The sequence below is a fragment of the Periplaneta americana genome, unplaced genomic scaffold (genome assembly GCF_040183065.1).
Source record: "Periplaneta americana isolate PAMFEO1 unplaced genomic scaffold, P.americana_PAMFEO1_priV1 scaffold_24, whole genome shotgun sequence".
Classification (NCBI taxonomy): Eukaryota; Metazoa; Arthropoda; class Insecta; order Blattodea; family Blattidae; genus Periplaneta; species Periplaneta americana.
The window spans coordinates 923,647-995,735 of NW_027185505.1; the positions used below are offsets into that span (position 1 = coordinate 923,647).

The window sequence follows — 72,089 nt, forward strand, 5'->3', positions numbered from 1 at the left end:
CCATAACCTTATCTACTTTTGTTGATCGATGGAAATCTAATAGAGCCAATTGGCTAGTATATATCCATCGATTCATAGAGTCATTCAACCTAAGAGCCAACTGGCTAGTCTCTGATATTGAGACAACTCATCCTGCCTAAGGTTTTTCCGTGGTTTTCCTAAGGCGCTAAGACAAATGTCGGGATGAGCCCTAAAAGAAATGGGCCACGGACCTGCTCTCATATCCCCATGAATCCCCCTAATTAACAATCACATCTCTCCCCCCTCTTCGCAATTGAGCCATCATATAGCCAAATGGCTGGTCTCGAAATTGAGACAAATCAACAAGGCTCATGACCTCCAACATAATAGCCAAATTGGCTAGTCTCTTATATGAGACAACTCATCCTGCCTAAGGTATTCCGTGGTTTTCCTCAGGCGTAAGACAAATGTCGGGATGAGCCCTATAAGAAATGGGCCACGGACCTATATGCCCTTCCCCATATATATTCCACCTTTCTTATAAATTATGTATGCCCTATTTCAGATAATATTAATAGTATATTAAACATACGAGGTCACTCAATAAGTCGCAAATTGAAAGGACAGGGACCTCTCAAATTGCAGTTTAGATTTCACGGCGCTTCTTCCGACGGCCTTCACCTGGTTTGTCATCGAACAACAGATGACGGCGTCTTGCCATCCAAACGGCACACACCAGCCAACTCCTCCTCGCCCCGTTCCGTGATCAATTGATCAGTCTCAGCCCCCCTCGCGTATGTGGTACCTAAGAGGTTACGTCCAATTTCGGCTTCCCCTTCAAAATTTTCTAGAGCTCCTTCAGGGGAGCAGCGTAACCCGGAGTGAGACTAGTGGCCAACAGGCTTGGAGCTCACATATTTAGTTTTGTACAGCCCCCAACCCCTTGCAAGGACGCGTTTTGCGTACCTTTTAAATTTTCCTCCCAATTCTCCTTCGATTTTTCGACAGCGGGGGCGACTGTATTGCGTCAACTTGGGTTGCGAGGACTAAGGAGTAAGCGATGGCACGTACGAAGCAAACTGCGCGTAAGTCCACGGGAGGCAAGGCTCCACGAAAGCAGCTGGCAACGAAGGCCGCTAGGAAGAGCGCACCGGCTACTGGAGGCGTGAAGAAACCCCATCGATACCGCCCTGGTACAGTTGCTCTTCGCGAGATCCGTCGTTACCAGAAGAGCACCGAGCTCCTCATCCGCAAGCTGCCTTTCCAGCGCTTGGTGCGTGAAATCGCTCAGGATTTCAAAACCGACCTCCGTTTCCAGAGCTCAGCCGTAATGGCCTTGCAGGAGGCAAGCGAGGCATACCTCGTCGGTCTCTTCGAGGATACCAACCTTTGCGCCATCCACGCCAAGCGCGTGACCATTATGCCCAAGGATATTCAGCTGGCTAGGCGCATCCGCGGCGAGAGGGCTTGAATTAACAAAGGTACTCCTGCCCGCAAAAAGGCCCTTTTCAGGGCCACTAGTTATTTCTCGGAAGAGCCGGTTGTACCGTACTCCAGGTCTCGTTCCTACTACCCTCAGTTCAAGGTCACCTCAATAATATAAATGGTTTCTCCCTTTCCATTCCTCACCGTATCAGCATTTTCCCACAGCCTGTTTGACAAATATCGCAATGTATCCTATAGGTTAATAAACAATTTTTTAATAGAACGATGGATAACAAAGTTTCTTAGGAAAATTAAAAAAAAATTTCACAGTTCTATAATATTGCACATTATATATATTTACCAAATTAAGGGTTAACGCCGCCGGGACGAGTGATCCTCCGTCCGACCGATCACAAGCGCCAAGGCTCAAAGTGGTCCAGAAAGCAAATCTAGCTGGACTAAAAATGTGACATATTTCCATGAAACTTCGCACTATAGTCACTACTGTATAAGAGGAGAAACTACCCCTTTATAGACGATGCGTTTTGACAAAAATTAGTGACTTGTCTCATATATAATATATTGTTTTAATGAAACTTTACACAGTACTTACATGTAGCTCGTTTATACTATATTGGATACAAAATGTGATTATGATTGTATAAGAGTAGCTACTTGTCTCCTATCTAACATTTTTTACTTTCACGAAACTATAACTGTGACTCATTATTTTCGATAGTACAGACGTGGTCTGCTTAGGAAAGGACAAGCGGAAGACTGTGACCTTTGTGACCTCGGGTGGGTATTACGATAACATTTATAACCGTCACCCTGATAAGCATCCGAGCAGCTTATTTCAAAAAGGAGTTTGAATACAAACAATTCCTTCAATCTACTACGATTATTACAATAACTGATTTCATTAATCTCCTCTCTTCTTTAGCAAAATATAAATTACCTTCAATTGGTCGATTCAGCAAACTTGTTCATAAAACTTATCGCTATTGCGTCACGTTTCGCAATTTTTCTAAAGTAAAAACAAAAACACGAACAAACGCCTACTCCTTTAACCTCATCGCTCTCTTATCTCTAGAATCCCGGGGGGTTGAGAACCTGAATTCTCTGTGGTGTGAAACAAAGCAACCCGCAGGAGCAATGACACGTTCAATTGTCCTAATAATAGAAAAAAAATTACACGTCATTTAGTGTATTCAGAACATTTTTACAGGACCGTGTAGGATATTCACTCTCCTGTCGAATAGTTTCGGCGGCTGGTAGGCGATACGCATTAATTAAAATAATACTTGCGTACCTTGTTCAGGACAGTGACTGTGCTACTTTCTTTCTTTCTTTCTTTCTTTCTTTCTTTCTTTCTTTCTTTCTTTCTTTCCTTTATTTGTAGCTTATTGATGACACCAGATGCCATAACGGAAATGCCGTGATGGTATGTTTGTTTAATATTCAAAATCAAGTGACAGACGCTATTTGACTTTGCGGTGGAGGGGATAGGGACCTGATCTCGGATGTTCCGAGAGATGCCGGCGCACAGTTGTCCAGAACGCAAAACTATGTAAGAAAATCAACTTCATCATAACCGAAGTTTAAGTAATATCTAGGCTTAAACAAAAGCTAGGCATTGTGCACAACAGCATACAAAACATCAATATCAGTAAGAGGTGGGACAAAACATGAGTTTTTTTTTTAAAGTCACGCTCTTCAGTTGATTTTTGTTCGTGGGGTCAGTGGCTGTTTTATACTGTTAAACCTTCCCTTATGGAGGTCATAGGACAAGATGTGTACTTTCATTTAATACGCGAAAAGCAATCTATAATACGTTAGCATTCATTTAATTGGCACGTTTACTGAGATTTGTGCAACTAGTTTTTTTTTTTTTTTTTTTTTTTTACGACATATTTAACAGGCTGTGCATTACAAGTAAACCTGAGTTAACTTTCAATTCTTCTACCCACACATTAATCAAATATTAAACTCTATACGGCTTAAAATTTAGCTGCTACATCCTGCAAACTTAGATGTTATATTCATCTCTTGGTGGCGCTTTACGAATTCGACAGCAGCCACTTTTCAGAGTCTGGATGAAGGAGCTTAATTTCTCCAAGAAAAATTCAACACTTCTTGAACATATAATGAACAACTAAATTATGGAGTATATCCATGAATCTAGCATTTTGTTACCAACTGCGAAAAATATGGCAGGCTAGTCATCTTTTAGGAGCATAATTTCTATTAAAACATTAAAAATTATCAGAAAAACTAATTTTTCCCTAATTCCCTAATTACACGAGCATAATTCGTTTTTGCATAGATGCGTATAAAATTTCATGGAAATATGTTACATAGGGGAGAAATTATTAACTCTGTATAAATGTAGCCTCTAAACACAAGAAGTAGATTCCCATATAAAAACCATTATCTGAATTTATGCTACCTGTAACTATACTGTGTGAAATATAATGTAAATATTTCAGTTAAGATAGAAATTATTAATTTAGTCTATAAAGCACTTCCGATACAACTCTTCACACAATAATAATAATAATAATAATAATAATAATAATAATAATAATAATAATAATAATAATAATAATAAATAATTCTGAGCTTCAGTGCAAGAACTCTTTAACCCTCACACAGCTTGTTCTGAGAAAAATCAGTATTAAAGAAATTTATACACATTAAACAAATTGTAATGCTATATGTTGTCATGTCTCTTCTATCCCTCACGTGGAAACTTAGGCTTACACAGCAGCAAGAATAAGATAACAACGTTATTATCATCTGTCCTTTTATGGCTATACAGTTTTTGCAGTGAACTACAGAATTATTAACTATTATTATTACAGACCTGTTATTTTTTTCACTTTTTTCACACACACACACACACACACACACACACACACATCTATTATACTAAACATAAACCCACAAGAGAAAACAATACTTGTATTAACTGTAAACATTTTTCTTCCTTTCTTTATTTTTAGCAGAATCCTCCATTTCACCCTTTATCTCACTAGATGCGCTTCCCGCAGACATTCTTCATTATATGTTTCACACACCACTTCGTAACACTTGCAGCGGTTGACTTTTGTTTTCTTGTCTTTTTCTCTAGGGTATATTGTACATAGTGCTCGGTATCGGTGCTCGTTCACGTGATATTTTACCTTTGTTTTTCTTGCTAACTCCTGCCAATTTTTCTGATATTTCCCGTAGTTGATTGGTCAAGTACTGCGGATTGATTCCCGGTTATAACAAACACACCTACACTACATTCCAATGATTTCTGACTCGTTACTGCACATTTTAGAAACACTGTACGAAAGCACACACAGTCTCTCGTAAATCAACAGGTTACAACAGAGACTTACACTTGCAAACGCGTGGGGATTTCAGAAAATTTCTTACTATTTCAGTACCTTTAACTGTACAACAGATTTTGTTTTCTCGAAAAAGAAAGGTCAACGTTACTATTGACAAAAGACAGAAACGTACGATTACAATACCTTTATTTTAAACAATCTTAGAGGTGGTCTGGGAATTCCTAAACTCACCACGCGACTACTTAACCCTAGACAGGTAATCATCACTGTACTCATGTTAAAGGTAAGCATTCGTAATTTTTACTACTCACATTTTAATTAACTGAAATCAACTCAATATCACACATTTAACAACTTTTACACATTTCGTAGCCATTAGTGTTCATTTAATTTTAAGTTTGTCATAAAGTCTTTACGTTCATGTTATTGTCCTATTTACAATTAGTGCAAACAACAGCGCGATGTTCTCTGCAGAACCCCTTTTTGCAAAGTCCACAAAATGTTGTCATCATTCTCCTCTTCTTTGCAGGACATTTATAGCAAACAGTACGTTCACCATCTGGCTGCATTACCTGGCATTGTTGTTGCACAGCAATGTTCAGATGTTCTTCAATTGTTGCCCGCAGAGATCGGTGTAAAGTAGGACGTGCAAAGCGGTGCTGCATCCACGGTTTTGTCAGCTCTTCACACAATTGGAAAATGAATTGTTTTCTTGATATTGTTTTCTGAGTTCTTCTAACTATAAATTATCCATGAATTTATACTTGCAATATTTAGCATGTTGTAAAATATTGCTAGTGGCCAGCGCCTCGTCTTTCTATTGCAGGAAAGATTGTGGCACATTTGACATAGTGTATCTACACCACCTTTAGTCCCATTGTAAATAATAATAATAATAATAATAATAATAATAATAATAATAATAATAATAATAATAATAATAATAATAATAAAGGCTTTACATATAACGTGTTGCTTACTGTTGTCATTGCAGTCCACGTCGGTGGGGGTGGGGGGGTTTCTTTCTCCTCCTCCTTCCTCTAGAAAGAGCAGTTACCAGGGTCTAAGGAAGTGAATGCCCTTTTCTTTCTGGGCTCATCCCTACATTTGTCTTAGCTCCTTAGGGAAAACCACGGAAAACCCTCAGGCTTGCGAATAGACTGAATGAATGAGAGGAGAAACTTTAAAGGTACGTGAAAACACGTCCATGCAAGGGAGTTGGGACTGTGAAAAATTGAATATGTGAAATCCAAGACTGTATTTGCCAGGCGAGCAAAGAAGAAGAAGAAGAAGAAAGGCTTACGTATGACGTGTGGCTTACTGTTGTCATTGCAGTCCGCGTCGGCCAGCGGTGGGAGGGGGGGGGTCAATATACCTGCACATATCAGTTCAAATTATAAAAACCTCTTAATGCTACTGCGGTACTATTCCATTGCCGAACACAATATGAAGAAATTAGCAGATCCCTGAACTGAACTCTTATTACTCTGAAATTACCGCGCAGTACAATTATAGCTATGACGCATTGCAAGCGTTAGTCACCATATCGATTTGCTAAGCAAATTTTATCCCTTTAGAGCATGTCCCCCCCCCCCTCCTCCTCCATATCAGCCAACAACATACTGGATGAAGAAGACTCCTGCAAAAGGGACGAATTAAGATTTAATTTTATTTTAATGATAGACTAACATTGCAAAGTTCCAAAATAATTTTTTGCATTCCTTCATTACACTAGTCGTACAAAATTGCGGTCGTATCTCGTACTATCTATACTAATAATAAATCTGTAGCCGAAATTTTTCTGGTAAGTTTCGATTTTCCAAAAGTAATTGGTCCTAACATATATAATTAACCACCCTGAAACCGAAAATCGCATTTTTGAAAATTTTGTTTGTATGTCTGTCTGTATGTTTGTTACCTTTTCACGCGATAATGGCTGAACCGATTTATATGAAAACTGGAATATAAATTAAGTTTGTTGTAACTTAGATTTTAGGCTATATGGCATTCGAAATACTTTATTTAAAAGGGGGGTTATAAGGGGGCCTTAATTAAATAAATCGAAATATCTCGCTTATTATTGATATTTGAGAAAAAATGTTACATAACAGATGTTCCTTTAAAAATGATTTCCGTTAAGTTTTATTTTTTTACAACATTTTGATAGGACTGATATTTAATGAGATAAATGAGTTTTAAAATTAAAATAACGCTATCTAAGACGGTGCAATGAATTAAGAACAAATGACTTCGTCTATAAGGGGCCTTGGACAACAACAATCGAAACAGGGGCCTTGGACATCAACAAACAATCGAAAGCTATTAAACATAGCCTACAGGGAATGTTTCTGTGTTTGTATGAAGTAATATCACAAGCTCGTAAATTAACTGATTTGTATAATTAGTTATTATTTCACCATTGGAAACTGTAGTTTCTCTAGATGGACATAATGCTATAATGTTATTACAGTAACGTCTGAGTAAATCGAGGACAGGTAAGATTAAAATAGCTTCTTATGCACAGAAAATTTGATAGGCTATTTTGTACATTCGTTTTCTGTATTTCTTAAAATAATATTTATGTACACGCATTTTAATCTCAGAGAATTAACGAACAACGAGAGTGTATTGATTTAGTATGCAGTAATAGTACTTTAGCTTGGCAATCCATTATTTTAATAATTCATATTTTAACTATGCTCAATTGAATCGTGTTAAAATACATAAAATATATATGCAATAAATGCAGTGCTAAAAAAAAATTGGGTAATATGCGAAGCAGATTATCTTGCGCTGTTGTAAAAGTTGTTCCATGGATCAGTCGTCCTATTTTAATTATGTAATTACTTTATATTTATTTCTAACAGGTGGAGCGGAGCGAACGGGTACGGCTAGCTAACAATAAGTGAGAACTTACAATACAACAACGACAACAACAACAACAGCTGATAATCTGAAAGGGAACATAGTAATTTGGGGTGAATTAAAATGCAGCTTCCATTCGTTTAAAATTTCTTTAAATTTTAACTAAATATTAATGTAGATATTACCTCTAAAGGTAAATGGGGGCATGTTTCACAACGCTAACAAATTACAAATTAACAATATACAATTAACAACGGAAATATTACATATGCTTGTTAACTGTGTTTCACAATGCAATCTTATTCACTTGTATGTTTTAACGAACTTTACAAAATCGGCGAAACAAACTTACAAATACGCATAATTGGTTGAACAAAATCGCCAACGACAGTTTACAAAAATCACTAAGGATCAGAGGTAAAGTAGCTGTAATTTTAGAACTATCGATGGACATGTTTATATTTTTTTATATATATTTTATTTAGATTTTGCTACATCGGCGACAACGGAGTTTCGCGGCATGCAATTGGTCGAGCATACCAATGCATTAATTAGCCTACGACTTAACTGACGAAAGTTAGCGCGAAATTCATTCAAATAATTGATAAATAATGGATTTGACCCACGTAGTTATATGCAGTTGATAGAGCAGCTAACATGTCCATCCATTAAAATCAACTTCGCTCTCTGCTGGTCCATCAGTATATTTTATTGTTTCATCCATAACCTCGCCAACATTAGGGAACCCAGCAGGAGGAGCATAAAAATCCTTTGCCCGAGTAAGCACATTCGGTGATCAATAACCCGCCTCGAGTTTTTTCAATCTTGTAACAACATCAACTACCATGTGTGAACTTTTGCACACTGTAATCTTATAAATTCCGTTCTTATCTGCTAACGCAGGGAACTGAGAGCTACTATGCAACCAATGCAGTTCTCGCTTTGTGGTTAGGGCACCACTTTTCCCTTTCAGATGTTGCATGTGATGTCCCATATCTTGTAGGAGAGATTACAGCGAAATGGGATTCGGAACGACTTCAGAATACTGCGTAAGTAATGCCGACATTGCATTATTAAGTGATTGGTTTTCGGTGCAAAGTTTTTCTTCTTTAAGTGCGAGTATTTATTAAATACGTTCCTCGTATATAAGAACTAACGCGGTATTCTGAAGTATAGCGCGGGATTCATTCGAAACCTTTCATTAATATTCGTACAATGATACGAACGTGGCCGGAAAATTCTACGTTAGGCCTAAATGCAAAATCTTCGTCTGAGTCGCTAGAACTACTCAATAACATCACAACTGCTTCAGTGTAATTCTTAATGGTACCCTGTTACTATAAAATTGATTTTATACATATGTGTTTATTTTTTTCATTCACAATTAGAAGCTATTTCAACAGGGCTACTGTAGAAAATGTGCTAACTTCACTAGTAAAGTTTAGTTTACACGTTTGTAAAATTACTCCTTCGTTGTGAAACAAACATATCACTTGTAAAGAGCGCAAAATTTCATTCGTAAAGATTTGATTTCCTTTGTACAGTCCACCTTTACAAACAAAGATTGTGAAACAGAAGTTTACAAACAGAGTTCACAATTTCCAAAGATTGTAAACTTTGTGAAACACCCCACTGGTGAATCAGCACGCCGAGCTCGATCGAAATACAACCAGTTACTATTATTTCCCTATCGTTTTTTGACATTTGATTCCGCGTCCTACCTCTTTCATTCGTTACTAACCAACAACGCCAATAGCAGAAGGTAACGCAAAAACAGTCACCGGTTCCCCGATGCATGGCTTTCTCTCTCAATGTCAACTGAGAGTTAAAAATATTCATTATAATATGCACTTTCCACTCACTCCTCAGAATGTCTTCTTTATTTTTATTTATTTATTTTTTAAGATATGTGAGCTACGTACTGTATGTCTGATGTTTTGCCATCGTACATTCAAATATTTATATTCACTGTACAGTACAGCGAACTGTTTATACTTACTGTACATGCTATAACTACTTCTCCCAACTCCGCTATTGCTATATTTCCTAAACTAAACGCTGATATTGAAATAACGCCTGGTCTGATAATGCAGTCTGTTTAAATTTCTACCGACCAAGTTCTGCCCTTCATCATGGGAAAACAACGAGCTTCTTTAAAGGATACAACTACTAGGACAGAGATATTTTCATTATGGAATTTGTACTACCCACTGAAATGTAGTAACTAATGGGATTTTAATTAGCCATATATGTACAGTATATTACATTCTTTACCTAAAATGTCTCTAACTTCTAGGGAGAGCGCGAGGTACGTTCACAATCCCCTGAATACATATTCCCTTCTTCGAGAAAACGCAGAGAAGTGAACCGTCTCATATGAATATGCTACCAGTCATAAGTTTCAATACGGAGCTGCAAGTACTTAAGAATTATCAATTACTCTACAATTATGCAGCGGCGTCATCATCCAAGCTATAGCTGGAATAGGGAAGGGAACATAATATCCCATAAGTCTTATTAGAACACGCTGGAAATAGTGACGTAAAAAAAAAAATCGCCAACGGCACGTGGTGTTCCCAAGCGGTCACCCATCCAAGTACTGACCACGCCCAATGTTGCTTGACTTCGGTGATCGGACGAGAACCGGTATTTTCAACATGGTATGGCCGTTGCCGATGAAACTGCGTAATCTGTAGGCACTTGAGGACGATGGGATTGGGGTGCACTCGATAAAACCTGCACTCGCTCACACACACACGTAAACTGCCTGCTTAGACTCTGTACCTAAATTACCAAGCTCGTTGGATGTCATTGGGATAGATGATAAATCTATCTATCAACGGCAGTTTGGTTACGTTTCAACGTCACACACTGCTGGATTGACACGGGATTAATAAAACAGCTAGTCGGCATTCTAAGTTAAGCCACAGGTGGATTGTTGTTCAACAGCGGAGCCTCCTTTCAACCACATGGTTGTGGAACTGTAGTCGGATTTTCGACATCATTTTCATGCCATACTACGGAACTTCACACAAACTTCAATTCACTTCTTGCACCGGCGGCTACTACGAATGGACTGAAGCTCGCTACTGACTAGGGGGGGGGGACATTTGTCTCTTGATGGATTACGTGACAGATATATAAAGTATCAGTCGTATGTTATGAACCCGAGTTTCAATAAAGATAGATTACCCGTATGTCCACAGATTCTCAGTAGTGGCCTGCGGAAGGATTATGCCCGCGGTCGACAAGTTACCTTCTAAGTTGTTTTCCCTCAACAATTAATGCTGCCAAGTGAGTAGGAATGACACCGCGCTCTCATATAAGTCGTACGAAACTATTAAGGAAACGAATTTGCCTCGTGGATCCAAGTCTCCCATGGACTGCCTATAATGTATTATCTATCCTAGAAGTGTTATCGGGGTGATTATTTAAATTTTCACTCGGTGGGAACCGCTGTTGTTCTTCATTCATCTACTCTGTTATGAATAACTTGTGGCCCTTAAAAGGGCCGGTTGCTGATTCCCTAGCAAGCACTCCCGCTTACTTGGAACTAGTGTATTTTGTGACGGCCTTGGTCCCTTCACTGACGGCGTGCTTGGCCAGCTCACCGGGTAGCAGGAGACGGACGGCTGTCTGGATCTCCCGACTGGTGATGGTCGACCGCTTGTTGTAATGCGCGAGCCGCGAAGCTTCCGCGGCGATGCGCTCGAAGATGTCGTTAACGAAGCTGTTCATGATGCTCATAGCCTTTGAACTGATTCCCGTGTCTGGGTGAACTTGTTTCAGAACCTTGTAGATGTAAATGGCGTAGCTCTCCTTCCTCTCAAGCTCAAAGTTGTTTGCCCAAAGGGCAACCTGTTTTAGGGTCTTACATATGCCCTCTTCAGGTTACGATGTTTTTTCTGTAGCGACAGTTGAGGCGTGGTCCCGGCTAGGCTTCGCTCGTTGGACTCTCTACGGGTCAGCGTCTTCTCCGCTCACACCAGGCTGCTGCGTAGGCCTTGGATGCTGTTATCTTGCAGATTTATGTGGCTGGATGAAGCTGTTGTCTGTGTTGGTTGTGGTTTACTTTTGTCGCGCGGCCCTCTTGCGCTTCTTCTTCTTATCGCCCTTCGAAATATTCTTCTGGGCCTTGCCGGCCTTCTTGGCAGCCTTTCCGGAAGCTTTGGGGGGCATGGTGCTCGTCTGATGATGAGCCCGGAGGGAGAAAAATATTTAAGTCGCAGGGACAATGCCGTACTGCCTTCCCAGTGCGAGCCAATAGAAACAGCGCAAACGTTTGTGACTTTACGATTGGTCCGCTGTCGATTATTGACGTTGGCGTAAAAGTGAAGGTTACCGTGGGCGAAATAAATACATTCAAAATTCACGCAAGCCCAGTAAATAATTTACATCACAAATAGTTCATGGTTACTCCTCAAATAACAACAAATCAGAACTTAAAATCTGCTTCTTAAATCTTCTTTCTTACTTTCTACCCACCTGTCTTCTTTCCACGTCTCAACCTCAATCTCATAAAAGCCCTAAATATCCAACATTCTAATAACACTGCACTCACAAGCACTCACGGTCGAAGAGGGCATTGTAATGTAAGACCCTAAAACGACCGCTGGCTCTGCCAGCAATCAACTCTGACACCGGCGAGGCGTCGTTCTTGTAGTTAAACAGCTGCAAGTAGGAGTAGCATCATGTCGGGTCGTGGAAAGGGAGGCAAGGTGAAGGGAAAGTCAAAGTCTCGATCCAGCCGTGCTGGGTTGCAGTTCCCGGTAGGCCGTATCCACCGTCTTTTGCGTAAGGGCAATTACGCAGAGCGAGTTGGTGCCGGTGCGCCAGTCTACCTGGCCGCGGTGATGGAGTACCTGGCGGCCGAAGTTCTCGAGTTGGCTGGCAACGCAGCTCGTGACAACAAGAAGACTAGGATCATTCCTCGTCACTTACAGCTCGCCATTCGCAACGACGAGGAGCTGAACAAACTCCTGTCCGGCGTCACCATCGCCCAGGGTGGTGTGTTGCCCAACATCCAGGCGGTTCTCCTCCCGAAGAAAACCGAGAAGAAGGCTTAAGCCCCTTCTCCGTAAAACGGCCCTTTTAAGGGCCCCACTAACCTCACAAAAGTCAGAAATAGCCAGTATTGTTAATCCTCTCTCACGGCTTCGTAATGTAATTTCATTACGCGTGTCAACTTTCTCTCTCTCTCTATACCGGTGGGCTGATTTAATATCATCATTCTGTAATTTTGTGCTCTGAACGATGTCGTTGTCCCAGGTTCGCACTGAAGTACTTGAAACCGTTGTACATTTACTAGGCTATTGTGTGATAACACATTATACTGATGCATATAGAAAGGTTTCATTATTATTATATAATTTAACACAATACGAATTAAATTAGATGATGATGCCAAAGTACATAGTTGGCTTCGAAATTTATGTAATATATTTCTATCATATTAGAGTAATGGAGATTATCGTGAAAATAATCACAAGTCCCCTTCTTTGGTGCCCATCGTGGTTTTAGACATATACGTTTGAATATACTAGTTTACTTTACTACATACTACGAATGAAACTAATTTTGAATAAGAAATCGATAACTGGTGAACAACTTACGGCGTTATAATAGAGTTCCTAATGCGTTTGTTTGTTGGTGCACATATTGGCCGCACGCGCAGGAACCCCAATACTGAGATGATGACATGACCTTCTCGTAGGAATCGAAGGCTTTGACAATTTGCGTTCGAATTTCCCCTCTCTCTGTCGTTTCGTTCGAACCGAAATGACGCAAGCTATACGTGGAAGTTGTCTGACAGGACGAAGTCCTGTGTTCTGACATGCGATGTGTACCTCTTCTCCCCAGTGTTTACCACACTGGATTCCTATGACCTAAAAGTTGGCATTGCAAAAACGTGGTGATGTGATGTTCAGTATGTGTCAATCCCCTCGGTTCCTTGTTACGGTCTGGTGAGCATTGCCTACCTGCGTTGTCATATTACCCACCAATTCTTCGGACAGTGATTATTGACTTACAGAAGTTTACAGTAACAGGTAACATAATCCGAGGAGCAAGGCTTCACAGAGGAATCCGGTCTTTCCACTTGATATACCAAGCGTTGGGGTCAGACCCATTTGAAAAACGGAGAGGCATTTCTTACAACGTCTTTTGCTGATACTGAAGTGCCCCTACGAAATAAGTTCTGTTTTCCGCACTGGCCTGTTGAGCTAGTGGTCACACAGTAAAGGTGAATTAAATTAATCTCGACAACTACTGCCCTTTTTAGACGGATTTTATGGCCCTGAAAAGGGCCGTTTTGCCGACGGATTCGGCAGCAGACGTGTGTAGGCAGTCTAACCGCCGAACCCGTAGAGAGTCCTCCCCTGCCTCTTCAAGGCGTATACCACGTCCATGGCCGTGACTGTCTTCCGCTTCGCGTGCTCGGTGTATGTTACAGCGTCACGGATTACGTTCTCCAGAAAGACCTTGAGAACACCTCTCGTCTCCTCGTAGATGAGGCCGGAGATACGCTTTACGCCTCCACGTCGGGCGAGACGACGAATGGCCGGCTTCGTGATGCCCTGAATATTATCTCGGAGAACCTTCCTGTGGCGCTTCGCTCCACCTTTGCCAAGACCCTTGCCTCCCTTGCCGCGTCCAGTCATGTTGCTCGTGTGACGAAGGTTAAAAGTGATCTCGACGGCGAAATCGAAAAATCGAAATCGAAAAATCGAAGGAGAATTGGGAGGAAAATTTAAAAGGTACGCAAAACTCGTCCTTGCAAGGGGTTGGGGGCTGTACAAAACTAAATATGTGAGCTCCAAGCCTGTTGGCCACTAGTCTCACTCCGGGTTACGCTGCTCCCCTGAAGGAGCTCTAGAAAATTTTGAAGGGGAAGCCGAAATTGGACGTAACCTCTTAGGTACCACATACGCGAGGGGGGCTGAGACTGATCAATTGATCACGGAACGGGGCGAGGAGGAGTTGGCTGGTGTGTGCCGTTTGGATGGCAAGACGCCGTCATCTGTTGTTCGATGACAAAGCAGGTGAAGGCCGTCGGAAGAAGCGCCGTGAAATCTAAACTGAAATTTGAGAGGTCCCTGTCCTTTCAATTTGCGACTTATTGAGTGACCTCGTATGTTTAATATACTATTAATATTATCTGAAATAGGGCATACATAATTTATAAGAAAGGTGGAATATATATGGGGAAGGGCATATAGGTCCGTGGCCCATTTCTTATAGGGCTCATCCCGACATTTGTCTTACGCCTGAGGAAAACCACGGAATACCTTAGGCAGGATGAGTTGTCTCATATAAGAGACTAGCCAATTTGGCTATTATGTTGGAGGTCATGAGCCTTGTTGATTGTCTCAATTTCGAGACCAGCCATTTGGCTATATGATGGCTCAATTGCGAAGAGGGGGGAGAGATGTGATTGTTAATTAGGGGGATTCATGGGGATATGAGAGCAGGTCCGTGGCCCATTTCTTTTAGGGCTCATCCCGACATTTGTCTTAGCGCCTTAGGAAAACCACGGAAAAACCTTAGGCAGGATGAGTTGTCTCAATATCAGAGACTAGCCAGTTGGCTCTTAGGTTGAATGACTCTATGAATCGATGGATATATACTAGCCAATTGGCTCTATTAGATTTCCATCGATCAACAAAAGTAGATAAGGTTATGGAGGGATTTTGTTTAGCCCAGTTAAGACAAGGTCATTTTACAGCGGTTGCACTATCCAAGGAGTCTCATGGAGTTGAGTCGTAGCTACCAAAACCTGGGAGTAGCGCCAGCCTCCCTGTCCTCCTGTCTCAATAGTATAGCTAATGGACCTGTCTGGTGTCTACGCCGTAACCTAGGATCATACTGGCCGAGGCCAGATATGAGCGGGTTGGGGTTAGCACGAGCTTCCGCATACAGGTTCCTAGCCAGTCGAGCAATGAACTCGTCTATGGTTGGCAACTCTAGTTCATCATGGAACTTTCTTCTCGAGGCGACTCGGGGGAGATGGGTAATGAGTCGAATCACCTGGTTTTGGACAACTTGGAGTTTACGGAGATGGGACACTGCCGCAAACCCCCATGCGGGTGCGGCATAGGTAATGACAGAGCGAATGAGGGCCTTATACATGGTAAGTCCTACCCTCAGGTTGTCAGGAGTTAAGGCCGCCAGAATGGGATAGTGTCTAACTATCAGCCCGTTGGCCTTACGAAGAAGGGATTGGATGTGATCTCGGAAGTTGAGATGAGAGTCCATAATGATCCCTAAATATTTAATTTGGTTCATCCACGGCATTTCTCGTCCGAAAAGTGTGGGTGGTGGTGGTATGTCTTCGAGCCTCGCTCTTAGTGAAAAGAGTATGGCCTGACATTTCTCTACATTGACCTTGATTCTCCAGTCGTGGAACCACGGCTGGAGGTGATCTAAGATCGACTGTAATCTACGGGACGCTAATCTATAGGTTTTGCCCATCGCCAAGAGGGCAGTGTCGTCTGCATAGATATACAGATGACTACTTCTGCCGTGGATATAGCGAAACGGGAGGTCATTAATGAATATATTGAAAAGTATGGGCCCGATAATGGAACCCTGTGGGACTCCTGCGTGAATTTCACGGGGGGTGGAGAAACTAGTGCCTACACGGGTTTTGAATGTACGGCCTCGGAGGTAGTTAGAAATGAGGCGTATCATTCCATCTGGGACTCCCATGCCCAGTAACTTAACGAGGAGTCCCTCATGCCAAACCTTGTCGAATGCTCGCTCGATGTCCAGGTAAGCTGCAGCTACTACACGCTTCGTGCTCATAGCCCAGGTAATGTCCTCCGTCATGCGGAGTGCCTGGAGTGTAGTGGAACGACCAGGGTGAAAACCGAATTGCTCGTTCCTGATTTGGGGCAATACTACTTCAGTGAGGCGTCTATGTATGACCCGCTCCGCCAGTTTGCTGAGACAACTGAGGAGACTAATAGGCCTATAGTTGCTTGGATTCGTCTTATCCTTTCCGGGCTTTGGAAAGAGAACTACGTGAGCTTCTTTCCAGGGAATGGGATAGTGACCGGAAGCCAAGATGTTATTAATTATCTCTGCTATGCGCTTCATAGCTGACCTTGGGAGATGCTGCAATATAATTCCTTGGATACCGTCGGCTCCTGCGGCCTTATGAGGGCCGAGGCGACGAATGAAATGGGCGACCTCGTGGGTGTTCGTAGGTCGTATCCCATTTTCCGGCTCCCTGCTAAGATCTCGACGGCGGGTCATTTTTTGGTTTATATACTAAAACCCGCGGACCAATCACATTACGGAAGGGGCGTGGCTTCTCAACGGGCGAAGACATAAATACCCCTCTTGGGGGCAGCGGGGGCGACTGTATTGCGTCAACTTGGGTTGCGAGGACTAAGGAGTAAGCGATGGCACGTACGAAGCAAACTGCGCGTAAGTCCACGGGAGGCAAGGCTCCACGAAAGCAGCTGGCAACGAAGGCCGCTAGGAAGAGCGCACCGGCTACTGGAGGCGTGAAGAAACCCCATCGATACCGCCCTGGTACAGTTGCTCTTCGCGAGATCCGTCGTTACCAGAAGAGCACCGAGCTCCTCATCCGCAAGCTGCCTTTCCAGCGCTTGGTGCGTGAAATCGCTCAGGATTTCAAAACCGACCTCCGTTTCCAGAGCTCAGCCGTAATGGCCTTGCAGGAGGCAAGCGAGGCATACCTCGTCGGTCTCTTCGAGGATACCAACCTTTGCGCCATCCACGCCAAGCGCGTGACCATTATGCCCAAGGATATTCAGCTGGCTAGGCGCATCCGCGGCGAGAGGGCTTGAATTAACAAAGGTACTCCTGCCCGCAAAAAGGCCCTTTTCAGGGCCACTAGTTATTTCTCGGAAGAGCCGGTTGTACCGTACTCCAGGTCTCGTTCCTACTACCCTCAGTTCAAGGTCACCTCAATAATATAAATGGTTTCTCCCTTTCCATTCCTCACCGTATCAGCATTTTCCCACAGCCTGTTTGACAAATATCGCAATGTATCCTATAGGTTAATAAACAATTTTTTAATAGAACGATGGATAACAAAGTTTCTTAGGAAAATTAAAAAAAAATTTCACAGTTCTATAATATTGCACATTATATATATTTACCAAATTAAGGGTTAACGCCGCCGGGACGAGTGATCCTCCGTCCGACCGATCACAAGCGCCAAGGCTCAAAGTGGTCCAGAAAGCAAATCTAGCTGGACTAAAAATGTGACATATTTCCATGAAACTTCGCACTATAGTCACTACTGTATAAGAGGAGAAACTACCCCTTTATAGACGATGCGTTTTGACAAAAATTAGTGACTTGTCTCATATATAATATATTGTTTTAATGAAACTTTACACAGTACTTACATGTAGCTCGTTTATACTATATTGGATACAAAATGTGATTATGATTGTATAAGAGTAGCTACTTGTCTCCTATCTAACATTTTTTACTTTCACGAAACTATAACTGTGACTCATTATTTTCGATAGTACAGACGTGGTCTGCTTAGGAAAGGACAAGCGGAAGACTGTGACCTTTGTGACCTCGGGTGGGTATTACGATAACATTTATAACCGTCACCCTGATAAGCATCCGAGCAGCTTATTTCAAAAAGGAGTTTGAATACAAACAATTCCTTCAATCTACTACGATTATTACAATAACTGATTTCATTAATCTCCTCTCTTCTTTAGCAAAATATAAATTACCTTCAATTGGTCGATTCAGCAAACTTGTTCATAAAACTTATCGCTATTGCGTCACGTTTCGCAATTTTTCTAAAGTAAAAACAAAAACACGAACAAACGCCTACTCCTTTAACCTCATCGCTCTCTTATCTCTAGAATCCCGGGGGGTTGAGAACCTGAATTCTCTGTGGTGTGAAACAAAGCAACCCGCAGGAGCAATGACACGTTCAATTGTCCTAATAATAGAAAAAAAATTACACGTCATTTAGTGTATTCAGAACATTTTTACAGGACCGTGTAGGATATTCACTCTCCTGTCGAATAGTTTCGGCGGCTGGTAGGCGATACGCATTAATTAAAATAATACTTGCGTACCTTGTTCAGGACAGTGACTGTGCTACTTTCTTTCTTTCTTTCTTTCTTTCTTTCTTTCTTTCTTTCTTTCCTTTATTTGTAGCTTATTGATGACACCAGATGCCATAACGGAAATGCCGTGATGGTATGTTTGTTTAATATTCAAAATCAAGTGACAGACGCTATTTGACTTTGCGGTGGAGGGGATAGGGACCTGATCTCGGATGTTCCGAGAGATGCCGGCGCACAGTTGTCCAGAACGCAAAACTATGTAAGAAAATCAACTTCATCATAACCGAAGTTTAAGTAATATCTAGGCTTAAACAAAAGCTAGGCATTGTGCACAACAGCATACAAAACATCAATATCAGTAAGAGGTGGGACAAAACATGAGTTTTTTTTTTAAAGTCACGCTCTTCAGTTGATTTTTGTTCGTGGGGTCAGTGGCTGTTTTATACTGTTAAACCTTCCCTTATGGAGGTCATAGGACAAGATGTGTACTTTCATTTAATACGCGAAAAGCAATCTATAATACGTTAGCATTCATTTAATTGGCACGTTTACTGAGATTTGTGCAACTAGTTTTTTTTTTTTTTTTTTTTTTTACGACATATTTAACAGGCTGTGCATTACAAGTAAACCTGAGTTAACTTTCAATTCTTCTACCCACACATTAATCAAATATTAAACTCTATACGGCTTAAAATTTAGCTGCTACATCCTGCAAACTTAGATGTTATATTCATCTCTTGGTGGCGCTTTACGAATTCGACAGCAGCCACTTTTCAGAGTCTGGATGAAGGAGCTTAATTTCTCCAAGAAAAATTCAACACTTCTTGAACATATAATGAACAACTAAATTATGGAGTATATCCATGAATCTAGCATTTTGTTACCAACTGCGAAAAATATGGCAGGCTAGTCATCTTTTAGGAGCATAATTTCTATTAAAACATTAAAAATTATCAGAAAAACTAATTTTTCCCTAATTCCCTAATTACACGAGCATAATTCGTTTTTGCATAGATGCGTATAAAATTTCATGGAAATATGTTACATAGGGGAGAAATTATTAACTCTGTATAAATGTAGCCTCTAAACACAAGAAGTAGATTCCCATATAAAAACCATTATCTGAATTTATGCTACCTGTAACTATACTGTGTGAAATATAATGTAAATATTTCAGTTAAGATAGAAATTATTAATTTAGTCTATAAAGCACTTCCGATACAACTCTTCACACAATAATAATAATAATAATAATAATAATAATAATAATAATAATAATAATAATAATAATAATAATAATAATAATAATAATAATTCTGAGCTTCAGTGCAAGAACTCTTTAACCCTCACACAGCTTGTTCTGAGAAAAATCAGTATTAAAGAAATTTATACACATTAAACAAATTGTAATGCTATATGTTGTCATGTCTCTTCTATCCCTCACGTGGAAACTTAGGCTTACACAGCAGCAAGAATAAGATAACAACGTTATTATCATCTGTCCTTTTATGGCTATACAGTTTTTGCAGTGAACTACAGAATTATTAACTATTATTATTACAGACCTGTTATTTTTTTCACTTTTTTTTTCACACACACACACACACACACACACACACACACACACACACACACACACACACATCTATTATACTAAACATAAACCCACAAGAGAAAACAATACTTGTATTAACTGTAAACATTTTTCTTCCTTTCTTTATTTTTAGCAGAATCCTCCATTTCACCCTTTATCTCACTAGATGCGCTTCCCGCAGACATTCTTCATTATATGTTTCACACACCACTTCGTAACACTTGCAGCGGTTGACTTTTGTTTTCTTGTCTTTTTCTCTAGGGTATATTGTACATAGTGCTCGGTATCGGTGCTCGTTCACGTGATATTTTACCTTTGTTTTTCTTGCTAACTCCTGCCAATTTTTCTGATATTTCCCGTAGTTGATTGGTCAAGTACTGCGGATTGATTCCCGGTTATAACAAACACACCTACACTACATTCCAATGATTTCTGACTCGTTACTGCACATTTTAGAAACACTGTACGAAAGCACACACAGTCTCTCGTAAATCAACAGGTTACAACAGAGACTTACACTTGCAAACGCGTGGGGATTTCAGAAAATTTCTTACTATTTCAGTACCTTTAACTGTACAACAGATTTTGTTTTCTCGAAAAAGAAAGGTCAACGTTACTATTGACAAAAGACAGAAACGTACGATTACAATACCTTTATTTTAAACAATCTTAGAGGTGGTCTGGGAATTCCTAAACTCACCACGCGACTACTTAACCCTAGACAGGTAATCATCACTGTACTCATGTTAAAGGTAAGCATTCGTAATTTTTACTACTCACATTTTAATTAACTGAAATCAACTCAATATCACACATTTAACAACTTTTACACATTTCGTAGCCATTAGTGTTCATTTAATTTTAAGTTTGTCATAAAGTCTTTACGTTCATGTTATTGTCCTATTTACAATTAGTGCAAACAACAGCGCGATGTTCTCTGCAGAACCCCTTTTTGCAAAGTCCACAAAATGTTGTCATCATTCTCCTCTTCTTTGCAGGACATTTATAGCAAACAGTACGTTCACCATCTGGCTGCATTACCTGGCATTGTTGTTGCACAGCAATGTTCAGATGTTCTTCAATTGTTGCCCGCAGAGATCGGTGTAAAGTAGGACGTGCAAAGCGGTGCTGCATCCACGGTTTTGTCAGCTCTTCACACAATTGGAAAATGAATTGTTTTCTTGATATTGTTTTCTGAGTTCTTCTAACTATAAATTATCCATGAATTTATACTTGCAATATTTAGCATGTTGTAAAATATTGCTAGTGGCCAGCGCCTCGTCTTTCTATTGCAGGAAAGATTGTGGCACATTTGACATAGTGTATCTACACCACCTTTAGTCCCATTGTAAATAATAATAATAATAATAATAATAATAATAATAATAATAATAATAATAATAATAATAATAATAAAGGCTTTACATATAACGTGTTGCTTACTGTTGTCATTGCAGTCCACGTCGGTGGGGGTGGGGGGGTTTCTTTCTCCTCCTCCTTCCTCTAGAAAGAGCAGTTACCAGGGTCTAAGGAAGTGAATGCCCTTTTCTTTCTGGGCTCATCCCTACATTTGTCTTAGCTCCTTAGGGAAAACCACGGAAAACCCTCAGGCTTGCGAATAGACTGAATGAATGAGAGGAGAAACTTTAAAGGTACGTGAAAACACGTCCATGCAAGGGAGTTGGGACTGTGAAAAATTGAATATGTGAAATCCAAGACTGTATTTGCCAGGCGAGCAAAGAAGAAGAAGAAGAAGAAAGGCTTACGTATGACGTGTGGCTTACTGTTGTCATTGCAGTCCGCGTCGGCCAGCGGTGGGAGGGGGGGGGTCAATATACCTGCACATATCAGTTCAAATTATAAAAACCTCTTAATGCTACTGCGGTACTATTCCATTGCCGAACACAATATGAAGAAATTAGCAGATCCCTGAACTGAACTCTTATTACTCTGAAATTACCGCGCAGTACAATTATAGCTATGACGCATTGCAAGCGTTAGTCACCATATCGATTTGCTAAGCAAATTTTATCCCTTTAGAGCATGTCCCCCCCCCCTCCTCCTCCATATCAGCCAACAACATACTGGATGAAGAAGACTCCTGCAAAAGGGACGAATTAAGATTTAATTTTATTTTAATGATAGACTAACATTGCAAAGTTCCAAAATAATTTTTTGCATTCCTTCATTACACTAGTCGTACAAAATTGCGGTCGTATCTCGTACTATCTATACTAATAATAAATCTGTAGCCGAAATTTTTCTGGTAAGTTTCGATTTTCCAAAAGTAATTGGTCCTAACATATATAATTAACCACCCTGAAACCGAAAATCGCATTTTTGAAAATTTTGTTTGTATGTCTGTCTGTATGTTTGTTACCTTTTCACGCGATAATGGCTGAACCGATTTATATGAAAACTGGAATATAAATTAAGTTTGTTGTAACTTAGATTTTAGGCTATATGGCATTCGAAATACTTTATTTAAAAGGGGGGTTATAAGGGGGCCTTAATTAAATAAATCGAAATATCTCGCTTATTATTGATATTTGAGAAAAAATGTTACATAACAGATGTTCCTTTAAAAATGATTTCCGTTAAGTTTTATTTTTTTACAACATTTTGATAGGACTGATATTTAATGAGATAAATGAGTTTTAAAATTAAAATAACGCTATCTAAGACGGTGCAATGAATTAAGAACAAATGACTTCGTCTATAAGGGGCCTTGGACAACAACAATCGAAACAGGGGCCTTGGACATCAACAAACAATCGAAAGCTATTAAACATAGCCTACAGGGAATGTTTCTGTGTTTGTATGAAGTAATATCACAAGCTCGTAAATTAACTGATTTGTATAATTAGTTATTATTTCACCATTGGAAACTGTAGTTTCTCTAGATGGACATAATGCTATAATGTTATTACAGTAACGTCTGAGTAAATCGAGGACAGGTAAGATTAAAATAGCTTCTTATGCACAGAAAATTTGATAGGCTATTTTGTACATTCGTTTTCTGTATTTCTTAAAATAATATTTATGTACACGCATTTTAATCTCAGAGAATTAACGAACAACGAGAGTGTATTGATTTAGTATGCAGTAATAGTACTTTAGCTTGGCAATCCATTATTTTAATAATTCATATTTTAACTATGCTCAATTGAATCGTGTTAAAATACATAAAATATATATGCAATAAATGCAGTGCTAAAAAAAAATTGGGTAATATGCGAAGCAGATTATCTTGCGCTGTTGTAAAAGTTGTTCCATGGATCAGTCGTCCTATTTTAATTATGTAATTACTTTATATTTATTTCTAACAGGTGGAGCGGAGCGAACGGGTACGGCTAGCTAACAATAAGTGAGAACTTACAATACAACAACGACAACAACAACAACAGCTGATAATCTGAAAGGGAACATAGTAATTTGGGGTGAATTAAAATGCAGCTTCCATTCGTTTAAAATTTCTTTAAATTTTAACTAAATATTAATGTAGATATTACCTCTAAAGGTAAATGGGGGCATGTTTCACAACGCTAACAAATTACAAATTAACAATATACAATTAACAACGGAAATATTACATATGCTTGTTAACTGTGTTTCACAATGCAATCTTATTCACTTGTATGTTTTAACGAACTTTACAAAATCGGCGAAACAAACTTACAAATACGCATAATTGGTTGAACAAAATCGCCAACGACAGTTTACAAAAATCACTAAGGATCAGAGGTAAAGTAGCTGTAATTTTAGAACTATCGATGGACATGTTTATATTTTTTTATATATATTTTATTTAGATTTTGCTACATCGGCGACAACGGAGTTTCGCGGCATGCAATTGGTCGAGCATACCAATGCATTAATTAGCCTACGACTTAACTGACGAAAGTTAGCGCGAAATTCATTCAAATAATTGATAAATAATGGATTTGACCCACGTAGTTATATGCAGTTGATAGAGCAGCTAACATGTCCATCCATTAAAATCAACTTCGCTCTCTGCTGGTCCATCAGTATATTTTATTGTTTCATCCATAACCTCGCCAACATTAGGGAACCCAGCAGGAGGAGCATAAAAATCCTTTGCCCGAGTAAGCACATTCGGTGATCAATAACCCGCCTCGAGTTTTTTCAATCTTGTAACAACATCAACTACCATGTGTGAACTTTTGCACACTGTAATCTTATAAATTCCGTTCTTATCTGCTAACGCAGGGAACTGAGAGCTACTATGCAACCAATGCAGTTCTCGCTTTGTGGTTAGGGCACCACTTTTCCCTTTCAGATGTTGCATGTGATGTCCCATATCTTGTAGGAGAGATTACAGCGAAATGGGATTCGGAACGACTTCAGAATACTGCGTAAGTAATGCCGACATTGCATTATTAAGTGATTGGTTTTCGGTGCAAAGTTTTTCTTCTTTAAGTGCGAGTATTTATTAAATACGTTCCTCGTATATAAGAACTAACGCGGTATTCTGAAGTATAGCGCGGGATTCATTCGAAACCTTTCATTAATATTCGTACAATGATACGAACGTGGCCGGAAAATTCTACGTTAGGCCTAAATGCAAAATCTTCGTCTGAGTCGCTAGAACTACTCAATAACATCACAACTGCTTCAGTGTAATTCTTAATGGTACCCTGTTACTATAAAATTGATTTTATACATATGTGTTTATTTTTTTCATTCACAATTAGAAGCTATTTCAACAGGGCTACTGTAGAAAATGTGCTAACTTCACTAGTAAAGTTTAGTTTACACGTTTGTAAAATTACTCCTTCGTTGTGAAACAAACATATCACTTGTAAAGAGCGCAAAATTTCATTCGTAAAGATTTGATTTCCTTTGTACAGTCCACCTTTACAAACAAAGATTGTGAAACAGAAGTTTACAAACAGAGTTCACAATTTCCAAAGATTGTAAACTTTGTGAAACACCCCACTGGTGAATCAGCACGCCGAGCTCGATCGAAATACAACCAGTTACTATTATTTCCCTATCGTTTTTTGACATTTGATTCCGCGTCCTACCTCTTTCATTCGTTACTAACCAACAACGCCAATAGCAGAAGGTAACGCAAAAACAGTCACCGGTTCCCCGATGCATGGCTTTCTCTCTCAATGTCAACTGAGAGTTAAAAATATTCATTATAATATGCACTTTCCACTCACTCCTCAGAATGTCTTCTTTATTTTTATTTATTTATTTTTTAAGATATGTGAGCTACGTACTGTATGTCTGATGTTTTGCCATCGTACATTCAAATATTTATATTCACTGTACAGTACAGCGAACTGTTTATACTTACTGTACATGCTATAACTACTTCTCCCAACTCCGCTATTGCTATATTTCCTAAACTAAACGCTGATATTGAAATAACGCCTGGTCTGATAATGCAGTCTGTTTAAATTTCTACCGACCAAGTTCTGCCCTTCATCATGGGAAAACAACGAGCTTCTTTAAAGGATACAACTACTAGGACAGAGATATTTTCATTATGGAATTTGTACTACCCACTGAAATGTAGTAACTAATGGGATTTTAATTAGCCATATATGTACAGTATATTACATTCTTTACCTAAAATGTCTCTAACTTCTAGGGAGAGCGCGAGGTACGTTCACAATCCCCTGAATACATATTCCCTTCTTCGAGAAAACGCAGAGAAGTGAACCGTCTCATATGAATATGCTACCAGTCATAAGTTTCAATACGGAGCTGCAAGTACTTAAGAATTATCAATTACTCTACAATTATGCAGCGGCGTCATCATCCAAGCTATAGCTGGAATAGGGAAGGGAACATAATATCCCATAAGTCTTATTAGAACACGCTGGAAATAGTGACGTAAAAAAAAAAATCGCCAACGGCACGTGGTGTTCCCAAGCGGTCACCCATCCAAGTACTGACCACGCCCAATGTTGCTTGACTTCGGTGATCGGACGAGAACCGGTATTTTCAACATGGTATGGCCGTTGCCGATGAAACTGCGTAATCTGTAGGCACTTGAGGACGATGGGATTGGGGTGCACTCGATAAAACCTGCACTCGCTCACACACACACGTAAACTGCCTGCTTAGACTCTGTACCTAAATTACCAAGCTCGTTGGATGTCATTGGGATAGATGATAAATCTATCTATCAACGGCAGTTTGGTTACGTTTCAACGTCACACACTGCTGGATTGACACGGGATTAATAAAACAGCTAGTCGGCATTCTAAGTTAAGCCACAGGTGGATTGTTGTTCAACAGCGGAGCCTCCTTTCAACCACATGGTTGTGGAACTGTAGTCGGATTTTCGACATCATTTTCATGCCATACTACGGAACTTCACACAAACTTCAATTCACTTCTTGCACCGGCGGCTACTACGAATGGACTGAAGCTCGCTACTGACTAGGGGGGGGGGACATTTGTCTCTTGATGGATTACGTGACAGATATATAAAGTATCAGTCGTATGTTATGAACCCGAGTTTCAATAAAGATAGATTACCCGTATGTCCACAGATTCTCAGTAGTGGCCTGCGGAAGGATTATGCCCGCGGTCGACAAGTTACCTTCTAAGTTGTTTTCCCTCAACAATTAATGCTGCCAAGTGAGTAGGAATGACACCGCGCTCTCATATAAGTCGTACGAAACTATTAAGGAAACGAATTTGCCTCGTGGATCCAAGTCTCCCATGGACTGCCTATAATGTATTATCTATCCTAGAAGTGTTATCGGGGTGATTATTTAAATTTTCACTCGGTGGGAACCGCTGTTGTTCTTCATTCATCTACTCTGTTATGAATAACTTGTGGCCCTTAAAAGGGCCGGTTGCTGATTCCCTAGCAAGCACTCCCGCTTACTTGGAACTAGTGTATTTTGTGACGGCCTTGGTCCCTTCACTGACGGCGTGCTTGGCCAGCTCACCGGGTAGCAGGAGACGGACGGCTGTCTGGATCTCCCGACTGGTGATGGTCGACCGCTTGTTGTAATGCGCGAGCCGCGAAGCTTCCGCGGCGATGCGCTCGAAGATGTCGTTAACGAAGCTGTTCATGATGCTCATAGCCTTTGAACTGATTCCCGTGTCTGGGTGAACTTGTTTCAGAACCTTGTAGATGTAAATGGCGTAGCTCTCCTTCCTCTTGCGCTTCTTCTTCTTATCGCCCTTCGAAATATTCTTCTGGGCCTTGCCGGCCTTCTTGGCAGCCTTTCCGGAAGCTTTGGGGGGCATGGTGCTCGTCTGATGATGAGCCCGGAGGGAGAAAAATATTTAAGTCGCAGGGACAATGCCGTACTGCCTTCCCAGTGCGAGCCAATAGAAACAGCGCAAACGTTTGTGACTTTACGATTGGTCCGCTGTCGATTATTGACGTTGGCGTAAAAGTGAAGGTTACCGATCATAAAGACAAAAAGAGCAGCACACAGACTCTACATGCGCACCCATGAAGATGAAGACAGACGCCTCTACCGCTCACTGCAAGAAGATGTCAAAGACGCTATACAGAGATACGAGACGCGACGATGGGACAAATTCATTCAGAAAGTCGACAAAGACAGACTAAACGCTCCCAAGCGATTTTGGGAAACCATAAAGCGTATTAGGGGCAAGTACCAATATACTTCCCACCCATTACGCAACAGACAACAAACGATTATTGACACACCAGGCAAACTGGAAGTCTTCCGACAGTTTCTATCCAACACGCACACAACACCTATACATCCAGATTTCGACCAAGATCATTACCATTTCATCACAGATCATATCAATAACCATCATATCCTCTATAATCCACTCCCAGCACCAGCACCACGATCAACCGACGACCCCATCATTGATGACATCACCATACTAGACATCTCACTTGCCCTCCAAACATGCAAGAACTCAGCACCAGGACCTGATGGTATCACATACCAAACACTTAAACAACTCCCGCCGACAGCCCTTAATTTTCTTGCTGGTCTTTTCACCCTCTCTTTGAAACTTGGACACGCTCCGACACGCTGGAGACATTCACACATACTTCTATTTCCAAAACCTGGTAAAGACGCCTCAGACCCCGCCAACTACCGACCCATAAGCCTCACCCCGACTATTGCCAAGTTAATGGAGAAAGTACTCGTTTCACGCTTGCAGGTTTACCTGCGCGACCGAAATATGATTCCCGATTCTCAGGCGGGCTTCAGACCGGGAGTCCAGCCGACTGATCAGCTGATACGGGTACTTACCCCCATTGAGGAGGCCTACTCTAAACGACATTACTCAATCATGGTAGCGCTCGACGCCAGACGAGCCTTTGACACAGTATGGCTGGACGCCTTGCGATATAAATTAACAAACATGGAATTTCCGCACGAAATAACACGCTGGATCTCCAGCTTCCTGAAAAACCGATCTGGCCAGGTGCGTCTTGGCAGACAAGATCTGTCCCGCACCTTCCAAATCGAAGCAGGAGTTCCCCAGGGCAGCGTGATTTCCCCCCTGCTCTATAACATATATGTATCTGACATCCCCCAACCCAACAACAATCAAGTGGGCCTGGCACAGTTTGCTGACGATGTGGCATTCTGGGTCACCCATCCCCGCTTACGATCCGCCAGGGTACTAATAGACAACGCCCTGAGACAGTACACTGAGTGGGCCAACACCTGGAGAATTACCATCAACACCGAAAAAACCCAAACCTGTGTCTTCCGCCCTTCTTTAAAATCACGAATCACAAACAGACAACACATCACCATCGGACAAGCATTAATACCACTCCAACACAAAGTAACATATCTAGGCATTCCACTCACATCAAAACTCTCTTGGACCACAATAGCGCAAACAATATGGGACAAATACAACAAAGCCACTAAAGCAGTAAGCTACCTAAGCGGCATTAGACGACAAGGCTGCCACGCCAACACATTACTACACCTATATAAAGCACTGGTTCGATCCCAGTGCACCTACTCCTCCTATTTTCTACTGCAATCTTCACCCTCAACACAAAAGAAATTTGAGTCCCGTGAAAGGAAATTATTGCGCCAGATATTTCGACTACCCAAACATACCAGAAACGACACAGTATACATCCACACTAAAACGAAACCACTCTCCACACACCTAATCCGAACAGTCACTAAATACACACACTTCGCACTACGTCGCTCATACACACAACATATGTTTAACAATCCTCCACACACCAATAAGAACACAACCATTGAAAAACTCCTACAAGCCTATCAAGATCACTTCAATCCACAAAATAACTATTAAACTCTCCCCCCTCTCTCCCTCTCTACAACACCCCTCGTCTCCCGGAATCGGCAAATTCGCGGCCTGTTTCCCATAAATACTCCACAAGAATGCCATCGTTGAGGAATGCACATATATGTCATGGACCAGAACCCTACACATACAATTAATAATCCACCTTCATCTACAACGAGAGGAAATCGAAATCAAACACCCCACCCACAACATAACGTACCAGCGAACATCACTCCGACTGCTGGATAGCTGAAGTCAAAATGCCAACGCCCAAACACAAGGATAACAACAATATAAACAAATTGTGACTGCCCTCACCACTGCTTAGTGATGCATGATAGCTACCGTTGAATAACTAAACAATAAATAAATACATTCAAAATTCACGCAAGCCCAGTAAATAATTTACATCACAAATAGTTCATGGTTACTCCTCAAATAACAACAAATCAGAACTTAAAATCTGCTTCTTAAATCTTCTTTCTTACTTTCTACCCACCTGTCTTCTTTCCACGTCTCAACCTCAATCTCATAAAAGCCCTAAATATCCAACATTCTAATAACACTGCACTCACAAGCACTCACGGTCGAAGAGGGCATTGTAATGTAAGACCCTAAAACGACCGCTGGCTCTGCCAGCAATCAACTCTGACACCCCCGGCGAGGCGTCGTTCTTGTAGTTAAACAGCTGCAAGTAGGAGTAGCATCATGTCGGGTCGTGGAAAGGGAGGCAAGGTGAAGGGAAAGTCAAAGTCTCGATCCAGCCGTGCTGGGTTGCAGTTCCCGGTAGGCCGTATCCACCGTCTTTTGCGTAAGGGCAATTACGCAGAGCGAGTTGGTGCCGGTGCGCCAGTCTACCTGGCCGCGGTGATGGAGTACCTGGCGGCCGAAGTTCTCGAGTTGGCTGGCAACGCAGCTCGTGACAACAAGAAGACTAGGATCATTCCTCGTCACTTACAGCTCGCCATTCGCAACGACGAGGAGCTGAACAAACTCCTGTCCGGCGTCACCATCGCCCAGGGTGGTGTGTTGCCCAACATCCAGGCGGTTCTCCTCCCGAAGAAAACCGAGAAGAAGGCTTAAGCCCCTTCTCCGTAAAACGGCCCTTTTAAGGGCCCCACTAACCTCACAAAAGTCAGAAATAGCCAGTATTGTTAATCCTCTCTCACGGCTTCGTAATGTAATTTCATTACGCGTGTCAACTTTCTCTCTCTCTCTATACCGGTGGGCTGATTTAATATCATCATTCTGTAATTTTGTGCTCTGAACGATGTCGTTGTCCCAGGTTCGCACTGAAGTACTTGAAACCGTTGTACATTTACTAGGCTATTGTGTGATAACACATTATACTGATGCATATAGAAAGGTTTCATTATTATTATATAATTTAACACAATACGAATTAAATTAGATGATGATGCCAAAGTACATAGTTGGCTTCGAAATTTATGTAATATATTTCTATCATATTAGAGTAATGGAGATTATCGTGAAAATAATCACAAGTCCCCTTCTTTGGTGCCCATCGTGGTTTTAGACATATACGTTTGAATATACTAGTTTACTTTACTACATACTACGAATGAAACTAATTTTGAATAAGAAATCGATAACTGGTGAACAACTTACGGCGTTATAATAGAGTTCCTAATGCGTTTGTTTGTTGGTGCACATATTGGCCGCACGCGCAGGAACCCCAATACTGAGATGATGACATGACCTTCTCGTAGGAATCGAAGGCTTTGACAATTTGCGTTCGAATTTCCCCTCTCTCTGTCGTTTCGTTCGAACCGAAATGACGCAAGCTATACGTGGAAGTTGTCTGACAGGACGAAGTCCTGTGTTCTGACATGCGATGTGTACCTCTTCTCCCCAGTGTTTACCACACTGGATTCCTATGACCTAAAAGTTGGCATTGCAAAAACGTGGTGATGTGATGTTCAGTATGTGTCAATCCCCTCGGTTCCTTGTTACGGTCTGGTGAGCATTGCCTACCTGCGTTGTCATATTACCCACCAATTCTTCGGACAGTGATTATTGACTTACAGAAGTTTACAGTAACAGGTAACATAATCCGAGGAGCAAGGCTTCACAGAGGAATCCGGTCTTTCCACTTGATATACCAAGCGTTGGGGTCAGACCCATTTGAAAAACGGAGAGGCATTTCTTACAACGTCTTTTGCTGATACTGAAGTGCCCCTACGAAATAAGTTCTGTTTTCCGCACTGGCCTGTTGAGCTAGTGGTCACACAGTAAAGGTGAATTAAATTAATCTCGACAACTACTGCCCTTTTTAGACGGATTTTATGGCCCTGAAAAGGGCCGTTTTGCCGACGGATTCGGCAGCAGACGTGTGTAGGCAGTCTAACCGCCGAACCCGTAGAGAGTCCTCCCCTGCCTCTTCAAGGCGTATACCACGTCCATGGCCGTGACTGTCTTCCGCTTCGCGTGCTCGGTGTATGTTACAGCGTCACGGATTACGTTCTCCAGAAAGACCTTGAGAACACCTCTCGTCTCCTCGTAGATGAGGCCGGAGATACGCTTTACGCCTCCACGTCGGGCGAGACGACGAATGGCCGGCTTCGTGATGCCCTGAATATTATCTCGGAGAACCTTCCTGTGGCGCTTCGCTCCACCTTTGCCAAGACCCTTGCCTCCCTTGCCGCGTCCAGTCATGTTGCTCGTGTGACGAAGGTTAAAAGTGATCTCGACGGCGGGTCATTTTTTGGTTTATATACTAAAACCCGCGGACCAATCACATTACGGAAGGGGCGTGGCTTCTCAACGGGCGAAGACATAAATACCCCTCTTGGGGGCAGCGGGGGCGACTGTATTGCGTCAACTTGGGTTGCGAGGACTAAGGAGTAAGCGATGGCACGTACGAAGCAAACTGCGCGTAAGTCCACGGGAGGCAAGGCTCCACGAAAGCAGCTGGCAACGAAGGCCGCTAGGAAGAGCGCACCGGCTACTGGAGGCGTGAAGAAACCCCATCGATACCGCCCTGGTACAGTTGCTCTTCGCGAGATCCGTCGTTACCAGAAGAGCACCGAGCTCCTCATCCGCAAGCTGCCTTTCCAGCGCTTGGTGCGTGAAATCGCTCAGGATTTCAAAACCGACCTCCGTTTCCAGAGCTCAGCCGTAATGGCCTTGCAGGAGGCAAGCGAGGCATACCTCGTCGGTCTCTTCGAGGATACCAACCTTTGCGCCATCCACGCCAAGCGCGTGACCATTATGCCCAAGGATATTCAGCTGGCTAGGCGCATCCGCGGCGAGAGGGCTTGAATTAACAAAGGTACTCCTGCCCGCAAAAAGGCCCTTTTCAGGGCCACTAGTTATTTCTCGGAAGAGCCGGTTGTACCGTACTCCAGGTCTCGTTCCTACTACCCTCAGTTCAAGGTCACCTCAATAATATAAATGGTTTCTCCCTTTCCATTCCTCACCGTATCAGCATTTTCCCACAGCCTGTTTGACAAATATCGCAATGTATCCTATAGGTTAATAAACAATTTTTTAATAGAACGATGGATAACAAAGTTTCTTAGGAAAATTAAAAAAAAATTTCACAGTTCTATAATATTGCACATTATATATATTTACCAAATTAAGGGTTAACGCCGCCGGGACGAGTGATCCTCCGTCCGACCGATCACAAGCGCCAAGGCTCAAAGTGGTCCAGAAAGCAAATCTAGCTGGACTAAAAATGTGACATATTTCCATGAAACTTCGCACTATAGTCACTACTGTATAAGAGGAGAAACTACCCCTTTATAGACGATGCGTTTTGACAAAAATTAGTGACTTGTCTCATATATAATATATTGTTTTAATGAAACTTTACACAGTACTTACATGTAGCTCGTTTATACTATATTGGATACAAAATGTGATTATGATTGTATAAGAGTAGCTACTTGTCTCCTATCTAACATTTTTTACTTTCACGAAACTATAACTGTGACTCATTATTTTCGATAGTACAGACGTGGTCTGCTTAGGAAAGGACAAGCGGAAGACTGTGACCTTTGTGACCTCGGGTGGGTATTACGATAACATTTATAACCGTCACCCTGATAAGCATCCGAGCAGCTTATTTCAAAAAGGAGTTTGAATACAAACAATTCCTTCAATCTACTACGATTATTACAATAACTGATTTCATTAATCTCCTCTCTTCTTTAGCAAAATATAAATTACCTTCAATTGGTCGATTCAGCAAACTTGTTCATAAAACTTATCGCTATTGCGTCACGTTTCGCAATTTTTCTAAAGTAAAAACAAAAACACGAACAAACGCCTACTCCTTTAACCTCATCGCTCTCTTATCTCTAGAATCCCGGGGGGTTGAGAACCTGAATTCTCTGTGGTGTGAAACAAAGCAACCCGCAGGAGCAATGACACGTTCAATTGTCCTAATAATAGAAAAAAAATTACACGTCATTTAGTGTATTCAGAACATTTTTACAGGACCGTGTAGGATATTCACTCTCCTGTCGAATAGTTTCGGCGGCTGGTAGGCGATACGCATTAATTAAAATAATACTTGCGTACCTTGTTCAGGACAGTGACTGTGCTACTTTCTTTCTTTCTTTCTTTCTTTCTTTCTTTCTTTCTTTCTTTCCTTTATTTGTAGCTTATTGATGACACCAGATGCCATAACGGAAATGCCGTGATGGTATGTTTGTTTAATATTCAAAATCAAGTGACAGACGCTATTTGACTTTGCGGTGGAGGGGATAGGGACCTGATCTCGGATGTTCCGAGAGATGCCGGCGCACAGTTGTCCAGAACGCAAAACTATGTAAGAAAATCAACTTCATCATAACCGAAGTTTAAGTAATATCTAGGCTTAAACAAAAGCTAGGCATTGTGCACAACAGCATACAAAACATCAATATCAGTAAGAGGTGGGACAAAACATGAGTTTTTTTTTTAAAGTCACGCTCTTCAGTTGATTTTTGTTCGTGGGGTCAGTGGCTGTTTTATACTGTTAAACCTTCCCTTATGGAGGTCATAGGACAAGATGTGTACTTTCATTTAATACGCGAAAAGCAATCTATAATACGTTAGCATTCATTTAATTGGCACGTTTACTGAGATTTGTGCAACTAGTTTTTTTTTTTTTTTTTTTTTTTACGACATATTTAACAGGCTGTGCATTACAAGTAAACCTGAGTTAACTTTCAATTCTTCTACCCACACATTAATCAAATATTAAACTCTATACGGCTTAAAATTTAGCTGCTACATCCTGCAAACTTAGATGTTATATTCATCTCTTGGTGGCGCTTTACGAATTCGACAGCAGCCACTTTTCAGAGTCTGGATGAAGGAGCTTAATTTCTCCAAGAAAAATTCAACACTTCTTGAACATATAATGAACAACTAAATTATGGAGTATATCCATGAATCTAGCATTTTGTTACCAACTGCGAAAAATATGGCAGGCTAGTCATCTTTTAGGAGCATAATTTCTATTAAAACATTAAAAATTATCAGAAAAACTAATTTTTCCCTAATTCCCTAATTACACGAGCATAATTCGTTTTTGCATAGATGCGTATAAAATTTCATGGAAATATGTTACATAGGGGAGAAATTATTAACTCTGTATAAATGTAGCCTCTAAACACAAGAAGTAGATTCCCATATAAAAACCATTATCTGAATTTATGCTACCTGTAACTATACTGTGTGAAATATAATGTAAATATTTCAGTTAAGATAGAAATTATTAATTTAGTCTATAAAGCACTTCCGATACAACTCTTCACACAATAATAATAATAATAATAATAATAATAATAATAATAATAATAATAATAATAATAATAATAATAATAAATAATTCTGAGCTTCAGTGCAAGAACTCTTTAACCCTCACACAGCTTGTTCTGAGAAAAATCAGTATTAAAGAAATTTATACACATTAAACAAATTGTAATGCTATATGTTGTCATGTCTCTTCTATCCCTCACGTGGAAACTTAGGCTTACACAGCAGCAAGAATAAGATAACAACGTTATTATCATCTGTCCTTTTATGGCTATACAGTTTTTGCAGTGAACTACAGAATTATTAACTATTATTATTACAGACCTGTTATTTTTTTCACTTTTTTCACACACACACACACACACACACACACACACACACACACACACACATCTATTATACTAAACATAAACCCACAAGAGAAAACAATACTTGTATTAACTGTAAACATTTTTCTTCCTTTCTTTATTTTTAGCAGAATCCTCCATTTCACCCTTTATCTCACTAGATGCGCTTCCCGCAGACATTCTTCATTATATGTTTCACACACCACTTCGTAACACTTGCAGCGGTTGACTTTTGTTTTCTTGTCTTTTTCTCTAGGGTATATTGTACATAGTGCTCGGTATCGGTGCTCGTTCACGTGATATTTTACCTTTGTTTTTCTTGCTAACTCCTGCCAATTTTTCTGATATTTCCCGTAGTTGATTGGTCAAGTACTGCGGATTGATTCCCGGTTATAACAAACACACCTACACTACATTCCAATGATTTCTGACTCGTTACTGCACATTTTAGAAACACTGTACGAAAGCACACACAGTCTCTCGTAAATCAACAGGTTACAACAGAGACTTACACTTGCAAACGCGTGGGGATTTCAGAAAATTTCTTACTATTTCAGTACCTTTAACTGTACAACAGATTTTGTTTTCTCGAAAAAGAAAGGTCAACGTTACTATTGACAAAAGACAGAAACGTACGATTACAATACCTTTATTTTAAACAATCTTAGAGGTGGTCTGGGAATTCCTAAACTCACCACGCGACTACTTAACCCTAGACAGGTAATCATCACTGTACTCATGTTAAAGGTAAGCATTCGTAATTTTTACTACTCACATTTTAATTAACTGAAATCAACTCAATATCACACATTTAACAACTTTTACACATTTCGTAGCCATTAGTGTTCATTTAATTTTAAGTTTGTCATAAAGTCTTTACGTTCATGTTATTGTCCTATTTACAATTAGTGCAAACAACAGCGCGATGTTCTCTGCAGAACCCCTTTTTGCAAAGTCCACAAAATGTTGTCATCATTCTCCTCTTCTTTGCAGGACATTTATAGCAAACAGTACGTTCACCATCTGGCTGCATTACCTGGCATTGTTGTTGCACAGCAATGTTCAGATGTTCTTCAATTGTTGCCCGCAGAGATCGGTGTAAAGTAGGACGTGCAAAGCGGTGCTGCATCCACGGTTTTGTCAGCTCTTCACACAATTGGAAAATGAATTGTTTTCTTGATATTGTTTTCTGAGTTCTTCTAACTATAAATTATCCATGAATTTATACTTGCAATATTTAGCATGTTGTAAAATATTGCTAGTGGCCAGCGCCTCGTCTTTCTATTGCAGGAAAGATTGTGGCACATTTGACATAGTGTATCTACACCACCTTTAGTCCCATTGTAAATAATAATAATAATAATAATAATAATAATAATAATAATAATAATAATAATAATAATAATAATAATAAAGGCTTTACATATAACGTGTTGCTTACTGTTGTCATTGCAGTCCACGTCGGTGGGGGTGGGGGGGTTTCTTTCTCCTCCTCCTTCCTCTAGAAAGAGCAGTTACCAGGGTCTAAGGAAGTGAATGCCCTTTTCTTTCTGGGCTCATCCCTACATTTGTCTTAGCTCCTTAGGGAAAACCACGGAAAACCCTCAGGCTTGCGAATAGACTGAATGAATGAGAGGAGAAACTTTAAAGGTACGTGAAAACACGTCCATGCAAGGGAGTTGGGACTGTGAAAAATTGAATATGTGAAATCCAAGACTGTATTTGCCAGGCGAGCAAAGAAGAAGAAGAAGAAGAAAGGCTTACGTATGACGTGTGGCTTACTGTTGTCATTGCAGTCCGCGTCGGCCAGCGGTGGGAGGGGGGGGGTCAATATACCTGCACATATCAGTTCAAATTATAAAAACCTCTTAATGCTACTGCGGTACTATTCCATTGCCGAACACAATATGAAGAAATTAGCAGATCCCTGAACTGAACTCTTATTACTCTGAAATTACCGCGCAGTACAATTATAGCTATGACGCATTGCAAGCGTTAGTCACCATATCGATTTGCTAAGCAAATTTTATCCCTTTAGAGCATGTCCCCCCCCCCTCCTCCTCCATATCAGCCAACAACATACTGGATGAAGAAGACTCCTGCAAAAGGGACGAATTAAGATTTAATTTTATTTTAATGATAGACTAACATTGCAAAGTTCCAAAATAATTTTTTGCATTCCTTCATTACACTAGTCGTACAAAATTGCGGTCGTATCTCGTACTATCTATACTAATAATAAATCTGTAGCCGAAATTTTTCTGGTAAGTTTCGATTTTCCAAAAGTAATTGGTCCTAACATATATAATTAACCACCCTGAAACCGAAAATCGCATTTTTGAAAATTTTGTTTGTATGTCTGTCTGTATGTTTGTTACCTTTTCACGCGATAATGGCTGAACCGATTTATATGAAAACTGGAATATAAATTAAGTTTGTTGTAACTTAGATTTTAGGCTATATGGCATTCGAAATACTTTATTTAAAAGGGGGGTTATAAGGGGGCCTTAATTAAATAAATCGAAATATCTCGCTTATTATTGATATTTGAGAAAAAATGTTACATAACAGATGTTCCTTTAAAAATGATTTCCGTTAAGTTTTATTTTTTTACAACATTTTGATAGGACTGATATTTAATGAGATAAATGAGTTTTAAAATTAAAATAACGCTATCTAAGACGGTGCAATGAATTAAGAACAAATGACTTCGTCTATAAGGGGCCTTGGACAACAACAATCGAAACAGGGGCCTTGGACATCAACAAACAATCGAAAGCTATTAAACATAGCCTACAGGGAATGTTTCTGTGTTTGTATGAAGTAATATCACAAGCTCGTAAATTAACTGATTTGTATAATTAGTTATTATTTCACCATTGGAAACTGTAGTTTCTCTAGATGGACATAATGCTATAATGTTATTACAGTAACGTCTGAGTAAATCGAGGACAGGTAAGATTAAAATAGCTTCTTATGCACAGAAAATTTGATAGGCTATTTTGTACATTCGTTTTCTGTATTTCTTAAAATAATATTTATGTACACGCATTTTAATCTCAGAGAATTAACGAACAACGAGAGTGTATTGATTTAGTATGCAGTAATAGTACTTTAGCTTGGCAATCCATTATTTTAATAATTCATATTTTAACTATGCTCAATTGAATCGTGTTAAAATACATAAAATATATATGCAATAAATGCAGTGCTAAAAAAAAATTGGGTAATATGCGAAGCAGATTATCTTGCGCTGTTGTAAAAGTTGTTCCATGGATCAGTCGTCCTATTTTAATTATGTAATTACTTTATATTTATTTCTAACAGGTGGAGCGGAGCGAACGGGTACGGCTAGCTAACAATAAGTGAGAACTTACAATACAACAACGACAACAACAACAACAGCTGATAATCTGAAAGGGAACATAGTAATTTGGGGTGAATTAAAATGCAGCTTCCATTCGTTTAAAATTTCTTTAAATTTTAACTAAATATTAATGTAGATATTACCTCTAAAGGTAAATGGGGGCATGTTTCACAACGCTAACAAATTACAAATTAACAATATACAATTAACAACGGAAATATTACATATGCTTGTTAACTGTGTTTCACAATGCAATCTTATTCACTTGTATGTTTTAACGAACTTTACAAAATCGGCGAAACAAACTTACAAATACGCATAATTGGTTGAACAAAATCGCCAACGACAGTTTACAAAAATCACTAAGGATCAGAGGTAAAGTAGCTGTAATTTTAGAACTATCGATGGACATGTTTATATTTTTTTATATATATTTTATTTAGATTTTGCTACATCGGCGACAACGGAGTTTCGCGGCATGCAATTGGTCGAGCATACCAATGCATTAATTAGCCTACGACTTAACTGACGAAAGTTAGCGCGAAATTCATTCAAATAATTGATAAATAATGGATTTGACCCACGTAGTTATATGCAGTTGATAGAGCAGCTAACATGTCCATCCATTAAAATCAACTTCGCTCTCTGCTGGTCCATCAGTATATTTTATTGTTTCATCCATAACCTCGCCAACATTAGGGAACCCAGCAGGAGGAGCATAAAAATCCTTTGCCCGAGTAAGCACATTCGGTGATCAATAACCCGCCTCGAGTTTTTTCAATCTTGTAACAACATCAACTACCATGTGTGAACTTTTGCACACTGTAATCTTATAAATTCCGTTCTTATCTGCTAACGCAGGGAACTGAGAGCTACTATGCAACCAATGCAGTTCTCGCTTTGTGGTTAGGGCACCACTTTTCCCTTTCAGATGTTGCATGTGATGTCCCATATCTTGTAGGAGAGATTACAGCGAAATGGGATTCGGAACGACTTCAGAATACTGCGTAAGTAATGCCGACATTGCATTATTAAGTGATTGGTTTTCGGTGCAAAGTTTTTCTTCTTTAAGTGCGAGTATTTATTAAATACGTTCCTCGTATATAAGAACTAACGCGGTATTCTGAAGTATAGCGCGGGATTCATTCGAAACCTTTCATTAATATTCGTACAATGATACGAACGTGGCCGGAAAATTCTACGTTAGGCCTAAATGCAAAATCTTCGTCTGAGTCGCTAGAACTACTCAATAACATCACAACTGCTTCAGTGTAATTCTTAATGGTACCCTGTTACTATAAAATTGATTTTATACATATGTGTTTATTTTTTTCATTCACAATTAGAAGCTATTTCAACAGGGCTACTGTAGAAAATGTGCTAACTTCACTAGTAAAGTTTAGTTTACACGTTTGTAAAATTACTCCTTCGTTGTGAAACAAACATATCACTTGTAAAGAGCGCAAAATTTCATTCGTAAAGATTTGATTTCCTTTGTACAGTCCACCTTTACAAACAAAGATTGTGAAACAGAAGTTTACAAACAGAGTTCACAATTTCCAAAGATTGTAAACTTTGTGAAACACCCCACTGGTGAATCAGCACGCCGAGCTCGATCGAAATACAACCAGTTACTATTATTTCCCTATCGTTTTTTGACATTTGATTCCGCGTCCTACCTCTTTCATTCGTTACTAACCAACAACGCCAATAGCAGAAGGTAACGCAAAAACAGTCACCGGTTCCCCGATGCATGGCTTTCTCTCTCAATGTCAACTGAGAGTTAAAAATATTCATTATAATATGCACTTTCCACTCACTCCTCAGAATGTCTTCTTTATTTTTATTTATTTATTTTTTAAGATATGTGAGCTACGTACTGTATGTCTGATGTTTTGCCATCGTACATTCAAATATTTATATTCACTGTACAGTACAGCGAACTGTTTATACTTACTGTACATGCTATAACTACTTCTCCCAACTCCGCTATTGCTATATTTCCTAAACTAAACGCTGATATTGAAATAACGCCTGGTCTGATAATGCAGTCTGTTTAAATTTCTACCGACCAAGTTCTGCCCTTCATCATGGGAAAACAACGAGCTTCTTTAAAGGATACAACTACTAGGACAGAGATATTTTCATTATGGAATTTGTACTACCCACTGAAATGTAGTAACTAATGGGATTTTAATTAGCCATATATGTACAGTATATTACATTCTTTACCTAAAATGTCTCTAACTTCTAGGGAGAGCGCGAGGTACGTTCACAATCCCCTGAATACATATTCCCTTCTTCGAGAAAACGCAGAGAAGTGAACCGTCTCATATGAATATGCTACCAGTCATAAGTTTCAATACGGAGCTGCAAGTACTTAAGAATTATCAATTACTCTACAATTATGCAGCGGCGTCATCATCCAAGCTATAGCTGGAATAGGGAAGGGAACATAATATCCCATAAGTCTTATTAGAACACGCTGGAAATAGTGACGTAAAAAAAAAAATCGCCAACGGCACGTGGTGTTCCCAAGCGGTCACCCATCCAAGTACTGACCACGCCCAATGTTGCTTGACTTCGGTGATCGGACGAGAACCGGTATTTTCAACATGGTATGGCCGTTGCCGATGAAACTGCGTAATCTGTAGGCACTTGAGGACGATGGGATTGGGGTGCACTCGATAAAACCTGCACTCGCTCACACACACACGTAAACTGCCTGCTTAGACTCTGTACCTAAATTACCAAGCTCGTTGGATGTCATTGGGATAGATGATAAATCTATCTATCAACGGCAGTTTGGTTACGTTTCAACGTCACACACTGCTGGATTGACACGGGATTAATAAAACAGCTAGTCGGCATTCTAAGTTAAGCCACAGGTGGATTGTTGTTCAACAGCGGAGCCTCCTTTCAACCACATGGTTGTGGAACTGTAGTCGGATTTTCGACATCATTTTCATGCCATACTACGGAACTTCACACAAACTTCAATTCACTTCTTGCACCGGCGGCTACTACGAATGGACTGAAGCTCGCTACTGACTAGGGGGGGGGGGGACATTTGTCTCTTGATGGATTACGTGACAGATATATAAAGTATCAGTCGTATGTTATGAACCCGAGTTTCAATAAAGATAGATTACCCGTATGTCCACAGATTCTCAGTAGTGGCCTGCGGAAGGATTATGCCCGCGGTCGACAAGTTACCTTCTAAGTTGTTTTCCCTCAACAATTAATGCTGCCAAGTGAGTAGGAATGACACCGCGCTCTCATATAAGTCGTACGAAACTATTAAGGAAACGAATTTGCCTCGTGGATCCAAGTCTCCCATGGACTGCCTATAATGTATTATCTATCCTAGAAGTGTTATCGGGGTGATTATTTAAATTTTCACTCGGTGGGAACCGCTGTTGTTCTTCATTCATCTACTCTGTTATGAATAACTTGTGGCCCTTAAAAGGGCCGGTTGCTGATTCCCTAGCAAGCACTCCCGCTTACTTGGAACTAGTGTATTTTGTGACGGCCTTGGTCCCTTCACTGACGGCGTGCTTGGCCAGCTCACCGGGTAGCAGGAGACGGACGGCTGTCTGGATCTCCCGACTGGTGATGGTCGACCGCTTGTTGTAATGCGCGAGCCGCGAAGCTTCCGCGGCGATGCGCTCGAAGATGTCGTTAACGAAGCTGTTCATGATGCTCATAGCCTTTGAACTGATTCCCGTGTCTGGGTGAACTTGTTTCAGAACCTTGTAGATGTAAATGGCGTAGCTCTCCTTCCTCTTGCGCTTCTTCTTCTTATCGCCCTTCGAAATATTCTTCTGGGCCTTGCCGGCCTTCTTGGCAGCCTTTCCGGAAGCTTTGGGGGGCATGGTGCTCGTCTGATGATGAGCCGCGAACGAATGAATGGGGACGAAGAAAGAATGAATGATGTTTAAAATGGCAGGCAGGGTAAGCATCCCATGCCTCCATTGGTTCCTCGACAAGCAATTCTCTAACTTTAGATCGAGGTACCCAGCTATAAGCCGTTTGCCCTCTCATCTAACAGTAGTGTATTTCCCCTGTGAATGATTTTATGAACATGTACACGTTATCAGTTGAATTGTGAATGAAATGAATGAAGTGAAGTGAGCACCATGCCTCGCAGATGTTAATGAGAGGTGGAGAGTCCAGTGCTCTGGTCAGTTCTGTCCTAGTCACGTTTTTGTAGTGGCGCTAGGGAAACTCGTAACCTGTTACCAACAAAGTGGTGGGCTACTCGTTTCCGTAGAAGCCGTCTGGCTGCCTGGTTGGCTGTGGCAAGTGTCGTGTGTCGTTTCGTAGGGTTTGTGTCAGTAGTGAGTAAAGAAATAGTGAATGTCACTATTTCGTCCTGTAGTCTGTTTAGTTGCCGGTCAATGTAGGATTCTATTTTCTGCATAGCAGAACGTAGAACCCCCTCGACCAGCTGTTCCGTAGTTGTTTTTTCTGTCTGTGGATCGTCTGTAGTGTTTGTCTTGGTTGTCGTTGTCTTAGCTGCATCCGCATAAGACAATTCGGGTTTGGGAAGTGTTGGGTTGAAAACGGACTGTGATGGTTTGGGTATAGGTTTCGGTATTGGTTTGTGGGTGTCTATGGGGACGTGCGTGGGATCGGTGGAGGTTATGAGATTAGTCCTTGGATATTTTGGACAGCGAGCTTGGCCCGTATAATGGGTGTCGCTGTTGCACGTGGCGCAATACCTAATCTGGGATAGGCGGTTGTGGTTGCACAGGTCGGGATTTTTGCCGCACTTAAAACAAGTCTTGGGCTTGTCGCAGTTTGTCCTTGTATGGCCGTATTGTGCACAGTTAAGGCACGGTCGGTGGAAGATTGTCTCGTGTGATGGCTCTACTCTGTAGTACCGTCCTGCAAGTTTAATTCCTTCTAGTAATTTGTCTGCTGTGGTGATGTCATTTGTGAAAATTCTAACTAAGTTGGTGGGTTTGTCTGTCTGTGCGGAGATAATTCTCTTAATGCGTGTGATGCCTGGATGTGTTACAGCCAGGATCTGCATTAGTTCGTCCTCAGAGATCAGCGTGTCGACATTTTTCATGACGACACTGATCTCTTTATTTCGGGTCTGTTTCTGTCTTGATTCACTAGGCGTAATGTTGATTTCTGCGGACGGACCGAAGTTGTACAGGGGAATTGCCCTAGCGAACTTCTCCGCGTCGTCAATCGTGGCGAATGTGAGTGTAGTTGTCTTGGTAGTGTGTGCCCAGAACTGTCGTGGAGTTTGAATGTCGAGTCGGTACTGTTTCATTAGTCGCTCTATGTGTAGTGGGTTGTTGCCGTTTTTTGTGTGGTTCAGTATTTTCAGTACTGTCCTTGTCTTGGTTCCTTGTGCGGTGTTAGGAGGAGTGGGAGAAGTGGGGCTTGCCGGAGTCGAACCGGATACTTTTGTGGGAATTGGTTTGCGCCTGTTGGACCGCTTCCCTTCTGAGGATTCGTGAGACGACGCCTCAGAGCTGGGAGGTGGTCCGTTGGGAGACTTCTCTGCTGTGGGTTTAGGGACAGGAGACCTCTCTGCTCTAGGTTTTGGAGCCGGCCCTTCTGAGGGCCCCTCTTGTGGAATGGAAGTAACCTCTGCCTCTTCCTCAGAAGAAGAAGAAGAAGAAGATTCACTGTCCAATAGAGAGGGGGGTGGGGTGGAGGAGGGATGGGATGGGTGGCCTGGTAGTTTCCAAGGTCCGAGGAGAGTGGCGGTTGGTGGAGTTTGGTATCGGGCGTGCTTCCCGAATTGTCGTGGATGCATTAAAGTCATCTGCCGTAAGTTTTCTCGGGAGGAAAAAACGTAGGCTCTCGTGGTTTTGTTTAAAGTCAAGGTCGTTGTGGGTTTCCGTGGAGTCACTGCGTCCAGTAGGTCGGGGTCAGCGTTTGTGATCACTACTGCTCTATTAGCAGTGATCGGTGCCATGGTCTTTAGTGTATGTAAGTCGTCGATCGTCTTGGTTGGTGAAGCGCTGGACTTACCAAATGATGATGGTTGTGGTGGTGATGTTGCTTCCGGAGAGACAGGTTTTGCGGCGGCCGTCGGTTTCACCGTCTTCCGCCTCGTCTTCCGCTTCCCCGGTGGCTGGCCTCCGTCCGGCCGAGACTTGTCGACACAAGGCGGCGGCCGGCTCCCGCTGTTCATCTTCGTTGGTTGTAAGCTGGCGACTTTTACCAGTGAGTGTCTTGCTAGATTCAGCTCCCTCTTGAACTGATGATGAGCCCGGAGGGAGAAAAATATTTAAGTCGCAGGGACAATGCCGTACTGCCTTCCCAGTGCGAGCCAATAGAAACAGCGCAAACGTTTGTGACTTTACGATTGGTCCGCTGTCGATTATTGACGTTGGCGTAAAAGTGAAGGTTACCGTGGGCGAGGCGTCGTTCTTGTAGTTAAACAGCTGCAAGTAGGAGTAGCATCATGTCGGGTCGTGGAAAGGGAGGCAAGGTGAAGGGAAAGTCAAAGTCTCGATCCAGCCGTGCTGGGTTGCAGTTCCCGGTAGGCCGTATCCACCGTCTTTTGCGTAAGGGCAATTACGCAGAGCGAGTTGGTGCCGGTGCGCCAGTCTACCTGGCCGCGGTGATGGAGTACCTGGCGGCCGAAGTTCTCGAGTTGGCTGGCAACGCAGCTCGTGACAACAAGAAGACTAGGATCATTCCTCGTCACTTACAGCTCGCCATTCGCAACGACGAGGAGCTGAACAAACTCCTGTCCGGCGTCACCATCGCCCAGGGTGGTGTGTTGCCCAACATCCAGGCGGTTCTCCTCCCGAAGAAAACCGAGAAGAAGGCTTAAGCCCCTTCTCCGTAAAACGGCCCTTTTAAGGGCCCCACTAACCTCACAAAAGTCAGAAATAGCCAGTATTGTTAATCCTCTCTCACGGCTTCGTAATGTAATTTCATTACGCGTGTCAACTTTCTCTCTCTCTCTATACCGGTGGGCTGATTTAATATCATCATTCTGTAATTTTGTGCTCTGAACGATGTCGTTGTCCCAGGTTCGCACTGAAGTACTTGAAACCGTTGTACATTTACTAGGCTATTGTGTGATAACACATTATACTGATGCATATAGAAAGGTTTCATTATTATTATATAATTTAACACAATACGAATTAAATTAGATGATGATGCCAAAGTACATAGTTGGCTTCGAAATTTATGTAATATATTTCTATCATATTAGAGTAATGGAGATTATCGTGAAAATAATCACAAGTCCCCTTCTTTGGTGCCCATCGTGGTTTTAGACATATACGTTTGAATATACTAGTTTACTTTACTACATACTACGAATGAAACTAATTTTGAATAAGAAATCGATAACTGGTGAACAACTTACGGCGTTATAATAGAGTTCCTAATGCGTTTGTTTGTTGGTGCACATATTGGCCGCACGCGCAGGAACCCCAATACTGAGATGATGACATGACCTTCTCGTAGGAATCGAAGGCTTTGACAATTTGCGTTCGAATTTCCCCTCTCTCTGTCGTTTCGTTCGAACCGAAATGACGCAAGCTATACGTGGAAGTTGTCTGACAGGACGAAGTCCTGTGTTCTGACATGCGATGTGTACCTCTTCTCCCCAGTGTTTACCACACTGGATTCCTATGACCTAAAAGTTGGCATTGCAAAAACGTGGTGATGTGATGTTCAGTATGTGTCAATCCCCTCGGTTCCTTGTTACGGTCTGGTGAGCATTGCCTACCTGCGTTGTCATATTACCCACCAATTCTTCGGACAGTGATTATTGACTTACAGAAGTTTACAGTAACAGGTAACATAATCCGAGGAGCAAGGCTTCACAGAGGAATCCGGTCTTTCCACTTGATATACCAAGCGTTGGGGTCAGACCCATTTGAAAAACGGAGAGGCATTTCTTACAACGTCTTTTGCTGATACTGAAGTGCCCCTACGAAATAAGTTCTGTTTTCCGCACTGGCCTGTTGAGCTAGTGGTCACACAGTAAAGGTGAATTAAATTAATCTCGACAACTACTGCCCTTTTTAGACGGATTTTATGGCCCTGAAAAGGGCCGTTTTGCCGACGGATTCGGCAGCAGACGTGTGTAGGCAGTCTAACCGCCGAACCCGTAGAGAGTCCTCCCCTGCCTCTTCAAGGCGTATACCACGTCCATGGCCGTGACTGTCTTCCGCTTCGCGTGCTCGGTGTATGTTACAGCGTCACGGATTACGTTCTCCAGAAAGACCTTGAGAACACCTCTCGTCTCCTCGTAGATGAGGCCGGAGATACGCTTTACGCCTCCACGTCGGGCGAGACGACGAATGGCCGGCTTCGTGATGCCCTGAATATTATCTCGGAGAACCTTCCTGTGGCGCTTCGCTCCACCTTTGCCAAGACCCTTGCCTCCCTTGCCGCGTCCAGTCATGTTGCTCGTGTGACGAAGGTTAAAAGTGATCTCGACGGCGGGTCATTTTTTGGTTTATATACTAAAACCCGCGGACCAATCACATTACGGAAGGGGCGTGGCTTCTCAACGGGCGAAGACATAAATACCCCTCTTGGGGGCAGCGGGGGCGACTGTATTGCGTCAACTTGGGTTGCGAGGACTAAGGAGTAAGCGATGGCACGTACGAAGCAAACTGCGCGTAAGTCCACGGGAGGCAAGGCTCCACGAAAGCAGCTGGCAACGAAGGCCGCTAGGAAGAGCGCACCGGCTACTGGAGGCGTGAAGAAACCCCATCGATACCGCCCTGGTACAGTTGCTCTTCGCGAGATCCGTCGTTACCAGAAGAGCACCGAGCTCCTCATCCGCAAGCTGCCTTTCCAGCGCTTGGTGCGTGAAATCGCTCAGGATTTCAAAACCGACCTCCGTTTCCAGAGCTCAGCCGTAATGGCCTTGCAGGAGGCAAGCGAGGCATACCTCGTCGGTCTCTTCGAGGATACCAACCTTTGCGCCATCCACGCCAAGCGCGTGACCATTATGCCCAAGGATATTCAGCTGGCTAGGCGCATCCGCGGCGAGAGGGCTTGAATTAACAAAGGTACTCCTGCCCGCAAAAAGGCCCTTTTCAGGGCCACTAGTTATTTCTCGGAAGAGCCGGTTGTACCGTACTCCAGGTCTCGTTCCTACTACCCTCAGTTCAAGGTCACCTCAATAATATAAATGGTTTCTCCCTTTCCATTCCTCACCGTATCAGCATTTTCCCACAGCCTGTTTGACAAATATCGCAATGTATCCTATAGGTTAATAAACAATTTTTTAATAGAACGATGGATAACAAAGTTTCTTAGGAAAATTAAAAAAAAATTTCACAGTTCTATAATATTGCACATTATATATATTTACCAAATTAAGGGTTAACGCCGCCGGGACGAGTGATCCTCCGTCCGACCGATCACAAGCGCCAAGGCTCAAAGTGGTCCAGAAAGCAAATCTAGCTGGACTAAAAATGTGACATATTTCCATGAAACTTCGCACTATAGTCACTACTGTATAAGAGGAGAAACTACCCCTTTATAGACGATGCGTTTTGACAAAAATTAGTGACTTGTCTCATATATAATATATTGTTTTAATGAAACTTTACACAGTACTTACATGTAGCTCGTTTATACTATATTGGATACAAAATGTGATTATGATTGTATAAGAGTAGCTACTTGTCTCCTATCTAACATTTTTTACTTTCACGAAACTATAACTGTGACTCATTATTTTCGATAGTACAGACGTGGTCTGCTTAGGAAAGGACAAGCGGAAGACTGTGACCTTTGTGACCTCGGGTGGGTATTACGATAACATTTATAACCGTCACCCTGATAAGCATCCGAGCAGCTTATTTCAAAAAGGAGTTTGAATACAAACAATTCCTTCAATCTACTACGATTATTACAATAACTGATTTCATTAATCTCCTCTCTTCTTTAGCAAAATATAAATTACCTTCAATTGGTCGATTCAGCAAACTTGTTCATAAAACTTATCGCTATTGCGTCACGTTTCGCAATTTTTCTAAAGTAAAAACAAAAACACGAACAAACGCCTACTCCTTTAACCTCATCGCTCTCTTATCTCTAGAATCCCGGGGGGTTGAGAACCTGAATTCTCTGTGGTGTGAAACAAAGCAACCCGCAGGAGCAATGACACGTTCAATTGTCCTAATAATAGAAAAAAAATTACACGTCATTTAGTGTATTCAGAACATTTTTACAGGACCGTGTAGGATATTCACTCTCCTGTCGAATAGTTTCGGCGGCTGGTAGGCGATACGCATTAATTAAAATAATACTTGCGTACCTTGTTCAGGACAGTGACTGTGCTACTTTCTTTCTTTCTTTCTTTCTTTCTTTCTTTCTTTCTTTCTTTCTTTCTTTCCTTTATTTGTAGCTTATTGATGACACCAGATGCCATAACGGAAATGCCGTGATGGTATGTTTGTTTAATATTCAAAATCAAGTGACAGACGCTATTTGACTTTGCGGTGGAGGGGATAGGGACCTGATCTCGGATGTTCCGAGAGATGCCGGCGCACAGTTGTCCAGAACGCAAAACTATGTAAGAAAATCAACTTCATCATAACCGAAGTTTAAGTAATATCTAGGCTTAAACAAAAGCTAGGCATTGTGCACAACAGCATACAAAACATCAATATCAGTAAGAGGTGGGACAAAACATGAGTTTTTTTTTTAAAGTCACGCTCTTCAGTTGATTTTTGTTCGTGGGGTCAGTGGCTGTTTTATACTGTTAAACCTTCCCTTATGGAGGTCATAGGACAAGATGTGTACTTTCATTTAATACGCGAAAAGCAATCTATAATACGTTAGCATTCATTTAATTGGCACGTTTACTGAGATTTGTGCAACTAGTTTTTTTTTTTTTTTTTTTTTTTTACGACATATTTAACAGGCTGTGCATTACAAGTAAACCTGAGTTAACTTTCAATTCTTCTACCCACACATTAATCAAATATTAAACTCTATACGGCTTAAAATTTAGCTGCTACATCCTGCAAACTTAGATGTTATATTCATCTCTTGGTGGCGCTTTACGAATTCGACAGCAGCCACTTTTCAGAGTCTGGATGAAGGAGCTTAATTTCTCCAAGAAAAATTCAACACTTCTTGAACATATAATGAACAACTAAATTATGGAGTATATCCATGAATCTAGCATTTTGTTACCAACTGCGAAAAATATGGCAGGCTAGTCATCTTTTAGGAGCATAATTTCTATTAAAACATTAAAAATTATCAGAAAAACTAATTTTTTTTCCCTAATTCCCTAATTACACGAGCATAATTCGTTTTTGCATAGATGCGTATAAAATTTCATGGAAATATGTTACATAGGGGAGAAATTATTAACTCTGTATAAATGTAGCCTCTAAACACAAGAAGTAGATTCCCATATAAAAACCATTATCTGAATTTATGCTACCTGTAACTATACTGTGTGAAATATAATGTAAATATTTCAGTTAAGATAGAAATTATTAATTTAGTCTATAAAGCACTTCCGATACAACTCTTCACACAATAATAATAATAATAATAATAATAATAATAATAATAATAATAATAATAATAATAATAATAATAATAATAATAATTCTGAGCTTCAGTGCAAGAACTCTTTAACCCTCACACAGCTTGTTCTGAGAAAAATCAGTATTAAAGAAATTTATACACATTAAACAAATTGTAATGCTATATGTTGTCATGTCTCTTCTATCCCTCACGTGGAAACTTAGGCTTACACAGCAGCAAGAATAAGATAACAACGTTATTATCATCTGTCCTTTTATGGCTATACAGTTTTTGCAGTGAACTACAGAATTATTAACTATTATTATTACAGACCTGTTATTTTTTTCACTTTTTTCACACACACACACACACACACACACACACATCTATTATACTAAACATAAACCCACAAGAGAAAACAATACTTGTATTAACTGTAAACATTTTTCTTCCTTTCTTTATTTTTAGCAGAATCCTCCATTTCACCCTTTATCTCACTAGATGCGCTTCCCGCAGACATTCTTCATTATATGTTTCACACACCACTTCGTAACACTTGCAGCGGTTGACTTTTGTTTTCTTGTCTTTTTCTCTAGGGTATATTGTACATAGTGCTCGGTATCGGTGCTCGTTCACGTGATATTTTACCTTTGTTTTTCTTGCTAACTCCTGCCAATTTTTCTGATATTTCCCGTAGTTGATTGGTCAAGTACTGCGGATTGATTCCCGGTTATAACAAACACACCTACACTACATTCCAATGATTTCTGACTCGTTACTGCACATTTTAGAAACACTGTACGAAAGCACACACAGTCTCTCGTAAATCAACAGGTTACAACAGAGACTTACACTTGCAAACGCGTGGGGATTTCAGAAAATTTCTTACTATTTCAGTACCTTTAACTGTACAACAGATTTTGTTTTCTCGAAAAAGAAAGGTCAACGTTACTATTGACAAAAGACAGAAACGTACGATTACAATACCTTTATTTTAAACAATCTTAGAGGTGGTCTGGGAATTCCTAAACTCACCACGCGACTACTTAACCCTAGACAGGTAATCATCACTGTACTCATGTTAAAGGTAAGCATTCGTAATTTTTACTACTCACATTTTAATTAACTGAAATCAACTCAATATCACACATTTAACAACTTTTACACATTTCGTAGCCATTAGTGTTCATTTAATTTTAAGTTTGTCATAAAGTCTTTACGTTCATGTTATTGTCCTATTTACAATTAGTGCAAACAAGCGCGATGTTCTCTGCAGAACCCCTTTTTGCAAAGTCCACAAAATGTTGTCATCATTCTCCTCTTCTTTGCAGGACATTTATAGCAAACAGTACGTTCACCATCTGGCTGCATTACCTGGCATTGTTGTTGCACAGCAATGTTCAGATGTTCTTCAATTGTTGCCCGCAGAGATCGGTGTAAAGTAGGACGTGCAAAGCGGTGCTGCATCCACGGTTTTGTCAGCTCTTCACACAATTGGAAAATGAATTGTTTTCTTGATATTGTTTTCTGAGTTCTTCTAACTATAAATTATCCATGAATTTATACTTGCAATATTTAGCATGTTGTAAAATATTGCTAGTGGCCAGCGCCTCGTCTTTCTATTGCAGGAAAGATTGTGGCACATTTGACATAGTGTATCTACACCACCTTTAGTCCCATTGTAAATAATAATAATAATAATAATAATAATAATAATAATAATAATAATAATAATAATAATAATAATAATAATAAAGGCTTTACATATAACGTGTTGCTTACTGTTGTCATTGCAGTCCACGTCGGTGGGGGTGGGGGGGTTTCTTTCTCCTCCTCCTTCCTCTAGAAAGAGCAGTTACCAGGGTCTAAGGAAGTGAATGCCCTTTTCTTTCTGGGCTCATCCCTACATTTGTCTTAGCTCCTTAGGGAAAACCACGGAAAACCCTCAGGCTTGCGAATAGACTGAATGAATGAGAGGAGAAACTTTAAAGGTACGTGAAAACACGTCCATGCAAGGGAGTTGGGACTGTGAAAAATTGAATATGTGAAATCCAAGACTGTATTTGCCAGGCGAGCAAAGAAGAAGAAGAAGAAGAAAGGCTTACGTATGACGTGTGGCTTACTGTTGTCATTGCAGTCCGCGTCGGCCAGCGGTGGGAGGGGGGGGGTCAATATACCTGCACATATCAGTTCAAATTATAAAAACCTCTTAATGCTACTGCGGTACTATTCCATTGCCGAACACAATATGAAGAAATTAGCAGATCCCTGAACTGAACTCTTATTACTCTGAAATTACCGCGCAGTACAATTATAGCTATGACGCATTGCAAGCGTTAGTCACCATATCGATTTGCTAAGCAAATTTTATCCCTTTAGAGCATGTCCCCCCCCCCCCTCCTCCTCCATATCAGCCAACAACATACTGGATGAAGAAGACTCCTGCAAAAGGGACGAATTAAGATTTAATTTTATTTTAATGATAGACTAACATTGCAAAGTTCCAAAATAATTTTTTGCATTCCTTCATTACACTAGTCGTACAAAATTGCGGTCGTATCTCGTACTATCTATACTAATAATAAATCTGTAGCCGAAATTTTTCTGGTAAGTTTCGATTTTCCAAAAGTAATTGGTCCTAACATATATAATTAACCACCCTGAAACCGAAAATCGCATTTTTGAAAATTTTGTTTGTATGTCTGTCTGTATGTTTGTTACCTTTTCACGCGATAATGGCTGAACCGATTTATATGAAAACTGGAATATAAATTAAGTTTGTTGTAACTTAGATTTTAGGCTATATGGCATTCGAAATACTTTATTTAAAAGGGGGGTTATAAGGGGGCCTTAATTAAATAAATCGAAATATCTCGCTTATTATTGATATTTGAGAAAAAATGTTACATAACAGATGTTCCTTTAAAAATGATTTCCGTTAAGTTTTATTTTTTTACAACATTTTGATAGGACTGATATTTAATGAGATAAATGAGTTTTAAAATTAAAATAACGCTATCTAAGACGGTGCAATGAATTAAGAACAAATGACTTCGTCTATAAGGGGCCTTGGACAACAACAATCGAAACAGGGGCCTTGGACATCAACAAACAATCGAAAGCTATTAAACATAGCCTACAGGGAATGTTTCTGTGTTTGTATGAAGTAATATCACAAGCTCGTAAATTAACTGATTTGTATAATTAGTTATTATTTCACCATTGGAAACTGTAGTTTCTCTAGATGGACATAATGCTATAATGTTATTACAGTAACGTCTGAGTAAATCGAGGACAGGTAAGATTAAAATAGCTTCTTATGCACAGAAAATTTGATAGGCTATTTTGTACATTCGTTTTCTGTATTTCTTAAAATAATATTTATGTACACGCATTTTAATCTCAGAGAATTAACGAACAACGAGAGTGTATTGATTTAGTATGCAGTAATAGTACTTTAGCTTGGCAATCCATTATTTTAATAATTCATATTTTAACTATGCTCAATTGAATCGTGTTAAAATACATAAAATATATATGCAATAAATGCAGTGCTAAAAAAAAATTGGGTAATATGCGAAGCAGATTATCTTGCGCTGTTGTAAAAGTTGTTCCATGGATCAGTCGTCCTATTTTAATTATGTAATTACTTTATATTTATTTCTAACAGGTGGAGCGGAGCGAACGGGTACGGCTAGCTAACAATAAGTGAGAACTTACAATACAACAACGACAACAACAACAACAGCTGATAATCTGAAAGGGAACATAGTAATTTGGGGTGAATTAAAATGCAGCTTCCATTCGTTTAAAATTTCTTTAAATTTTAACTAAATATTAATGTAGATATTACCTCTAAAGGTAAATGGGGGCATGTTTCACAACGCTAACAAATTACAAATTAACAATATACAATTAACAACGGAAATATTACATATGCTTGTTAACTGTGTTTCACAATGCAATCTTATTCACTTGTATGTTTTAACGAACTTTACAAAATCGGCGAAACAAACTTACAAATACGCATAATTGGTTGAACAAAATCGCCAACGACAGTTTACAAAAATCACTAAGGATCAGAGGTAAAGTAGCTGTAATTTTAGAACTATCGATGGACATGTTTATATTTTTTTATATATATTTTATTTAGATTTTGCTACATCGGCGACAACGGAGTTTCGCGGCATGCAATTGGTCGAGCATACCAATGCATTAATTAGCCTACGACTTAACTGACGAAAGTTAGCGCGAAATTCATTCAAATAATTGATAAATAATGGATTTGACCCACGTAGTTATATGCAGTTGATAGAGCAGCTAACATGTCCATCCATTAAAATCAACTTCGCTCTCTGCTGGTCCATCAGTATATTTTATTGTTTCATCCATAACCTCGCCAACATTAGGGAACCCAGCAGGAGGAGCATAAAAATCCTTTGCCCGAGTAAGCACATTCGGTGATCAATAACCCGCCTCGAGTTTTTTCAATCTTGTAACAACATCAACTACCATGTGTGAACTTTTGCACACTGTAATCTTATAAATTCCGTTCTTATCTGCTAACGCAGGGAACTGAGAGCTACTATGCAACCAATGCAGTTCTCGCTTTGTGGTTAGGGCACCACTTTTCCCTTTCAGATGTTGCATGTGATGTCCCATATCTTGTAGGAGAGATTACAGCGAAATGGGATTCGGAACGACTTCAGAATACTGCGTAAGTAATGCCGACATTGCATTATTAAGTGATTGGTTTTCGGTGCAAAGTTTTTCTTCTTTAAGTGCGAGTATTTATTAAATACGTTCCTCGTATATAAGAACTAACGCGGTATTCTGAAGTATAGCGCGGGATTCATTCGAAACCTTTCATTAATATTCGTACAATGATACGAACGTGGCCGGAAAATTCTACGTTAGGCCTAAATGCAAAATCTTCGTCTGAGTCGCTAGAACTACTCAATAACATCACAACTGCTTCAGTGTAATTCTTAATGGTACCCTGTTACTATAAAATTGATTTTATACATATGTGTTTATTTTTTTCATTCACAATTAGAAGCTATTTCAACAGGGCTACTGTAGAAAATGTGCTAACTTCACTAGTAAAGTTTAGTTTACACGTTTGTAAAATTACTCCTTCGTTGTGAAACAAACATATCACTTGTAAAGAGCGCAAAATTTCATTCGTAAAGATTTGATTTCCTTTGTACAGTCCACCTTTACAAACAAAGATTGTGAAACAGAAGTTTACAAACAGAGTTCACAATTTCCAAAGATTGTAAACTTTGTGAAACACCCCACTGGTGAATCAGCACGCCGAGCTCGATCGAAATACAACCAGTTACTATTATTTCCCTATCGTTTTTTGACATTTGATTCCGCGTCCTACCTCTTTCATTCGTTACTAACCAACAACGCCAATAGCAGAAGGTAACGCAAAAACAGTCACCGGTTCCCCGATGCATGGCTTTCTCTCTCAATGTCAACTGAGAGTTAAAAATATTCATTATAATATGCACTTTCCACTCACTCCTCAGAATGTCTTCTTTATTTTTATTTATTTATTTTTTAAGATATGTGAGCTACGTACTGTATGTCTGATGTTTTGCCATCGTACATTCAAATATTTATATTCACTGTACAGTACAGCGAACTGTTTATACTTACTGTACATGCTATAACTACTTCTCCCAACTCCGCTATTGCTATATTTCCTAAACTAAACGCTGATATTGAAATAACGCCTGGTCTGATAATGCAGTCTGTTTAAATTTCTACCGACCAAGTTCTGCCCTTCATCATGGGAAAACAACGAGCTTCTTTAAAGGATACAACTACTAGGACAGAGATATTTTCATTATGGAATTTGTACTACCCACTGAAATGTAGTAACTAATGGGATTTTAATTAGCCATATATGTACAGTATATTACATTCTTTACCTAAAATGTCTCTAACTTCTAGGGAGAGCGCGAGGTACGTTCACAATCCCCTGAATACATATTCCCTTCTTCGAGAAAACGCAGAGAAGTGAACCGTCTCATATGAATATGCTACCAGTCATAAGTTTCAATACGGAGCTGCAAGTACTTAAGAATTATCAATTACTCTACAATTATGCAGCGGCGTCATCATCCAAGCTATAGCTGGAATAGGGAAGGGAACATAATATCCCATAAGTCTTATTAGAACACGCTGGAAATAGTGACGTAAAAAAAAAAATCGCCAACGGCACGTGGTGTTCCCAAGCGGTCACCCATCCAAGTACTGACCACGCCCAATGTTGCTTGACTTCGGTGATCGGACGAGAACCGGTATTTTCAACATGGTATGGCCGTTGCCGATGAAACTGCGTAATCTGTAGGCACTTGAGGACGATGGGATTGGGGTGCACTCGATAAAACCTGCACTCGCTCACACACACACGTAAACTGCCTGCTTAGACTCTGTACCTAAATTACCAAGCTCGTTGGATGTCATTGGGATAGATGATAAATCTATCTATCAACGGCAGTTTGGTTACGTTTCAACGTCACACACTGCTGGATTGACACGGGATTAATAAAACAGCTAGTCGGCATTCTAAGTTAAGCCACAGGTGGATTGTTGTTCAACAGCGGAGCCTCCTTTCAACCACATGGTTGTGGAACTGTAGTCGGATTTTCGACATCATTTTCATGCCATACTACGGAACTTCACACAAACTTCAATTCACTTCTTGCACCGGCGGCTACTACGAATGGACTGAAGCTCGCTACTGACTAGGGGGGGGGGACATTTGTCTCTTGATGGATTACGTGACAGATATATAAAGTATCAGTCGTATGTTATGAACCCGAGTTTCAATAAAGATAGATTACCCGTATGTCCACAGATTCTCAGTAGTGGCCTGCGGAAGGATTATGCCCGCGGTCGACAAGTTACCTTCTAAGTTGTTTTCCCTCAACAATTAATGCTGCCAAGTGAGTAGGAATGACACCGCGCTCTCATATAAGTCGTACGAAACTATTAAGGAAACGAATTTGCCTCGTGGATCCAAGTCTCCCATGGACTGCCTATAATGTATTATCTATCCTAGAAGTGTTATCGGGGTGATTATTTAAATTTTCACTCGGTGGGAACCGCTGTTGTTCTTCATTCATCTACTCTGTTATGAATAACTTGTGGCCCTTAAAAGGGCCGGTTGCTGATTCCCTAGCAAGCACTCCCGCTTACTTGGAACTAGTGTATTTTGTGACGGCCTTGGTCCCTTCACTGACGGCGTGCTTGGCCAGCTCACCGGGTAGCAGGAGACGGACGGCTGTCTGGATCTCCCGACTGGTGATGGTCGACCGCTTGTTGTAATGCGCGAGCCGCGAAGCTTCCGCGGCGATGCGCTCGAAGATGTCGTTAACGAAGCTGTTCATGATGCTCATAGCCTTTGAACTGATTCCCGTGTCTGGGTGAACTTGTTTCAGAACCTTGTAGATGTAAATGGCGTAGCTCTCCTTCCTCTTGCGCTTCTTCTTCTTATCGCCCTTCGAAATATTCTTCTGGGCCTTGCCGGCCTTCTTGGCAGCCTTTCCGGAAGCTTTGGGGGGCATGGTGCTCGTCTGATGATGAGCCCGGAGGGAGAAAAATATTTAAGTCGCAGGGACAATGCCGTACTGCCTTCCCAGTGCGAGCCAATAGAAACAGCGCAAACGTTTGTGACTTTACGATTGGTCCGCTGTCGATTATTGACGTTGGCGTAAAAGTGAAGGTTAGGGGGCCCCTTGTTCGCATTTTCACAAAAAACCCGAACACCATATCGACACTTCTCAGCGATGGCCTCCGACTGTGGGGCAGAACATATCATTGTGAACCACCCAAACTAGGAAAACGCCATATTCCATGCAGGAACTGTCATCAGTATCTGCATGAGAAGAAAAACTGCACAAACCCCGCAGTTTGTTTTCACTGTGGGAACATTGGCACTTCCTGTGCACATAAAGATCGACCACATCATTGCGCCACCTGTAATAGAGACGGACATTATACAGGACAGATGCACTGTCCACTATATCCACGCGAAATCCAACTCCCCGATGAACCTACCTACAGACCATTCATTAGGAAACAAAATATTGATTCGCCACTTAAACCCAGCCAAATGACACCCCCAAACCAGCCCCCGTCTCTTAACACAATAAATTTCCCAACCCTCAACTCCGTCGACAGCGACATATCCAACATACCAAACGAAACCACCAACAGTCCCAAACCCCACACATTTGCTCAGATCTTGGCAACACCACAAAAAACCGACAGAAATGATCTACCCACCCCCCAACAAATCGCCAACTTTATAGATGAACGTATCGCCATCCACATAACCCGCATTGAAAAATACATTGACGAAAAAATCAATCAAGCCATCAACAATTTAACACAATTTATCACAGCCACAACAATAAACACGACCCCACCCTCACGACTCGAAAATACCACAGCCACTATAAATGCCACAGCCAAAAAGACCATAAATAGAAAAGTCAGCGTTGCACCTTATGGAAACAATATAGACGTAATAATCACGCCCATAGTCCAGAAAGTCCAAACTATGATAGGTGGCGCAATAGAACGAGCCCTGGCGGATTACCAATCCCTACCCTGCCCCTCAGGAAATTCACGGCACCTAGACACCACAAACAGCCTCTCACCAACAACCTAATACCACTATAATAGCGTCCATCCTACTTCGACATGACATCACGATAATTCATTGCAATATTAGGCACCTGTATAACAACAGAACGGAACTCACTCACCTCATCCAAGAGCAAAAACCCGAAATCATATGTTTAAATGAAACCCACCTTCGAGACAAAGACCGCTTTACTATGAGAGACTTCACTATATATCGACGCGACAGACCTACGATAGGAGGAGGAGTTATGATTATGACTAACAAAAACTTGACAACAACTCAAATTCCCCTACCCCTTCACCTCGACGACCAAGAATGTGTAATAATTCAAATCCACATAGGAAATTCTCGCATGCATGTGGCTTCTTTCTACTCTCCGCCAGCTAATCCACTCCCATCCACACTCCTGCGTTACCTTCACACCCTTCCAAATGTCATAATCACCACAGATATCAACGCCCACCACCCCTTCCTCCATGATAACAATCGGAACACCAAAGGCAACCACCTAGTGACGCTCTTACCCAGTCTCAACCTAGTACAAGTTCCACTCCCTGCCCCCACACGCCTACCAACTCCTACTCAACAATTTACAACTCCTGATAAAATATTCATCTCTCCCAGATTACATAACCGACTCATCAATACTCTAGTCCTTCCCCCTCTAAATTCAGATCACGCACCCATACAAATTAAACTTGCCTGCCCCTTTTACCGCTCTCAACCCGTAAACGAAGCTATATACATGCGAGATTATCGTAACGCTGATTGGCAGAAATTCAAAGATTACATATCTAAATCACTCCCTCATTTTCCAATCACGAAACACGAAGACTTAGACACCGCAGAGACTTTGTTTGTACAGGTGCTTAATGAAGCTATTCAAGACTCAATACCACAAAAACGATATACCACTGACCGTCGCCGTGCACTACCTCCAGACATCTTAAAAATCATAAAGACAAAAAGAGCAGCACACAGACTCTACATGCGCACCCATGAAGATGAAGACAGACGCCTCTACCGCTCACTACAAGAAGATGTCAAAGACGCTATACAGAGATACGAGACGCGACGATGGGACAAATTCATTCAGAAAGTCGACAAAGACAGACTAAACGCTCCCAAGCGATTTTGGGAAACCATAAAGCGTATTAGGGGCAAGTACCAATATACTTCCCACCCATTACGCAACAGACAACAAACGATTATTGACACACCAGGCAAACTGGAAGCCTTCCGACAGTTTCTATCCAACACGCACACAACACCTATACATCCAGATTTCGACCAAGATCATTACCATTTCATCACAGATCATATCAATAACCATCATATCCTCTATAATCCACTCCCAGCACCAGCACCACGATCAACCGACGACCCCATCATTGATGACATCACCATACTAGACATCTCACTTGCCCTCCAAACATGCAAGAACTCAGCACCAGGACCTGATGGTATCACATACCAAACACTTAAACAACTCCCGCCGACAGCCCTTAATTTTCTTGCTGGTCTTTTCACCCTCTCTTTGAAACTTGGACACGCTCCGACACGCTGGAGACATTCACACATACTTCTATTTCCAAAACCTGGTAAAGACGCCTCAGACCCCGCCAACTACCGACCCATAAGCCTCACCCCGACTATTGCCAAGTTAATGGAGAAAGTACTCGTTTCACGCTTGCAGGTTTACCTGCGCGACCGAAATATGATTCCCGATTCTCAGGCGGGCTTCAGACCGGGAGTCCAGCCGACTGATCAGCTGATACGGGTACTTACCCCCATTGAGGAGGCCTACTCTAAACGACATTACTCAATCTTGGTAGCGCTCGACGCCAGACGAGCCTTTGACACAGTATGGCTGGACGCCTTGCGATATAAATTAACAAACATGCAATTTCCGCACGAAATAACACGCTGGATCTCCAGCTTCCTGAATAACCGATCTGGCCAGGTCCGTCTTGGCAGACAAGATCTGTCCCGCACCTTCCAAATCGAAGCAGGAGTTCCCCAGGGCAGCGTGATTTCCCCCCTGCTCTATAACATATATGTATCTGACATCCCTCAACCCAACAACAATCAAGTGGGCCTGGCACAGTTTGCTGACGATGTTGCTTTCTGGGCCACCCATCCCCGCTTACGATCCGCCAGGGTACTAATAGACAACGCCCTGAGACAGTACACTGAGTGGGCCAACACCTGGAGAATTACCATCAACACCGAAAAAACCCAAACCTGTGTCTTCCGCCCCTCTTTAAAATCACGAATCACAAACAGACAACACATTACAATCGGACAAGCATTAATACCACTCCAACACAAAGTAACATATCTAGGCATTCCACTCACATCAAAACTCTCTTGGACTACAATAGCGCAAACAATATGGGACAAATACAACAAAGCCACTAAAGCAGTAAGCTACCTAAGCGGCATTAGACGACAAGGCTGCCACGCCAACACATTACTACACCTATATAAAGCACTGGTTCGATCCCAGTGCACCTACTCCTCCTACTTTCTATTGCAATCTTCACCCTCAACACAAAAGAAATTTGAGTCCCGTGAAAGGAAATTATTGCGCCAGATATTTCGACTACCCAAACATACCAGAAACGACACAGTATACATCCACACCAAAACGAAACCACTCTCCACACACCTAATCCGAACAGTCACTAAATACACACACTTCGCACTACGTCGCTCATACACACAACATATGTTTAACAATCCTCCACACACCAACAAGAACACAACCATTGAAAAACTCCTACAAGCCTATCAAGATCACTTCAATCCACAAAATAACCATTAAACTCTCCCCCTCTCTCTCCCTCTCTACAAAACCCCTCGTCTCCCGAAGTCGGCTCATTCGCGGTCTGTCTCCCATAAATACCCCAAAAGAATGCCATCGTTGAGGAATGCACATACATGTCATAGACCAGAACCCGACACATACAATTAATAATCCACTTTCATCTACAACGAGAGGAAATCGAAATCAAATACCCCACCCACAACATAACGTACCAGCGAACATCTCTCCGACTGCTGGATAGCTGAAGTCAAAATGCCAACGCACAAACACAAGGATAACAACAATATAAACAAATTGTGACTGCCCTCACCACTGCTTAGTGATGCATGATAGCTATCGTTGAATAATTAACAGTAAATAAATACATTCAAAATTCACGCAAGCCCAGTAAATAATTTACATCACAAACAGTTCATGGTCACTCCTCAAATAACAACAAATCAGAACTTAAAATCTGCTTCTTAAATCTTCTTTCTTACTTTCTACCCACCTGTCTTCTTTCCACGTCTCAATCTCAATCTCATAAAAGCCCTAAATATCCAACATTCTATTAACACTGCACTCACAAGCACTCACGGTCGAAGAGGGCATTGTAATGTAAGACCCTAAAACGACCGCTGGCTCTGCCAGCAATCAACTCTGACACCGGGCGAGGCGTGAGATAGCTGCATGGCAGAGGATTGATCAGTCGCGCTCCGCATCGTACTGTGCATCGGGTGCGGACCGTACGGGAACACGCCCGAGGCGAAAAGTGAAGGCCACCGTTTTGCTTATAATACCGGGCGCGGACCGTACGAGAACACGCCTGAGGCGTATTTGTATACTTCAGAGAGAAACCCTTTAGTTGCGTGTTTTCTTTCCAGTGAGAACCGAAACAGTGGGTAGGTCTATTCAGTGTTCGTGTGTGTGTACTCTTCCGTAAAGATGTAGCTACGAAGGAACCTCTACAGTGTGGCCACTGAGTAGTGATCAATAGTGCTAGAGAAGCCGTACGCAAGTGACCAAACTTTCAAGACTGTGTGTTTTTGTGCCATTGCCTCGAGTGAATTCTTCAATTGTTAACATCTCTAGTGTGGTGCTAGTGTACGGACCACTAGTTAACCGATCCAGATATACAGTGCTCTCCGCTTAACGATAGGACGTTACTGCGGAAATTTCCATCTAGTTGTAGCGCACCTTTACTACAAATATTGTTCCAGTTAGAGAGAAGCCAACACAGTGTAGCATACCGAGTGACTGACAATTTGGGCGTGTATTAAATCTTATATCACGTCAAGTGTATTCGAGTGCAAGACATTTACTATGCGTGCAGACATGTTTCACTCTCTCTGCTAGTGAAAACTAAACAGTGCTCTGTGTGCTCATAGTACAAAACAATTTAACGTGCAGTGAGTGAACCAACTAAGTAGTGTCAACGAAACTTTACACTCCAAATATTCTCCTTTGTCTTTTCATTTCTGGACTTAGTTTAACCTTTCTTATCTCTTTCTCCAATATATACCTCAAATGCCGCAGTGCCAATTACAGTGTTTAGTGCTACGTATTACATCTTCAACCAAATAGTGCATCATAACTCCAACACAAATCAAAAGGAGGAGCCACCATGAATAACAACAACCCTGAAAGCAGAGCAACACAACCAGCAGATAGAGGTAAGGGCAGTCACAACTCCTCAAAAAACCGCTCTCACTCCGCTGAGGATTTGTCAGTAAACACTCCATCCACTGACAATCCTTTTCCAGGTCTAATACACCAGCAGTCGCCGCCTGACGCTTTCACAGAATCAGAGGCAAACACAACCCTTATAATATATAATTATAGTGCCTCAGAGCTCAAAAAAGTTCTAAACCAAATTCGTGTGCATGTTCGCTGGTATAAACACCATGAACACCTACTTATTATAAATTTCCATACCCGAGCTCACCTCTCAAAATTTACACAGTACATTCCACCCTCAATTCTTGGGCCTAGTGATAAAACTCAGTACATGATTCCGGAGCAAGCTAAATTGCAAGCTCCTTGGCTCTCACAACCCGCTCAAAGACAATACAAACCAAATGCAGCTACCAAAGAAATATCTGCCCCTACCGCAAAAACTCCACTCAAAACAAATAACAGAGAACTACGATACAGACTAGAAAATCTGATATCGTCTCTGCCACTTCCCTCTCAAAGCACCACAGTACACCAAGACCTACAATCCCCCGTATCACCAATCCAAACGAATCCTAATTTTGCCCCCAATCAAATCACGCCACAACCTTCCACATCAAATGCAAATAATAAAACCACTCCTAGCAAAGACATTCGAATATCACAAACGCATCCACCCCCTGCTGCAACTCAAATTGACTCACGCGTAGCTATGCGTATCAATAACCAAGATCTACACAAAAACAACCCCACCATCATATATCAAAATTGCCTAAAAATTCAAATCACACCACCTCGACAAACCTGGTCGCAAAAATTCAGTTCAACAACTCTTATTTTCGAAAACCAAGAGCACTTAGATAAATTCATCTCCTCCTACCCACCCAACACTTTCGGACCCAACGCAGAATATGCAATTAAAATTAACAGACAGAACAGAAATACGGAGAGTGCTCAATCTTACGCCAAAGAAACCAATCTAGTTGCTACTGGAATCTCCCCGGAAATAGATACAGAAACAGTGTCAGCTGCTATGACAAACATCAACTTAGAACACACTAGGATCACAAGAATAAGAAATAGCTACGGACCAACGCCCCTTGTTCGCATTTTCACAAAAAACCCGAACACCATATCGACACTTCTCAGCGATGGCCTCCGACTGTGGGGCAGAACATATCATTGTGAACCGCCCAAACTAGGAAAACGCCATATTCCATGCAGGAACTGTCATCAGTATCTGCATGAGAAGAAAAACTGCACAAACCCCGCAGTTTGTTTTCACTGTGGGAACATTGGCACTTCCTGTGCACATAAAGATCGACCACATCATTGCGCCACCTGTAATAGAGACGGACATTATACAGGACAGATGCACTGTCCACTATATCCACGCGAAATCCAACTCCCCGATGAACCTACCTACAGACCATTCATTAGGAAACAAAATATTGATTCGCCACTTAAACCCAGCCAAATGACACCCCCAAACCAGCCCCCGTCTCTTAACACAATCAATTTCCCAACCCTCAACTCCGTCGACAGCGACATATCCAACATACCAAACGAAACCACCAACAGTCCCAAACCCCACACATTTGCTCAGATCTTGGCAACACCACAAAAAACCGACAGAAATGATCTACCCACCCCCCAACAAATCGCCAACTATATAGATGAACGTATCGCCATCCACATAACCCGCATTGAAAAATACATTGACGAAAAAATCAATCAAGCCATTAACAATTTAACACAATTTATCACAGCCACAACAATAAACACAACCCCACCCTCACGACTCGAAAATACCACAGCCACTATAAATGCCACAGCCAAAAAGACCATAAATAGGAAAGTCAGCGTTGCACCTTATGGAAACAATATAGATGTAATAATCACGCCCATAGTCCAGAAAGTCCAAACTATGATAGGTGGCGCAATAGAACGAGCCCTGGCGGATTACCAATCCCTACCCTGCCCCTCAGGAAATTCACGGCACCTTGACACCACAAACAGCCTCTCACCAACAACCTAATACCACTATAATGGCGTCCATCCTACTTCGACATGACATCACGATAATTCATTGCAATATTAGACACCTGTATAACAACAGAACGGAACTCACTCACCTCATCCAAGAGCAAAAACCCGAAATCATATGTTTAAATGAAACCCACCTTCGAGACAAAGACCGCTTTACTATGAGAGACTTCACTATATATCGACGCGACAGACCTACGATAGGAGGAGGAGTTATGATTATGACTAACAAAAACTTGACAACAACTCAAATTCCCCTACCCCTCCACCTCGACGACCAAGAATGTGTAATAATTCAAATCCACATAGGTAATTCTCGCATGCATGTGGCTTCTTTCTACTCTCCGCCAGCCAATCCACTCCCATCCACACTCCTGCGTTACCTTCACACCCTTCCAAATGTCATAATCACCACAGATATCAACGCCCACCACCCCTTCCTCCATGATAACAATCGGAACACCAAAGGCAACCACCTAGTGACGCTCTTACCCAGTCTCAACCTAGTACAAGTTCCACTCCCTGCCCCCACACGCCTACCAACTCCTACTCAACAATTTACAACTCCTGATAAAATATTCATCTCTCCCAGATTACATAACCGACTCATCAATACTCTAGTCCTTCCCCCTCTAAATTCAGATCACGCACCCATACTAATAAAACTTGCCTGCCCCTTTTACCGCTCTCAACCCGTGAACGAAGCTATATACATGCGAGATTATCGTAACGCTGATTGGCAGAAATTCAAAGATTACATTTCTAAATCACTCCCTCATTTTCCAATCACGAAACACGAAGACTTAGACACCGCAGAGACTTTGTTTGTACAGGTGCTTAATGAAGCTATTCAAGACTCAATACCACAAAAACGATATACCACTGACCGTCGCCGTGCATTACCTCCAGACATCTTAAAAATCATAAAGACAAAAAGAGCAGCACACAGACTCTACATGCGCACCCATGAAGATGAAGACAGACGCCTCTACCGCTCACTGCAAGAAGATGTCAAAGACGCTATACAGAGATACGAGACGCGACGATGGGACAAATTCATTCAGAAAGTCGACAAAGACAGACTAAACGCTCCCAAGCGATTTTGGGAAACCATAAAGCGTATTAGGGGCAAGTACCAATATACTTCCCACCCATTACGCAACAGACAACAAACGATTATTGACACACCAGGCAAACTGGAAGTCTTCCGACAGTTTCTATCCAACACGCACACAACACCTATACATCCAGATTTCGACCAAGATCATTACCATTTCATCACAGATCATATCAATAACCATCATATCCTCTATAATCCACTCCCAGCACCAGCACCACGATCAACCGACGACCCCATCATTGATGACATCACCATACTAGACATCTCACTTGCCCTCCAAACATGCAAGAACTCAGCACCAGGACCTGATGGTATCACATACCAAACACTTAAACAACTCCCGCCGACAGCCCTTAATTTTCTTGCTGGTCTTTTCACCCTCTCTTTGAAACTTGGACACGCTCCGACACGCTGGAGACATTCACACATACTTCTATTTCCAAAACCTGGTAAAGACGCCTCAGACCCCGCCAACTACCGACCCATAAGCCTCACCCCGACTATTGCCAAGTTAATGGAGAAAGTACTCGTTTCACGCTTGCAGGTTTACCTGCGCGACCGAAATATGATTCCCGATTCTCAGGCGGGCTTCAGACCGGGAGTCCAGCCGACTGATCAGCTGATACGGGTACTTACCCCCATTGAGGAGGCCTACTCTAAACGACATTACTCAATCTTGGTAGCGCTCGACGCCAGACGAGCCTTTGACACAGTATGGCTGGACGCCTTGCGATATAAATTAACAAACATGCAATTTCCGCACGAAATAACACGCTGGATCTCCAGCTTCCTGAATAACCGATCTGGCCAGGTCCGTCTTGGCAGACAAGATCTGTCCCGCACCTTCCAAATCGAAGCAGGAGTTCCCCAGGGCAGCGTGATTTCCCCCCTGCTCTATAACATATATGTATCTGACATCCCTCAACCCAACAACAATCAAGTGGGCCTGGCACAGTTTGCTGACGATGTTGCTTTCTGGGCCACCCATCCCCGCTTACGATCCGCCAGGGTACTAATAGACAACGCCCTGAGACAGTACACTGAGTGGGCCAACACCTGGAGAATTACCATCAACACCGAAAAAACCCAAACCTGTGTCTTCCGCCCCTCTTTAAAATCACGAATCACAAACAGACAACACATTACAATCGGACAAGCATTAATACCACTCCAACACAAAGTAACATATCTAGGCATTCCACTCACATCAAAACTCTCTTGGACTACAATAGCGCAAACAATATGGGACAAATACAACAAAGCCACTAAAGCAGTAAGCTACCTAAGCGGCATTAGACGACAAGGCTGCCACGCCAACACATTACTACACCTATATAAAGCACTGGTTCGATCCCAGTGCACCTACTCCTCCTACTTTCTATTGCAATCTTCACCCTCAACACAAAAGAAATTTGAGTCCCGTGAAAGGAAATTATTGCGCCAGATATTTCGACTACCCAAACATACCAGAAACGACACAGTATACATCCACACCAAAACGAAACCACTCTCCACACACCTAATCCGAACAGTCACTAAATACACACACTTCGCACTACGTCGCTCATACACACAACATATGTTTAACAATCCTCCACACACCAACAAGAACACAACCATTGAAAAACTCCTACAAGCCTATCAAGATCACTTCAATCCACAAAATAACCATTAAACTCTCCCCCTCTCTCTCCCTCGTCTCCCGGAGTCGGCTCATTCGCGGTCTGTCTCCCATAAATACCCCAAAAGAATGCCATCGTTGAGGAATGCACATACATGTCATAGACCAGAACCCGACACATACAATTAATAATCCACTTTCATCTACAACGAGAGGAAATCGAAATCAAATACCCCACCCACAACATAACGTACCAGCGAACATCTCTCCGACTGCTGGATAGCTGAAGTCAAAATGCCAACGCACAAACACAAGGATAACAACAATATAAACAAATTGTGACTGCCCTCACCACTGCTTAGTGATGCATGATAGCTATCGTTGAATAACTAAACAATAAATAAATACATTCAAAATTCACGCAAGCCCAGTAAATAATTTACATCACAAACAGTTCATGGTCACTCCTCAAATAACAACAAATCAAAACTTAAAATCTGCTTCTTAAATCTTCTTTCTTACTTTCTACCCACCTGTCTTCTTTCCACGTCTCAATCTCAATCTCATAAAAGCCCTAAATATCCAACATTCTATTAACACTGCACTCACAAGCACTCACGGTCGAAGAGGGCATTGTAATGTAAGACCCTAAAACGACCGCTGGCCCTGCCAGCAATCAACTCTGACACCGGCGAGGCGTCGTTCTTGTAGTTAAACAGCTGCAAGTAGGAGTAGCATCATGTCGGGTCGTGGAAAGGGAGGCAAGGTGAAGGGAAAGTCAAAGTCTCGATCCAGCCGTGCTGGGTTGCAGTTCCCGGTAGGCCGTATCCACCGTCTTTTGCGTAAGGGCAATTACGCAGAGCGAGTTGGTGCCGGTGCGCCAGTCTACCTGGCCGCGGTGATGGAGTACCTGGCGGCCGAAGTTCTCGAGTTGGCTGGCAACGCAGCTCGTGACAACAAGAAGACTAGGATCATTCCTCGTCACTTACAGCTCGCCATTCGCAACGACGAGGAGCTGAACAAACTCCTGTCCGGCGTCACCATCGCCCAGGGTGGTGTGTTGCCCAACATCCAGGCGGTTCTCCTCCCGAAGAAAACCGAGAAGAAGGCTTAAGCCCCTTCTCCGTAAAACGGCCCTTTTAAGGGCCCCACTAACCTCACAAAAGTCAGAAATAGCCAGTATTGTTAATCCTCTCTCACGGCTTCGTAATGTAATTTCATTACGCGTGTCAACTTTCTCTCTCTCTCTATACCGGTGGGCTGATTTAATATCATCATTCTGTAATTTTGTGCTCTGAACGATGTCGTTGTCCCAGGTTCGCACTGAAGTACTTGAAACCGTTGTACATTTACTAGGCTATTGTGTGATAACACATTATACTGATGCATATAGAAAGGTTTCATTATTATTATATAATTTAACACAATACGAATTAAATTAGATGATGATGCCAAAGTACATAGTTGGCTTCGAAATTTATGTAATATATTTCTATCATATTAGAGTAATGGAGATTATCGTGAAAATAATCACAAGTCCCCTTCTTTGGTGCCCATCGTGGTTTTAGACATATACGTTTGAATATACTAGTTTACTTTACTACATACTACGAATGAAACTAATTTTGAATAAGAAATCGATAACTGGTGAACAACTTACGGCGTTATAATAGAGTTCCTAATGCGTTTGTTTGTTGGTGCACATATTGGCCGCACGCGCAGGAACCCCAATACTGAGATGATGACATGACCTTCTCGTAGGAATCGAAGGCTTTGACAATTTGCGTTCGAATTTCCCCTCTCTCTGTCGTTTCGTTCGAACCGAAATGACGCAAGCTATACGTGGAAGTTGTCTGACAGGACGAAGTCCTGTGTTCTGACATGCGATGTGTACCTCTTCTCCCCAGTGTTTACCACACTGGATTCCTATGACCTAAAAGTTGGCATTGCAAAAACGTGGTGATGTGATGTTCAGTATGTGTCAATCCCCTCGGTTCCTTGTTACGGTCTGGTGAGCATTGCCTACCTGCGTTGTCATATTACCCACCAATTCTTCGGACAGTGATTATTGACTTACAGAAGTTTACAGTAACAGGTAACATAATCCGAGGAGCAAGGCTTCACAGAGGAATCCGGTCTTTCCACTTGATATACCAAGCGTTGGGGTCAGACCCATTTGAAAAACGGAGAGGCATTTCTTACAACGTCTTTTGCTGATACTGAAGTGCCCCTACGAAATAAGTTCTGTTTTCCGCACTGGCCTGTTGAGCTAGTGGTCACACAGTAAAGGTGAATTAAATTAATCTCGACAACTACTGCCCTTTTTAGACGGATTTTATGGCCCTGAAAAGGGCCGTTTTGCCGACGGATTCGGCAGCAGACGTGTGTAGGCAGTCTAACCGCCGAACCCGTAGAGAGTCCTCCCCTGCCTCTTCAAGGCGTATACCACGTCCATGGCCGTGACTGTCTTCCGCTTCGCGTGCTCGGTGTATGTTACAGCGTCACGGATTACGTTCTCCAGAAAGACCTTGAGAACACCTCTCGTCTCCTCGTAGATGAGGCCGGAGATACGCTTTACGCCTCCACGTCGGGCGAGACGACGAATGGCCGGCTTCGTGATGCCCTGAATATTATCTCGGAGAACCTTCCTGTGGCGCTTCGCTCCACCTTTGCCAAGACCCTTGCCTCCCTTGCCGCGTCCAGTCATGTTGCTCGTGTGACGAAGGTTAAAAGTGATCTCGACGGCGGGTCATTTTTTGGTTTATATACTAAAACCCGCGGACCAATCACATTACGGAAGGGGCGTGGCTTCTCAACGGGCGAAGACATAAATACCCCTCTTGGGGGCAGCGGGGGCGACTGTATTGCGTCAACTTGGGTTGCGAGGACTAAGGAGTAAGCGATGGCACGTACGAAGCAAACTGCGCGTAAGTCCACGGGAGGCAAGGCTCCACGAAAGCAGCTGGCAACGAAGGCCGCTAGGAAGAGCGCACCGGCTACTGGAGGCGTGAAGAAACCCCATCGATACCGCCCTGGTACAGTTGCTCTTCGCGAGATCCGTCGTTACCAGAAGAGCACCGAGCTCCTCATCCGCAAGCTGCCTTTCCAGCGCTTGGTGCGTGAAATCGCTCAGGATTTCAAAACCGACCTCCGTTTCCAGAGCTCAGCCGTAATGGCCTTGCAGGAGGCAAGCGAGGCATACCTCGTCGGTCTCTTCGAGGATACCAACCTTTGCGCCATCCACGCCAAGCGCGTGACCATTATGCCCAAGGATATTCAGCTGGCTAGGCGCATCCGCGGCGAGAGGGCTTGAATTAACAAAGGTACTCCTGCCCGCAAAAAGGCCCTTTTCAGGGCCACTAGTTATTTCTCGGAAGAGCCGGTTGTACCGTACTCCAGGTCTCGTTCCTACTACCCTCAGTTCAAGGTCACCTCAATAATATAAATGGTTTCTCCCTTTCCATTCCTCACCGTATCAGCATTTTCCCACAGCCTGTTTGACAAATATCGCAATGTATCCTATAGGTTAATAAACAATTTTTTAATAGAACGATGGATAACAAAGTTTCTTAGGAAAATTAAAAAAAAATTTCACAGTTCTATAATATTGCACATTATATATATTTACC

At 41.5% G+C, this 72,089-nt stretch overlaps 4 non-coding genes across 4 annotated transcripts; all 4 read right to left on the minus strand.

Annotated features, from left to right (window-relative positions):
* Positions 1 to 10,147: 10,147 nt before the first annotated feature.
* On the minus strand, positions 10,148 to 10,266 carry LOC138693854 (5S ribosomal RNA). Its single transcript, XR_011330540.1, has one exon. It is a non-coding gene; the product is annotated as a 5S ribosomal RNA (ribosomal RNA).
* A 15,874-nt stretch (positions 10,267 to 26,140) lies between these two features.
* LOC138693856 (5S ribosomal RNA) lies at positions 26,141 to 26,259 on the minus strand. Its single transcript, XR_011330542.1, has one exon. It is a non-coding gene; the product is annotated as a 5S ribosomal RNA (ribosomal RNA).
* A 15,274-nt stretch (positions 26,260 to 41,533) lies between these two features.
* On the minus strand, positions 41,534 to 41,652 carry LOC138693857 (5S ribosomal RNA). Its single transcript, XR_011330543.1, has one exon. It is a non-coding gene; the product is annotated as a 5S ribosomal RNA (ribosomal RNA).
* A 15,093-nt stretch (positions 41,653 to 56,745) lies between these two features.
* LOC138693858 (5S ribosomal RNA) lies at positions 56,746 to 56,864 on the minus strand. Its single transcript, XR_011330544.1, has one exon. It is a non-coding gene; the product is annotated as a 5S ribosomal RNA (ribosomal RNA).
* Between the last annotated feature and the right edge of the window lie 15,225 nt (positions 56,865 to 72,089).